The 63,019-nt window shown below is 45.5% G+C and overlaps 4 protein-coding genes, 2 non-coding genes and 1 further gene across 6 annotated transcripts; 6 read left to right on the forward strand and 1 right to left on the reverse strand.

Annotated features, from left to right (window-relative positions):
- The first annotated feature begins 4,424 nt into the window (after positions 1 to 4,424).
- Positions 4,425 to 4,498, forward strand: trnH-cp. The gene has a single exon. It is a non-coding gene; the product is annotated as a tRNA-His (tRNA).
- A 9,837-nt stretch (positions 4,499 to 14,335) lies between these two features.
- Positions 14,336 to 14,560, forward strand: atp9 (ATPase subunit 9). Its single transcript has one exon. It carries the CDS (start codon positions 14,336 to 14,338, stop codon positions 14,558 to 14,560), a length of 225 nt encoding a protein of 74 aa, YP_007889805.1.
- A 253-nt stretch (positions 14,561 to 14,813) lies between these two features.
- Positions 14,814 to 21,314, forward strand: nad7 (NADH ehydrogenase subunit 7). Its single transcript has 5 exons — positions 14,814 to 14,956; positions 15,851 to 15,919; positions 17,257 to 17,723; positions 18,783 to 19,026; positions 21,053 to 21,314. Exons 1-5 carry the CDS (start codon positions 14,814 to 14,816, stop codon positions 21,312 to 21,314), a joined length of 1,185 nt encoding a protein of 394 aa, YP_007889806.1.
- A 2,246-nt stretch (positions 21,315 to 23,560) lies between these two features.
- On the forward strand, positions 23,561 to 28,974 carry ccmFc (cytochrome c biogenesis FC).
- Positions 28,975 to 35,041: 6,067 nt separating this feature from the next.
- Positions 35,042 to 35,839, forward strand: cox3 (cytochrome c oxidase subunit 3). Its single transcript has one exon. It carries the CDS (start codon positions 35,042 to 35,044, stop codon positions 35,837 to 35,839), a length of 798 nt encoding a protein of 265 aa, YP_007889807.1.
- A 7,345-nt stretch (positions 35,840 to 43,184) lies between these two features.
- Positions 43,185 to 43,255, reverse strand: trnC-GCA-2. The gene has a single exon. It is a non-coding gene; the product is annotated as a tRNA-Cys (tRNA).
- An 11,608-nt stretch (positions 43,256 to 54,863) lies between these two features.
- Positions 54,864 to 55,586, forward strand: ccmC (cytochrome c biogenesis C). The gene has a single exon. It carries the CDS (start codon positions 54,864 to 54,866, stop codon positions 55,584 to 55,586), a length of 723 nt encoding a protein of 240 aa, YP_007889808.1.
- Positions 55,587 to 63,019: the final 7,433 nt, after the last annotated feature.

Raw genomic sequence — 63,019 nt, forward strand, 5'->3', positions numbered from 1 at the left:
ATCTATGACTTAATACCTAATTTGCCTTTGAGTTACCTGTCTATCATCAAAATTCCCCAGTATTGCTAGTTTTCTATCTTTCCTTATAGAGTTTTATGGCTGGTCTTCCCCGCAGTTCTTTCTAATGTACTGCGTAGGGCCTCTCGGCTCCGTTCAGCTTCCTGCTCTCATAAGCAGCAAGCAACTGGATGGCCCTCAACAGCCACAAGTGCCATGAGTCTCCTGTCTCCTCTCTTGGAAGGCGAACTTCTGCCCACCCTTTCTTTGAACCTTGTCAATGATCGAACTGCCGGCCGGGTCAATCAGAATGATCACAAGCATGTCAAAGGACACGGGGAATGCCGCAAACAAAAGGGCCACAGGTTGAATCCGTTTTCTACCACTGGATGTCTGGACTTTGAGGAAAGGCTGCACTGCTTCGCTACCCTGCTGTTCCAGCTGCCCTTTCTTTCGTTTATCTTTACTGAACCATGGCAATCTGATTGGAGAATGAATCTTAGACCATTAGCAGCCCTTTAGTTTAGTGAGGATCTTATCTTTCTAATAGATTCCGTGTGTAACTCAAAGAGATTCCTTCTTGATTCATTAGCAAAGGCTGTAGCGGTACTCAATACAAGGTCCTACCAAATAAACCACTCAACATTTCATGGATTTTCCGCATCAAGGTCTGATTCTGTGATGATTGAAATGCGGAGAATCGTCCCCGAGCTCCCATCTCTCTTCCTTCTTGAACTGCCGGTCTGAGATTTCCCTAGGTCAGATCCAAACAGCCAAGGTTTTCTAAACAAAAACGACGAATCACAAGATCGATGGCTCGTTCTCTCTCGCTCTTATGAGCGTTGTTCACTCCCCACCTTTACCCGCTGGGGCGAAGAGTCTCTACTACATTACCTACTCTATTTGATCTGATACCGCTCCCAATTCCCAAGGATCGGGAAGATGTCAATGGAAGTAGCTCACTAGCTGATAGCATGTTCAGAGTTGGAGCTTTATTCTTACTTTTCTTGCTTCTCTTACTTAGCGCGTAGGTTGTGTGATTAAGAATGAGCGGAGGCAAAGGTAGCTTCATTTTCCTACTTTCGGGGAAAGACTCTCCGACCTATCTATGGCTTTTCGATGATTTCGATCAGACAGAAGCTGAGAGTGGTGCTCTAGCTCCCACTGAGCTCTCCTCATCGGCTAAAAGTCTACTAAAAATCCTTTCTGGAAGTGTAGACTTTTCTCCAAGGATGCTAGGATCTTCCACAAAAAAAGGAACGTACCTGTCGTACTCATCGCCAACCAACTACCACTACCACGCTCAATCAATATACCGGAAAGATTTCTTCGAATGCATTTTCAACAACACATTCACGAACTCAAAGAGAGCAGGGTGATAACAACGCTGTGGGCTTGCATCAACAGGAGACTCAAACAACACTTAGATTCTATATTACCCCGGGATACTATACATAACCTAGAGATCTACTCAAATCAATTATTCAACCCAGAATCGACAGAAGCATAAACGTACTATACTAACAGAAGAAGGACCCCTAGCATTTGTAGTCAAAAACGCTTTCACCGACGAGAATGCCAGAGACTTCGAGATGAGGAGGGAATCGACTAAGACAAAAGGGAGGGGCAAAGAGTAGCTGGGAAAGCGAGAGGATAGTTTTGGCTCGACCAAGCAGTCGTTTCACTCAACTAAACCAGTCTTAGTAGTAGCCTAGCCTAATCTTGAGATTTCCCTTCCCTCCCATGGGCTGTAGGAGAGGTTTCTAGCTTGACTTCGACAGAAAGGGGAGAGATCGAAAGAATTGAACTAGACCAGATCGACTTCAAAAGGAGGCTGCTCCTGATTCTTTTGCAGCTGCAGGAATATAGGTGACTGCAGAAAAGCAATCCATCCGGTAATGCAGGAAAGGCAAGGAAAGCAGTCCCGGAGTGGAACTGTGAAATAAAATATCTATCATCACCGGTAGGGAAAGGAGTCATTCAAATAAAGAAGTCACAAAAAGAATAAGGATCCGGATAAAGAGAAGAATCGGGTTTAGCGGTAATGGCATAAGCCAAAGCTAGATCACCGGAGTTTAGGCAAACAAATGGGTACGAGATCAAAAGGTTTTTAAATGCATATTCCGAAACCAGATAATCAACCGAAGGAGATTCCCCTGCAAAAAGGAGATGGCTCTAGTTTCATACTAATCTTCGATTTTCGAGATTCCCTAAGGTAAGGCATCCCAAGGAGCGAAGCGGCTCAAAGGATTGGCAATTCAGCTCAGTCTGGTCTGAGGAGATGGGCTAGGCTACTCGCCCCATACATAGGAAGAGGGGGAAGTCAAGTACCTAGATCCAAGATCACGATATCCGGTTTGGTGGTAATATCCCGAGGAAGGGCATAAAAGAAAGCACCAAAGCAAACAAAGTCGATTCTTTGTTGAGTCAACTGGCAACTGGGATTGCAGCGGATCTAGTGGTTCTCCTATTCTATGGTCTTGCTGCTGAGAGAGAGTCAGAATAGAAAGCAGAAGCTCGCCCGGGAGAAAGACAAGGGGTGATTCTTATAAGATACGAACTTGCGGAATGAAAAGGTATTCGACTAAGACGGGGACGGGTATTCCCGAAGATGCTTGACCTAAGAGATAGAGACGAGAACGAGACTAAGAAAATAAGATATTGGAGAGGAAAGAAGCAGTGCGAGTAGAGTAGGGGAGATAGGTCAAAGAAAGACAGTACGGAAAGGGGGATAACCCCAACCCCAGAAAAGGAAGAGCTTCAGTTCTTTTAAAGACTGATTTCCAGTTCTCTTTAGTAGAGACATTAGGGGGGAAAACATTCTCACAAAGAAAGAAGAGCACCATAGTACTTACTATAGGGCGGAGCTCCCTGCTTAAGCTGAAAACCGCTGACTTGCTTGAAGAGCAGTAACTAGCTTACTTGAAAGAGAAAGACTTGAAAGGCAGGAAGAGTGCTACCCCTCGGTCAGCCTTTCTTTGGCTAAGCTTATTCAGATCGATTTATTAGAGTGAACTTTGATCTCCTTTACTTGATTGATAGTCAAGTGAAGGAGACCCACATGCCCACTTCTCCTTCCCCGCCCCATTTCTGGGACGGGCCTCGCTGTCGCCTTTGGCTCGAGCTACTTTTTCTCCTGGGAACAGCTAGCTTGCTGCCCAACAAAAGCCATCTATATCGTAATTCAATCTACCTAGACTCTCACCGGGGGGATCCCTGATCCTTTTTATATCCTTATCAATAGAAGATAGAAAGGTCTGTTTCTCTTCTTTGGCTTGTTTATTCTCTTCTTTTGTTTTTTGTTTCAATTCTAGAACGATCCCGGAGAGGGATCCATGCACCCTGGAACAAAAGATAGGCTCCGCTCTTTCACGATTTAAATCACAGACTTGATCTATGTAATAAGAATTTTTTTTAATAATGGCACTGTAGTATAAGCAGAATCAGAGTATGATCAGTATGAAGAAGAGTAAGATCAGTATGACCAAACCGTAGACCAAAATAGATGGGTGTTCTTTTAATAAATGGTATAGATCGTCCCCAACTTGATCAAGAGGGCTTGATAGGGAGTCCCCTGCATCACAAGGAGCAATCGTGAGGAATAGCCATTTGAATTGAAGAGTGAAATACCATTCTAATTGAATAGCGAAATACCATCTAACAAAAAAAGCAAGGGTTACGGTTTTGACCCGCTCGATCCATTGAAATTTATTCACTTCTTTCCCTTTTCCTAGCCTTTACCAAACGATTAGCGAAATGAAATCGAGGAATCAAGGACGATTCGATGACTCTCTCCAATAGATCTCGATTTGCGGACGATGTCGTTAAAGAGTCGACACCGCTTTGCACAAGAATCGGTTCTTTGTATGGATGGACAGAAGGGCTCAGCCAGACCCGGTTCAATTCGTTTTTTGCGGGAATACCAGGTTCAAGTTCAAGGGAAGAGAAAAGAAAGCGTAACTCTTTGCTTGTTGTCCTCTTACTCTTTGAGCCTGCCTTGTGGAGGTCTCTCGGGTGTCTACGGCGGATCCGATCAGTCTCGTGCGTTAAGAAGTCTTTTCCGATCTTCCACTAAGAAAGGTATCGTCACGACAACTAAATTTGCCCGGGAAACTAGTCGGGGCTCCCCATGGTTTAGTAATAGGGAGGGGATAATGTCTATTCATCCGGGGGTTCATTTCATTCATTATGAACTCAAAAAAAAGTGTAAGGCTGATTAGTGAGGTCTTAAAAACTTCATACAATGAATGATCAGCCATTCCATTTGTGCGTGCTTTCAGCAAGTAGGCGACGCGAATCTATGGTTTCTATGTTTCAATCGGGTACCAATTGCTTGGATGCGTTTGAAAGCCTCGAGATTCCTTTCAGAAAAAAATTCTTTCTAGGTTTGTCTTGTGTCTCCGTAACAAATGGTCCATTTATTGATGGGCGAACGACGGGGATTGAACCCGCGCGTGGTGGATTCACAATCCACTGCCTTGATCCACTTGGCTACATCCGCCCCTACCCCCAGGTTTGAGTCTCTATCTACGATCAGATTCTTTATGAACCCCCTATGACCGCTATCAAAGAGAAGCTTTTTCCTAGACTATAACTATAGTAGTAGCAAGTATATTTCTTGTTTTTTGGAATTAGGGGAAGCAAAGCTTCAAACAAAGAGGTTGGGCTGTTCACTTCATTGATTTGACTTCACTTTACTGAAGATTCAAGATAGGGGCCGGGCGGGCAGTGAAGGCTCGTTTAGTAGAAAGCAAGCTCCGCTTTTTGAAGCGAGCCCCTAGAAAGCCTTTGCACGCTAGCCTCTTGTAGTTTAGGGTTCCAAACCTGCGCACCCCTAAACTACAAGCTAGCTTTGAAGCCCCTACTTTATGGATGATGGATTGTTGGGATATTAGAAGAAGCCCCTTTCTACAAACCTTTCTAGAATATATATATAGAAGGGAAGCTCGAAGAGCTTTCTTCGCATGCTTGAGCTTTCCCCTTTCTATTAGTAAGGTTGTCAAAAGGTAGGTTTCTTACTCAGTGCTTGTGCTAAGGAGCTTCTTTCTCAAAGTCAAGTTTATCGCTTCTTGCTTTAGAAAGATTGCAGGGGCGCGCGCCCTTCCTTCAGCCGGCTCCGCCCTATCTATTCATCTCTTTATTTTCTAAAATGGATCTTGAGGGATCTCTCTTGTTCATAGATCTTGAAACCAGATCAAGATCCATTTCTCAATATATCTTTCTATCTATCGATAGATAGAAAGATATAGATCTCTATCTGGATCTATCTCCATATCTAAGAAAGAACACTTAAAGGGCGTAACCAACGGAAGGTTCTCACCCTGTCCCCGACATTGTTCTCCGACGATGCCCCCTGGGCGAAAGGGGCCACCATTCTCTTTCTTTCGTTCCGATCAGGACAAGTGGGTTGGTTTCGTCCTTCTATCTACGCAATTCTCTGTCTTCGTTCGTGATCATGTTGGGCGAAAGGTAGTTGTAGAGGAGCGGCTGTGAAACGGCGATTCCCCCCTTTCCATTGAAGTAGGGGGGGCCTCCTTCCCCACCATTCCGGCCTATTATTTAGGGGGATTTGACCTATGCTGAAGGTGGCTTGCTTACCAAGCCACCCACTTGAGAAGCTAGTCGCCAGAAAGAAGCGGCGAGGACGCGAAGCTGTCTACGAAGCTTCCCTCCCCCTGTAGTCGAAGTACTCGGCGCTACTTTGATTCAAAAGGTTCCCGACTTTATCCGGTTTCCGCAACCGTAATCATTTGTCATTCCGATTACTTCATCCATCAACCTTTTTTTCAATAGCGGTACGCTCTAAAGTAAAGGATAAGCTTGCATTCTAGAAGCGGTAGCTTCCCGCCTCCTTCATTTCTACTGCCTCCTTCGGTGATAAAAGTTCCCTTCCCTTTTCTAAAATGCCCGATTGGTCTGCCTCAGCAAATGTACAAAGTGGACCGCTGTTTGGCTGACCCTCTTCTTCCCATTTGGGTTGGGTTGCCCCAGAAGTCAAGTAAGAAGGAATGGAACCACAGTCGTCCGCAGTTCACACTTGGGCAAAGACGACTGAGTTTGGAAGCGGAACACGAACCGATTTCCGCTATTCCGGGTTCTTATTGAGCGTAGCGAAATCAAGGTTTATTAGAAAGTCAGCGAAGTTTCTATGGTGTTCTACCTTTGCGTAGTCTCGGTCCACAGTGGAAGGCTCCGTACCGACGCCTCACTACTACTGAATTGAATGAATGGCTAAGCGATTTCATAACCTGAGCTTTCCTTAACCAGCTGACCTTACTTCGTAACCTTAACGTACTTTCTTTCTTACTATATCATAGGCCTTCGCCACTTCAAACGGGCGCTTCGCCCTTTCTTTTTTTTATTAGAAAAAAACGGGGCCTTACTTATTCTGTTCAGGGAGGATGAAAGACAAAGAAAGGGATCAGGGGGCTTATTGATCGGAGAAAGGGAAGGGACTTATTGGACCTAACTGAGAAGGAGACATAAAGGGATCACCTTACCTTATCTTGAGTGAGAGAGGCAAGTCGCAAGGCAAAAAGCTTAGTCGTTTTCAACTCCGAGAGTGACTTCACTTACGGTATTTCTATTTCATTCAGAGCCTGTTCCGGGCATTGAGGGCAGACGAAGACTAAGAAGACTTTCGGATAGCACGTGAGATCAACTACTTAGAATACGCTACCATCTGTCTTCGATTATGCTCGTTCTACTTTGAGGGAGAGATCGCTCCTTTAAGGAGACGGGATTCTACTATTATATATGAATATGATCCCACCACTTGAAACTGATTCAACACCATTCTTCTTCCAAGAGAAAGAAGAGCAAGAACATCGCTTATTCTGCAGCAACCTTCCTTTATGCCTCTGTCGTCTTCGGGCTAAGGCCTGCTGAGACAATAGATAGTCAGGCAGGTGGCCTAGCCCTAAGGTGATTCTCGCTCCGACTTTTCTTTTTGATTCGCGTAGTGATCAAATCATTTCCGATTGGCTTTCTTTGTTTGCTTTCCTTTCCCTAAACTGAATCGAATCTTTCTGCCCCATAAGAGAAATTGGCTTTTTCTGGTGAAAACTTAGATGTTGAAGCATGGGCGGCCGTCGATCGATGAATTGAGAAAGAGACCGGGGATTCCATTTCAATAGAGAAAGCTATCGATGGTCGCATTGGGACGGGAACAAGAGCAATTCTTGGTCCCACCAAACCATGCCATGAACAGTCGACTCAACCAGGGGATATTGAAACTAAGACTCATTCCGTCTATTGCTCTACCTTCCTCCAACAGATTGAATTGCATCGTTTATTCCTATTCCTTCCGGCAAAACTAGCTGCTGACTCAACCTCCCCTCGGGTCTACGCCCTCTTTGTTTTAGCATCGGCGATTGAAAGAGAGTAGGAGCGCATTCTCTCCATCTAAGTTGTAAAGTCTATCGCTCTCAGCAGCAGTTCCTTGGTCATACCCTCGGTGATGACTAGCAGTCCTTCCTGATTGAGTTCTCACCCTCTATGGATAGATCAAGAGTTCCGGCCCGGCTATGATTCCATCAACAAACCCGATTCGGTATAAAAGCTTAGCTTCTATTACAATAATATATTTTGAAAAGAGCTATCCTAAAGCTTGACAGGTCTCCCCGACTCTGTTTTTCACTCGAAAACCGAAAGCATAAGGATGAGCCTTGGGCCCCCTTTCCCAAGAGCAGAAGGAGCGTTTAGATACTGTACCTGTGCGTGCAGGAGCAAGGACGAAAGGAGAACAAGTCGCAGGAGAAGCGTTGAAGAAGCAGTAGTTTAAGCCATTGATCCTGCAGCTTATCAAAATAAGCACCAGCAGACAGAGGTAGATACAGAGCCATAGGCAAACCTTCATGATCGATAGCCTTTTTTTATGAATACGACCCTCGTGCTCGAGAGGCGGATCCAAAGGCAGTCGCTTACCTAGGAGCATACTTCGGTGTAGCATATATAGCGGCATACCCCTTTGACCTAGGTGGAAAAGAGATCTATTGAAACCCACCATAAGTAGTATCTGGGGAGACAGCTGCGGATACAGATTTCCCATAAGCAAAAGCGGCTACTGAGGCGAAGGCAAATAAGGTTCCGTTCCGAAAAAGAAATGTAAATAAAAAAAAGGTCTGATCCAATATTTTGCTTTCTTGTTGTCTTGAATTGTTATAGAACGGCTTTCTATTTATATAAGGTATAGTTGGTAGGATGAAGTGGGATGTGAAGCCTTAGTGGATATAGCAAGTGTGCCGGGGATGCGGCTCGGGCGTAGTAGGTCTGGACGCCTAGCATGAAACAGCCTTCTCTGGTAGCGGCACTATACCTTAGTATAGTATCTCTCTAGCTTCCAGTCTATATAAAATAAAAAAACGTAGTTAGCAGAGGTCAGTCTGTCTGGCGTTCCCTCGCGTAAAGGGCGACTTTGGCATCGGCTCTCTGGCCTCAAAACCACACCCGAAGGAAGGCCAGCCCAGAGCCCTTCGAGGCTAGTAAACTCTTCTTATTTTGGCCAGCCATCGGGAAGACCAGCAAAGGCAACTTCCAAGTCAGCGGGTACTAGCCTGACAGCCCGACCTCACTCAGGAATAGACACTTGAAAAAGGCCCTCAATCAAAAGAGTCTCTTTCCCGGAAAACTCTCCTCTCGCTCCTCGATCTCGAACTTATATGGTCCATTGTCCTTGAAAAGAATTGACAGCGAGTTGTAACCAGCGGTTAAGGCAATCCACTTCTTGCTTTGTGGGACTGGGGCCATTCCCCCCGTTTGCCTTTTCTGAAGCTAAATCGTGGATGAGTCGTTCTACAAAAGACCCGGCAGATGGAATGCCCTTCGGAAACTTGTCGGATTCCTCCTGAATAAGGGGCTTGATGAGCTTGGCTAAGTCGGATTTGATAGTCCGACTGCGTTCCAAATCAAGCTGAAAAGGATCCTCGGGTTATCGAATATCATAAAAGAGAAGAATGGTTGTTTCGATAATCAGAGTAGCGATTAGTCGTATCAATCGCAATGGAAAGCCCATGAACTACAATAGCCTCAAAAAATTATATTCCATAACCTGACTTTCGAAAGCCTTACCCTTCGACTCGACAGTCTTTCATAGCCTTCCTTATGCTTCTCCTTCATCAGATCCTTCTGTTCTGTAGACTAGGTCTTGAAGAACCTATTATTTTGAGTCTTCGGCCCTTCGCTCTAGTCATTACTGCTTTCTGGTCAGTATAAGCCCCTGGCATCTTTTCTTCTTATGAATCGTCAGTCACACAAAAGCAGGACTCATTTTTTCCACCCCAACCGGCACCGGTCCATTGGCTGTAGGAACTGGATCCGATGAATCTCCTCGCCATCCTGCCAGTCCTAAGGACTCAGACTAGAAAGCCGCACTCATCTCTTGAAAGGAATCCCCTCGAAAAACTCGCCTGAAGGTGTTCAACTCGGGCTTGAAAAGCACTTCCTGCCACGTCGGTTAGCTGGAATATGGACTCCACTGTACAAATCTAAAGCCTTAGCCTCTGACCCCTGATATTGATATTGAAAGGCATAGTTTAAGATTTTCATAACCTTCCCAACGGCACAGGCACAACCATCACTGGCAACCCGCTCTGTCTCGTATGAAGAATGGGCAACGGGCATTCATGGAACAACTGGGACTGGAAAGGCAGTCAACTCACTCCGCATTACCTCGGGTCATTGGTCACAATCGAGTCAGCTCTACTCACTGGTCTATGGAAACTAGCCCCTCTGTCCCTGACTTCCCCGGACCAACAAGCAAAGGATGAGACTTGACTTTGGACCGCGAAATAATTTGACTATGAAAGGGCGCGTTAGCAACAAGCAACGGGTGAGCTCGCTGGCGCGAAAGCCGTATAGCGTAAGTGCATTCGTTTTCTTGCTGCAGCCGTTTTCTTGGTGGGTAGTCGAATGAAGGTCTTAGAGATGGGGCTCGGGGCCGAAATAGGCGGAAAGAGGTGGGTTTAGCACCGCTTTTCCAGTTCGATAGGCAGGAGAGGGGGCTTGGTCCTCGGAGCTAGACAATGGAAAAGAAGGCTTAGACGCGCATCAGAAGCACTCGATTAATAATAAGATTGGATTGCCTGGGAGATGTAGCCAGAGAGCTGTGGATTTGAGTTCTTGCTTGTTGAATAAAAAAGTCTTTACAAATGTAGCTAAGGGGCTCGAAAGCTGCGAAGAAAGTACTCTTACTAAAGTGAAGCGCGCAAAGAGAACAAAGAAGATGGTGAGAGCGACGTGGGGCGCTCCTCTTTACCCAACATTTGAGAATTCGCAGTATGGTTGAACCCGGGACCTGATCCACAGGCCTTGGAACGACTCTCTCCCTTTTAGCGCCGGCAGGAGATAGATTGATTTAGAGGAAAGAAGGAAGTTTCTCTCCTTAGATTCTATATATAGCCCAGATATAGAAATAGAAAAGGACATTCTAGAAAACTCTCCTCTATCTAATTCAATCCGAGTCCTATGTGACTAGGGACGGCCACCGCCCTCTTTCGTGGGAAGACTTTGGACTCAATCTCTATTCACGTCAGAAGAAGGACGCCATCTTGAATATTGAGGAGGCTCTTACCTAGACCTACTATCAGGCTATGGTGAGATCGAGCAAAGAAGAGCCTATTACAGTAAGATTCAAGTATTCTTTCCCTTTCCCCAGCTGCTGAGAAGGCCATGACGAGACTAATAAGGCCTTGTTCCTCTTCTCTCTTGCCAACTTCAAATGAAAATCGGAGATTCCCTTCCCTCATCCGCTCTCACTGCTCATCCTATCCTACCCTTGGCTGCTATGCCATCCTGATAAGATATCAAAGAGAGAACTGGGAAAGAATCCACAAAAAGGGAGCCCCCCGAGCGTAAGGCTCTCTTATCCCAGCGAGGAAAGAAAGACAGGGGGCGAAAGGGATATGAGTATAGAGTGATTAAGATACCTTACCTATGGAGTAAAATAAGAAAGAGAGAAGTAAGCGGGAGTACTATTCTAAACTATAGCTATAGGAAAGAAAGTCCCTTTCAGAAGGGGGTCTATCGCCTTAAGGCTAATTGAAGGACAGATGGCCTTCCCTAGCCCCTTTCGCCTGCTATTAGGTTAATCACGCACCTAATAGAGCTTATTTGGACTCCTCATTCTATCTGGAAAGGACCTATTAGACGTCTAACTTATCCCAATCAGTCTTATCAACTGAAAAGAAGGAAGTGTGACGCGCTCTCTTAAGCTTGCCTGTCTACCTTCCCAAAGAAGAAGACGCAGAATGAAGCAATAAATTGAGAATCTCCCCTGTTCCTCGCTCCATTTGTCAAGCCTTCTCTTCTTTCTATCGCATTGAATAAGATCTCTCTGCCCTTCTGTAAGCGACTATCCCATCCCGTTCCTTTCTCTTTATTTTCTTGATTGAAATGTCTCCTTCCTGCCCTTATAATATCTTACTAGCCTAGGGAAATTATAATGGAGGGAATAGCTTGAAGCTTCTTAAGCTCACCCTATTTTTAATAGAAAAGAAAAAACTAAACAAGCAACGGCTAATTGAGACTCTTATAGATTAGCGCAAAAAAATAGATTATTTAGAAATAGTTTCTTTGTTGTTGTTTAGTTAAGCCTCCCGGACTATCAAGCAACAAGGAAGAAACCCCGGTAGATTAAAGTATATACTACCGCTACAGACAACAAGCAAGAGCTTTCAATTCGATCAGAGAGTTCTATCTGAGAGTGAGAAAGACTTTATTCCTTATTCAATACCCAACCCTTAAACAAGGTATATTCTGTTTATCCTTGTGAAATGCGCCCTTACTACTGACACTTAACACTAACAAAATCTTCAATTGAAATAAAGCTCCTCAAGGATAAAAACCCTTGGTAACCGGCGCTACGACCCCGCAAGGCACTACTGTAGCACTCATTGGCCCTATATTTATGTCTCAACTATCAGAGCTTTCATTCCAGATCAGATTCAGATTACGTGTTTGTGTTATATACGCAATTATATGTTGCTGGTTCGGTAAGGCTCCAAGTAGTATTCCCTCTCCCCTCGTACCAACGCTAGTTGCAGTCGCTAACCTCTGGGTCGTAGAGCTGTTTCCGGAATTATAGGAGGGGTCAATTACCTTTGGTCTTTCTTGTCACGAGCTGGGCTCGAACCAGCGCTTTCCAGATTAAGAATCCGGATTTCCAACCTTCTGATCGTGACTTTTGTTAACCCGGTTCGTCCTTCTCGTCTTACTATAATGGACTACATCCGGGCCGCCTAATAAATGTCTTTTTTTGAAGGTGCCTATAGAAACTGTTGGATATAGGAGACAGCTTGTAGATAATAAGGGCTCATTATGCCCAGCTCGAGGAGGGAGTTGTATATGTTTTCCAGTACTGGAAAATCTTCAACCCATGCAGGTGGTCGGCTACCTGCTGAATAGTCACCCCCCCGGGCAACGGTACACCTGTGAAACGCAAGAGAGTCTCGAGTTTCGTGGAAATGAGCTCCTTAACGGAATCAAAAGCAAAGTCGGACGTTAATCAGTAACCGTTGTTGGTGTTTGCCGGTGATTGGTCTTTAACGGATGCAACTATTGGTGGTTGTTCTGCTGCAACCGAATCAACAGGATCTACTGTTGCAAGCAGGGTGGCTTTGTGGGAAAAAAGGCTTTGAAAGCGGATGCAATTGAAAGAAAAGAGAGTGACAAAACTGACGGGAATAAGGTTAAGCCAGACCTGACCCGAGGGTGACGGAGATTAGTGTGCTACCTTTTTGGGTAGCAATTAGTTAGAGAACGTGGGCAGCATTGGCTTAGGAAAGGGCGGGTTTCGGTCTGGGTGGTTTACTAAAGGTAAGGGCATTATGTAGCAAAGTGGACTTACCATTGCTATTAGAAACTAAAAGAAAAGGGTTGTTCTCCTAACTAAGATTCCTTTCCTAGCCTATTCAATGTGGTCATGTAATATAATTCAATGGGAAGAGGATAGAGTACCGAGTACGAGAGCCAGTTAGTTGCTAACCGGAAGAGAAGGGAATCGCAGAATTTCATCCCATTTGGTTTGGTTGCTAGCGAGTGAGGCGCAGATGGGCTTATGACCTCGAAGCTCCAGCTTACTTCGCTTCGGGGTTTAGCTATGAACCGTAACTTCAATCGATCGGTCTCGCCTGCCAGTAAGAAGCTTGACCGGGCAAATGCAGAATCATCATAGGTAAGAAGCACAACACCATGTTCCCTCTTTCCTGTCGCAACTAGTCCCCTTCTTCTGTGAGCTAGGTCCACGGTTGCTACTTCTCTCGTCTCTGGAAAAGGGAAAAAACGAAACTATATGGTCAGTCACTTCGGGCTACTTTTTTGGGATCGTGATACTCGGGCTTATGAATGGAAGGAAATCCCCTCTCCAAGTGTGTTACTCTTTAGTTAGGGTAAAATCCCGGCCTGGGGCCTTCGCGTCCGCCCTGTATTCTGCTTCAGCACTAGAACGAGCAACCAAACTCCGTTTTTGACTTTCAAAAGAAGTGACGAGATTTCAACCCACCAACTGAACCCTTTGCGGTAGCCGGTGTCGGCTAGCAAGTTTTGGTAACACAGGTATGGCTCCGTCCGAGGATCGGTTATTGCGTAGGTAGTGAGTAGATGAATTGACGGTCCGGCCCTCAGCGAGGAGCGACTCATTGGAGCTTCGTTCACGTCAGGGTCCGGGGTAGGCGTTTCTTTTCATCGATATTGGGTTGGTGGTCCGTCAGGAAAGCCGGGTGTGGCGATCCGATCAACGAAAATCAATCCTGAAATAACATAGATAACAATAGAAATCGTTCAGTAAGTACGCTAATCTTTACAGTTTTTGGAGAAAGCGTCTGTTCACTGGCCCTTTGAATGGAATCTGGAGATGTAGTTGCGTGTAGTTCACTTTTTTCTTCGAGATTGGCTTGGTCTTCAGGCAGTCTCCTATATCAAAGAAAATAGTAAGAGAAAGAAGAAGCAAGGCCCTTAGACTTAAGTATAAGGAAGGGTGAGTACCCCCATAGGGCTCTGTTATATCATTTGAATTACTCAAAAATCTAACTTTTTTGAGTTCATATTATGTCGGAATTAAACTTCGTAGAATTCCTAACCAAAGGAGACATTCTCTTTTATTGGCTTTTCCTGTGTATCCAGGGGCTATTCCTACTATATATCTTTCTAGCCTTGTATATGCATCGTAAAGATCGAAAAGAACTGGAAAGGATTGCATTTGAGAAAGAAGGGGTGGATATCTATTTCAAATATTCTTGGAGGGGCGTAGAACTCAATATACGGCACCGTCATGGAAGCCAGCCCCCTCGTAAGGATCAACCTCATGGGTAAGGATAAGGTGACGAGACTTTCTCAATTCGAGATGTTAGAAGGTGCAAAATCAATGGGTGCCGGAGCTGCTACAATTGCTTCAGCGGGAGCTGCTGTAGGTATTGGAAACGTATTCAGTTCATTAATTCATTCCGTGGCAAGAAATCCATCATTGGCAAAACAGTTATTCGGATATGCAATCCTGGGCTTTGCTCTAACCGAGGCTATTGCCTTGTTCGCATTAATGATGGCCTTTTTGATTCTCTTTGTTTTCTAAGTTTCTCCTTTTGAAAGGTGTAGTCTCTCCTACCTGAAGAGGACGAGGCCCCCGGAAATGGGGGGAAGGGGATAAAGGAGAACCCTCAAATCCCTCATTAGGGAACACCTGTAAGATGAGTCTGCCGCTTTCTTTCATAACAGAGCCGGGAATAACGGCTGGCATAGAAGTCTCTCGCACGCAAGGAGATGCATTTCTGGTACTGGACAAGCTCTTAGGTAATAATATCTTTCTTATTTATTCCTTTTTTCCCATGACGACTAGGAACGGGCAAATCAAAAATTTCACTTCGAATTTCGGACCTCAACATCCTGCTGCTCATGGTGTTTCACGATCAGTATTGGAAATGAACGGAGAAGTGGTGGAACGTGCGGAACCACATATTGGATCACTCCAGTGCGGCACGAAGCCGCTGACGCCGAGTCGGCTCCTATGCCGCTAGCTATGCCCTGCTTGCTTGGTCCCCCGGCACGGTGGAGGTCCCGTAGCGCGTCATGAGCACCGGGCTAAGGGGCGGTTGAGCAACTCAAGCGAACCGCCCTACCTGACTACAACATAAGGACAGAAGGGAGAAGGTTGTGAAGGTGGCCTCGTTATCCACACCTCCGGTCAGATGAATGGAGGACCGACCCGGGTTTTCATGAGCGTTGGCGGGTCCTGGAGTGCCTGTCAAGGGCGCTAGCGCATACCCCGGGGTGATCATCACCACCTGCACCTCACATCTCGGCACAGCGGAACGTGTAACCCGCCTGCTGTCTCATTCAACTACATTTGTTCCTGTAATCCATAGCCTAACAGAACGCAGCAGCGAGGGACAACCCGCCCATACAGCCAGCGGGGAGGATGGCACTACTGGCAAAGACCGTCCGGCGAAAACGCCGCAGGCGCGAAGCGTGGTAGGCCTGTGCCGGGGGAGCATAGCATAGGTAGGAAAGGGAGCCAGGACGGTGGAAGAGCCAGGGGGGGCCGGGTCATTTGACGGAAATGGAAGGCTTTTCCCCTATTAGAGAAGGCCCTCTGAAGTCAAGGGGAAGTGCATGAATTCTTGGAAAAAGAGGGAGCAAGCCTCTAAAAATGAATGAAAGTGAATAGATAGAGTCAACGGTACGACAGACAGCGCTGCCTACACGCGAATTAGCTTCCGAGGTCGAGCAGTCTCAATTTCACTACAGGATTTGCGAATGAATGCTGGGCTGGGCCACCTCGAATGGCGTGAGCCGCATGCGGGGAGACCCGCACGTACGGTTTTTAGGGGGATCTGGTCGAAAGACCGGCCGGCGCCCACCCGACTAGAGGGACTGAGAAATTAATAGAGTACAAAACTTATCTTCAAGCTTTACCTTATTCTGATCGTTTAGAGGGCGATCGCGGAGTCACTGAATGAAGTCCTCCGTTTCTTTCGGAGGTGCGTGCTGACCCGCAGCGAGGCAGAGATGACTAAGTTACATATGGAATATGGCGACGACAACAGCATGTCGTAGAAGGAGATAACAGGTGGAGCCAACGATCCGCTAAGACTAACGTATCTACAACTCCATCCCCGAGCGGCAGTCAAACGGAGGCGTGAATGCAAGATGCCAGCGGAATGATCGGCCGGACAGAGGCTAGGGCTGCTTCCTTCCCACCGCGTCCTTCCTTGTGTGTCGGAGATATAAAGCGAGTGCACCGGAAAAGAACGGGAACTGGGTCGATCTATTCTATGGCGAAGCATCCGAAGCATAACTGCACACTCACACGATCTTTGCCGAGAGATAGGAGCATTCGGTGGAACCGGTGAACTACACTTGCTTCTGGATAGATGTGTGGGACAGAGGGCTCGTGGTACCTGCTGCCCACCCTTCCTCCTCTGCTTTGAGAACCGTGTGAACGGAGAGTGGGCAGAAGGGAAGGAGGTCCTCATACGGAGTCGCACACTTACTTGAGCAGTGCGGAAGACTGGGGAATGGGTTGAGTAAACTCCCCTGGGGCCGGAAAAATAACAGACGAAGCTTTACTTAGATAGGGCTTTGATTGGTATTTTTTTTCTTAGTGATTGGAAGGGAGGGCGCCTGGGTATGTTACAAAAGGGGAAGGCAGGGGTAGTACTTCGAATGGCGAAACGAAGGGCTAAATAGCGCCAGTGATTCTCTGAGCCGGTCTGGATTTTCAACGCCTCGGGAAACTGGTCGAGATAGATTAGATGACAGCACCCTTTTCCTCTCTTCCTTACCGGGAGGGCAATCTTATGGCCTTCACCTCCCGCCCGGCCCGGAAATAGAACCCAGCCCCCCCTTCTGATCCATTCATTTCTGCAAGCAGGGGGGATCCAGAGCTAATCCTCCCGTCTATTGCATAACCTAAAAAAGCTAGAAGCCAAGTACCTAAGGTGCGCTCCGCCCGGTGACTAATCAATTGGTTTGCGCTTTGAAGTGATGAGGTCGCAAAGAGGGAAGTAGGGCGACGAAATAAAGGCTTTCCCTCCCTCAAAACAAAAAAAAGGCGACCAGCTTTCAATACTAGTTGTTACGTTACGCTGCCATTTTTCCAATATCATTGAATAGCATGGCCTGCCTGGGGCTAAGGTAACTCAAGTGGGAGAGCCGTGTTATGGGTGACCTTATTGCACGGTTCAGAGAGCACTTGTGTATGTGATGCAAGTGAACGTGTACGAAAAAGCTGTATCTAGGGTGAGTTCTTCGTTCCGTCGTCGACCCTATCTATGTTTCTACGATGGCCCAAGAACACGCTCATTCTTCAGCCGTAGAGAGACTTTTGAATTGCGAGGTACCATTACGAGCTCAATATATACGAGTGTTATTCCGTGAAATAACTCGAATTTCAAATCATTTACTTGCTTTAACTACTCATGCTATGGATGTGGGAGCATCAACTCCGTCCCTGTGGGCTTTTGAGGAGCGGGAGAAATTGTTGGAATTCTATGAAAGAGTCTCGGGAGCCAGGATGCATGCCAGTTTCATACGACCAGGTGGAGTGGCACAAGATCTGCCTCTTGGCTTATGTCGAGATATTGATTCCTTCACACAACAATTTGCTTCTCGTATCGACGAATTAGAAGAGATGTCAACCGGCAACCGTATCTGGAAACAACGATTAGTGGATATTGGTACTGTCACTGCACAGCAAGCAAAGGATTGGGGATTCAGTGGTGTAATGTTAAGAGGTCGTGCGACATGAAGACATTGATAGCAATATGGGGGGAGTCCCCATCAGGCAACAACGGTTCTGCCTGACCCTACTTAAGCATGCATATTATGTCAGCGAAGACTTGGTGTGAAGCCTTGGAGCTTACGTTAGAAGAGCAAAAGGCCCGGGGCTAGGGTGAGCTGAGGGGGGACAGCGTAAGTGAGCGAATGTGTGTAAGCCCAGTCAAACATGACTGTTCTAGGCGGGGCGGGCCACCCACCTTCGAATGGTGTTGGTCCTACGGACCGTGAATGGATTCGCCTCTGGCCTCTGGGCACGTCGGAGCCGCATGAGTTCACCGGGGTGGAGCACAGTCCGCCAAAATCGGCATAGGTTAGGTGCTATTGATGGAACATGGGAAGCCTATCTTTCTCCATATGGAAGTGCTGCGGGCACATAGAGATGTGGGTAGAGGAAGTCTCAAAAAGCGAAGGCCGAGCTGTAGGTCACGTGACCTGCACCGAGTTGGTGGCTGACTGGGCTTTTTCCTTGATCAAAGCAGATCAGCTCGCCGCCTTCTTGTTATCAAAAAGTCGGTCGAATCGGGCGGGCGGAACGTCGAATGAAATAGGTAGCCGGGTTCTCTTTTTACAACCCTTTTCTTTTGATATGATAGGCCCGGCCACCTTCCCCCTATCCCTTATGTTTAGGAGCGGGATCCGCCCAAGAACGACCAGTCCTGTGGTGGTACGGAAGGCACGGACTCCGCGAACGTCCCGCGCCCCCTTTACTAATAAAGGAAAGAAAGCCTCAACCAGAACCACATTTTGCGTGCGGATGTAGCTAACTAAGTGTCTGACTCTATTGGTCATAGTTCCCTGCTGTTGCGGCCAGTGCTCGTTTGCGCGCGCGTGAACCAACCCAACAAACAAGGAAAGGATGCCTCCCAGGGCATATGAGAATGATTCGAGCCGTATGAAGGGAAACTATCACGTACAGTTTGTGTTTTTTTTGGGGGGGGGAGGAGCCCGACAGGGTCCCCCCACTTACTTGGCCCAGGCCTAAGTGAAAGTGAAGTGGTGGGCCTACCCATCCCAACCAGGGGTATGCTGGGATTCGCGAAGAGCAGCACCTTACGATGTTCATGACCAATCGGATCCTGACGTACCAGTAGGTACCAGAGGAGATCGCTATGATCGTTACTGTATCCGTATTGAAGAGATGCGACAAAGTATGCGGATAATTTGGCAATGTCCTAATAAAATCCCTAGTGGCATGATCAAAGCCGATGATCGTAAGTTATGTCCTCCATCACGATGTCGAATGAAACTATCCATGGAATCGTGCGCCGTGTGAAACGTAGATCATCGCCGTTCTTAACCGAGACTCAGGTTAAGCTCCGTCTCGGAACCTTGTGGGGTTAGGAGTAAAGCATCCCGAGGTTGGCGCATCTCGTTGGGCGTGGAGAAGCATTGGGAACCTCCATTTCTTTCTTCGGAGCCGTTTCTTTTCCCGTCCCCCCGCCCCGGCATAGCGCTTCGCTTCCGGTTCTTCGGAAGAATCCACTGACTTCTCCCTTCTTCATTGATCTGGGGGAAAAGGAACCGTCTACCAGTTGGCAAGCTAGACATCAAGTAAGTGGCTTGATGAGGATAACTAAGCTGACACGCCGGAGTTGGCTGCTGGCACAACAGGGTGGTGCCTTACCGCACCGCAGGCGAACGCGCGGTAGCGTTCGTGGTGGTGCTTCAGGATTCCAATGTACTGCGTCCAAGATCAGAACGAGCTTGCCGGCGGACCACTGCCGTCCCATTCTTGAGTGAGCTGGAGCGCAGCCATCTTATCCACTGAACTAGCTAGAAGCTATCGCTTCGGGTCGAAGCACTAAAAGAAAAGGACCGGGAAACGCGGCGGCATAGGAACCACGGGACCCCCTACTAGTAAAGGGAAAACGGAAGTGCGCGTTAGCGCACCAGCTGAAAAAGCCCTTTCCCTTGACTCTAACAAGTAAGCAAGCTTCACCCCTCTCCTGTTTATTTATTCATTAGGGCGAGTGGCATTAGCCCCTCTCCCAGCAAGAGGATGCGCGCCTTCACTTCAAAGAGCTAACGCGCTTGACTTTCCCAAGGCTTTCTCAGGGGCTCGTTAGCCGTTGTTTGGGTCGAGCTCAAACCTTAGCACAAGCACTAAGTAAGCCCGTGAAGGAAAGGCCTTTTCATAATATGAGGGTAAGCTTCATAGCTCCAACCTAGACAAGGCCTTTTTTTTCCCTTTTTTTAGATTGGGTTGCTGGATACGGGATCCTCGTAGTAGGCTGGACCAACATCCAGCCGAGAGAGGACAGCCTTTAGAAGCAACAAGTTGGGAAACCAATAGAACGCTTCGCGTTTTCTTATCTTCTTCTCGCCCTAGGAGTAGGAGTAGCACAAAAAGAGGGATTAGCATTATTGACCCAATGATAAACCACTAACACCTTCCTCGTTGGGGCTCCGCGCACTGGGAAAACGCTCTAGCGACGGGAAAGCGGCCACTAGTCACAAAGCTCAAAGAAGGTATCAAGAGGGCTATCACAGTCAGGTGCGAAGCAATTACCCCCTATTTGTAAAGTACCCCTCTTCCTATTGAGGGGGTTGAGGCGAGAAATGGCTTGATGAACCGTTCCGTTCGCCACGCACCGGCCCCATTCACTTGCTTATCGTAGAGGCTGTAAGTACACAGTGCCCTACAACTATGAATAGTATAGTGATAGTGGGGTTGAAACACAAGAGTGCTCGCCCTTTCTTTCATTTCAAGTAGGCCACTTTTTCCGGAACGCAGTCCGGGATAACCGTTACCGTTTAATAATATATATAAATCTTCGATGCTGTCATTTCGAAATGTCCGCTTCAACCGCAGTTTCACCTCCCAAAAAGCAAAGTTGGCTTGACGAGCGCAGATGCGAGGAAGCGGGAGCAATAAAACAAAAAAGATCATTCTTGTCCTTCTACTTAAGGGGCAAAGATAAGCGCTTTTGCTACTGAGAAAGCGAACGCGCGAAGGTTCAAGACTTAGCCGAGCGTTAGCGAAGCTAGATTTAGCGAGGCGCTTCGAGTTAGCGAAGCGCTGTAGTAGCGCCGGCCGAAGCCCTATGTGCTAAAATGCTGAGCCAAGGACGCTCCGCCTTATCTATAGAAGCAGTCAACCGAGTTCTGAACGAATTAGCTCCTTGGTAATGGCTCAATCTATAGATAGAAAGCCCTATGATGGGAAACTATCACGTTAGGTTTGGAGAGAGATCGGACCTATTATTCTATGAAATAGGGAGAGCAGATGCAAGCTTTTTCTTTCAATAGTCGGCAAAATGACTACAGGATCATCGGTCTACTCTACCTCAATTCACCATTTCGAACTTTATACAGAAGGTTTTTCCGTACCAGCTCCTTCTACCTATACCGCTGTTGAAGCACCTAAAGGAGAATTTGGTGTCTTTCTGGTCAGTAATGGAAGCAATCGTCCCTACCGTCGTAAAATAAGAGCACCTGGCTCTGCCCATTCACAAGGACTCGATTCTATGTCCAAACATCACATGCCAGCAGATGTGGTCACCATCATAGGTACTCAAGATATTGTGTCTGGAGAGGTGGATAGATAGGACTACGTCTTGCTCGATCAGGACGCTAGCTTTATTGCGAGCAAAAATAGAAGCCTACTTTCTGGCTTGCGAAAGGAAGCAGAAGCGGAGCGGGAGGAGAAAACACTAACTTCCCCGCAGGGAACCCGGAAACTATCTTGACTCTCCTTAATATATATTATGAATGTTGCCCTAGCTCAAGTGAAGTGAGTTGGAGTTCTTTGTTTGAGTTTGATTTATTTCCAGCTACGGAGCTGAGGTCACATTCATTTCTAGAGGAAATCCTGATCTTCTTATCGTTCGTGACTTCCACCTAAAGTCATTGCCAACGTTCAGCCCTCTCCCACATGAGGTCTAGAAAAGAGCTTGACATACGAGACATGTCGGAGATGTTCTCAGATGCTCTTAGATCGGGGGTTGAGGTGGCATATCATAAGGAGTAGCCAGTTTCGAGAAAACCGAAACTAAGGAGAAAGAGAACTACTCGACTAAGAAGTCAGTGTTGGAGGGGGACTAATCCCTCTCTTCTAGCCAATACCAGGGAAAGACTTTCTAACCAATTCAATTCATAAGCTAAAGAGAAGTTACAGAAGTACGGAAGTGACAGAGAAGTCAACCTTCTTTGCCAAGGGACTAAACTATCTGCTCTATCTGATACTGAACTAGATGCCGCAAAAGTCCCAACTCTGGCTCAATAAAAAGAAGGGGTATCCATATCCATAATAAATAGAAGGAAGGGCTATGGCTATAAGTATAAGGTCTAACTTCAATTGTCCCTGCATTAGCCACAAGGCACCCGTAAGAGTCGAAATCAGCATTTAAGTTCGATCCCCTAAACAGGAAAGGCGTCATCATCCGGCTAGGGCTGAGATCTCGATGCTGCTATGTCTCATTACCTGTTTCGTGACTTTCTTTTTTTAAGAAGCGCAAGACCCTCTTTCTTTTACGGTTCTCGTCTGCCAACGGCATTGAAGCAAGCAGTCTTTGTCCTGTCTATCCAGCCGGGGAAGAGCCAAGTCCCTTAGAGAGGGGATGAGATCAGTCAAGTCTAGGAGAAGGGAAGGTACCGCCTTTTAGTTAGTAACAACTTGGTAAGGGATCAAACCCTGTCAACTAAAAGCTATCCAAAACGTACTCGTGAGGAAAGCCGCTTGAAAGCCAGTACGGTACCACTCTCTCCGCTATAAGAATGGGGTAAGCCGATCCCATTCATTGCTTTAAATCGGGGTGAAAGAAAGGCTAGTGAAAGGTCTTTTCGATAAATGACGTCGTATCTCCGGTCGAGTGGAACCAAGGCTCCTGGCCGATTGAAATTGAATAATAAAAAAGATCCTCTAAATAAGATAAGGTGAGACCTCATGCTTGTAGCTTCTCTTCTTGCTACTCGCTACTAATAAAGAAATGGCGTGATAGAAGATAAAATTCTCCCTGTATCCCCCCCTAAATCAAGATGAGATGGGCGGGTTCAGTCTGATTTTCAAATGCCGTTGACTTCGACCTTTAGCGATTCGCCCCTGAACCTAGAAAAAAAACCTATGATGCCTTCCTCCCTTCGGCTTTCAGAGTTTTGAACTAAGCGGACTTTGCATTGGCAGCTAAGCTTCTTCCGATCCTCACTCAGGCAATCAAGGAAAGGGTCGTGAGGATCCCAACTCTGAGAGGAAGCCAACATTGACTGACTTTCATGGTTAAGATTCGACAAAAAAGAAGAAGAACCAACAAGATAAGATCGAGCGGTCTCTGCTCCTCTCTAACTCAGAGGAGAAGCGGAACTGTCTATGGACTGCCTTGCTTGATCATCCTATCAGTCATGGTAACGAATTTAGTATCTCTGGTAGCTGGTTTGACTGTTTGTGATAGAACAAAACAATAGCAAGATATATCGTAGTAAAGTAGAGCTATAGACTGCATGATTGGCTTGTAGGAGAAAGAAAATAAGGATTCGGGACAAGACGGAGATGCAAGCTTGTCTGCTATTGGATGTTCTAGTTTAGCTCGCGGATTGGTCTTCATTGCGCACCATCCGGCTGGTAAGAAGTTGAGATTGTTCCGCTAGTGTTGCTTGGTCAACAATTTGGAGAGTTTGCTTTTCTTTCATCTTTCTAAGAGCAGTCTGTTTGATCAAATCAGGGATCAGACCGCTCCTGGTGTTCGAACTAGTCATTAATGGTCGGCTTCATTGGTATCCTTTCGGTATGCGTTGCGAACACTTTCATTTTGAGCGTCTCATCTTCTCTAGAGAAGCGAAACTCGAACGGATAGAGCAGATGGTCCAACTACATAACTTTTTATTTTTCATTACTTCTATGGTCGTGCCTCGTGGCACGGCAGCACCCTTACTATTGAAATGGTTCGTCAGTAGAGATGTTCCCACTGGTGCCCCTTTTTCCAATGGGACTATAATTCCTATTCTTATCCCTTCATTCCCTCTTTTGGTCTATCTACATTCCAGGAAATTCATACGCTCCATGGACGGAGCAAAAAGTGGAGTCTTGGTCAGAGCAAGCCGCCCTATTCTATTACCAGACATAATTGGGAGAAGCTCATCCGAAACTAGAGCTGGAAACGCCTCATTTCGTTTCGTTCCCGTTCTTCATTTCCTTCTTATCGAATCCAAGGGGGACTTCTCATATTTAGAATCTTTCTGCGGTGTGCTCTGTTTACTATTCTTTCGTACTCTCTTCTCTTTACCACGCGATAGGTCAGCAAAGCGTGAGCGGGCGCGGAGAAGGAAACGCCAAACACTTCGGCCTAAGCCTAACGGGAATGAGCAACAACGAAATGACAAGATGGGGTGCTCCGGGCACCCCCATTTAGAAAGAAGGGTCGAAGGTTTTTGGCCTGTAGCTTTCCCCGTCCCCCCTTCGTCGGGTGGTGCTTGTGTGGGGGGTGTGCCACCTGAACCTGAAATCGGGCTTGAAGCTCTCGCCTTACCAACGAGCCGACAGCTGATGGCTGTTGGTCACGACTACCACCAAAAAGCTCCAATGAAGATGAATATTTCACATTTTGGAGTGTGCATCTGTATGTTGGGTGTTCTTCTGTCGTGCGACCCGGCGGCTTATGTGCGACCTGTGGCCCACGCCTCCTATTTGTTCAGGGCGGGCGGCGTGAACTCTGACTCGATCCGGGTATTCAATCCCGCCGCTGAGATGCTCAGTTGACTCCTTAACCTTGATAGGAAGATGGCTTCTTCAATAATTCGTGCATAAGGGTAAGGAACTTTGGATGAACTAATGCGAATGGGTGTAAGCCTCGCTGCTCGGAAACACCCAGTGCTGACCACACTGAGAGACACGAAAGCGCAGGTAACGCCAGTTGGCGAAGTGGCGTTAAGCATCCCTAGCGGTACGAAAAGAGAGGTCGTGATGATATCATCTACGTCCGTACCGCTCCTCGTGGAGTAGATCCCGCATCCAACCAAGTCTTTGACCAGGGAACGGGAGAATTCCCACTACCGCTGGAAGGCCAGCCGGGCCGTGAGCGCGGTGGGAACGGGCTTCCCAAAAAGCCAGCCCCGGGCCGGGGTCGGCATAGAATGAAGGGGACGGCCCTAATGTTGTTGTGTTGGCAAAGCCAACTTCTTGGGTTGCGGGCGGAGAAGAGCGGACGTGGGGACTCAGACCGGGGCGCAGCGTAACTAAGAGAGCCATTCCATTTAGGGCGAGACAGAAGACAGGACGCACTCTTGACGTAGATAGAAGGCATTTCTCTATAAAAGTCTATCTCTATCGAAAGAGTGAACCGCTAACTGTGTTGTAAATGGAGTAGGAGAGCCTTCCTAGGATCTGTTTGAATTGTGGCAATTGGGGCCTGGTAGACTATTGCAGACCTTGTTCGTCAGTATGAGCTTATGCTTAACCTGCACGACATGAAAGAGCAACCTGGACAGTCTATTCTCAACTTATATTCTTTGTTGTCCTATGTATGTTTTTTGGAGATTCTTCCGCTCATGCTAAGAAGTTTCTTGACTCTCGCTCTCACTGATGATTTTGAGCCTGCTCGAGCCTATTTACTCCATCGCAGCCCCTTGCCTACACTGTATAGTGCTGTTGCAGAACTAATCTCTGAAGAGACTTAACTTGGAACTATGAAATGACAATGAACTTCATTAGTGAGGGCTACTTCTTCTATTATACCTTATTCTGGCTCATCGAATTCCTGTGACTGAAAGAAGCCTGGGAATGGAATTCGAGACTGTCTCACTCGGCCTCCTCGCAAGAACACACCTAAAGGTAGTCAAACCCAGTCTCAACCTCAAACTCATTCCAAGGCTGCTGCTACTAATGAGGATTCTTCTGAGCCTTCCTTTGAGTTAGTTAAAAGCCCTTCTCGTCATAAGCTGCTCCTTCTCTAAGACATTTTGCATTTGTCCATCTCTAGCCAAAGCTGTCCTAATCCTCTTGTCAAGCTGGGCCAGGCTAGCTCTCTTATTCTGGATTGGCCATTATTAGAATACCGGTACAAGCCGTTAGGAGAGGCAGATCAGTCAAAGTATCTTGCTAGAAAGTCACTGCTACCTTATTCAGTCTATCCCGGCAGTGCCTGAATGGGAGTCTAGGCTAGCCAGTGCATCAAACTTTTGACTGAAAGAACGACTTTTCCAGCTAGATCGGACTAATTGTTTTTATTACCGGAGGCATAATGATAGCACTCAGCGGTTCGGGAACTCTGCCTATCTCAATCCCGGGATGAGATAAGTTCAACGGGCAAGGCCGGCTTTGCTTCATATGTAGCGGATCGGTATTCTGCTATTCTCTCTCGCTTGATACCGGACATAGAACCCTATCTCGATCAACCCAACTGTCTAACCTTTCTTTCACATCACAGCTATCCACTCTCCTTTCTTTTTTTGAAAGTCAATCTTTTTTCGACGCTGGGCTTTAGTCATCCTAGTTCTACACGGGAAGGGAAGAGAATGACCAACTTCCATTGTCAATCCCCAAACGGCTTGAAGCATCTGGTATTGGTTCATCTACCTTGATCTGCCTTCCGAGTGACATGGAAGACTGCCCCTTTCAAACTTCTTAGCTCAGAAAGATTGGAAGATTAAAGCTATCTAATTCAACATCGGACTTGTTGCTGTATTGATTCCCACTTGTTGAAGCTCTATCTGGTACTCCCTTGCGCTAGAAGCTCTTGCTAGATTATCCGACATTGACTCGCTATAAGAAGATTGTCCGAATAGCATAATTATTCTATATGTGAAAATAGTGATTTATAAGGGCTATCAGATAGCAATGAGTGGACTGGCAACCTGTACTTCTTTCTTTGACAGGCATTGCTGGTCCTAGGTCTGGTTGGGTAAAAAAGCTGGGGCATAGCTTCTATTGCTGGCTTGTCTGCCCTGTCTCACTTATAATTGAGGACTTTTGCAGCGATATGTCGATCAAAAAGTCACTCCATTTTGACATGCCTATCTTTGAAAAACGAGTGGAGAGCTTTTCCCCTATACGGAGATAGACTATCCTTATTAGATTAGGAATTTCCGTAACCGGTAGATTGGATTTCCGGTGGAAGTCAACAAGGACAGATTCCTGTTGGCTAATCGAATGGAAATCCCATCTCATTTCCGATTTGACTGCCTAGACTGAGCAAGCAATATCTTTGCTGTCTCCTAGTGGAATTAGCAGACTCCGACATGAACTCTGAAACTCTGATTGCTGTTTGAAAGGGTTGACATAGATTGCTATGCTAATCCGTTCTCTGATCAAGACAAAAAAAAGGGATTGAGATCAGTCTGTCAATAGCATCAATGAGAGAAGAAAGGACACTCTCCATCATGCAATGAGAGAAGAGAGATGTACTGAAAGCATGATCTCTCTTACTTCTCCAATTGAGAAGGATAACCAAATCCTTCTCAATTGTTTCACTGCAGATAGCATCCAAAACTCGGAAATGTAACAAAAGTCAGATGCGGAACACATGCAAGATTGCACTAGTCACAGAGAGAAGACAGCCAATCCAATAGAGCAAGCAACCAGTCACAGCAAGGAAAGCAAAGAGAGAAGCTAGTCACAGGTAAACATGCACTGTCTCTAAGCTCGATTGACTGGCCTAGTTTCACTCGGAGATAGAGACCAGTTACCGAGCCAGTCAGATGCTTGCCTGGCCTTGTCTAACTCCCCAGTTTCACAAGCAAGCCAGGCAGATCACCTTGTTCAAGGATTTCAGAGCGAGTACTTCCAACAAAACGTCTGCCTAGACAGAGCTTCCAACCACTTGGACCCGATGATACACCTGCAGGTAATCCTCTGTGAATCTGCAAGACAGGGAGAGAAAGACAGCCAATGCAGTCAGTCAGAGAGAGATGGGAATTCTGCTAACTGAATTCGGAAGACTTGCTAGTCTAAGAGAGATTGGACTCATGCTTCCGGGAATCTCAGTAGTATACCAGGAATGCCCTATTGAGCGTCATGCCTGAACTCATGTTCCGGAGAGTGCCTGTCGGATCACTTATGCCTATGCAAGGAGAGAGCACCGCTAAGGGAAAGTTCAATCATTGGGAAGGTCAGACACAAGAAACCCGAACTGCCTGAAAGGTAACTAGCTTGTCGTCTTCTTTCCTCAACCAGTGACAGGCCTCACTATCTACTGGATTTGGTCTACCGGGCAGCTAGATCGGACTGGTAGCATGCTGAGAGTCCTGTGAGGAAGGTCTTCCAAGAGAATGGACCGATTCGAGATGTGACAGCGGGTCAGTCAAGAAAGCTGCCAGTTCTATTCTACGAGCTGCTTCCAAAGGTGAGAAAGCCTGTTTCTCTGAGCTAGGACACATGCCCGGAAGAGAATCCGAGGTCTATGATGCCGAACCGACATCCCTGTTTGGAATAGGATTTTCTTGAAAGGGACCGGCTAACCACTCGCTCTCTCAGTCGAGCAAACCTTTCGCTTTCCTTTGACTTGCGGATACTTCCTTGCGAATAAATAAGGACGGACTATAGTGCTACTGCTAGAGGGGACTCTGCTAGGCTTGCTAATTCGATCCTTGTCCGATACGGCAGCTGCTGGGTCTCCCCATCTCTCCTAAACTTCCCCCGGTCTTCGGCCCGAGCTGTATGAGGCAGAAACTCGCCCCACGTACGGTTCGGAGTCCGAGCCCCACCCCATAATGGTGCGGCTTAGGTCAACTAACACAAAGAAGATACAGTTCACTCAACGATTGCCTTTGGGTTCCGAACTCCATATGGGGAAGGAGCGTTGTTGTTTCCGAGGTCTCGATCATTTACATGGACCCACTTCTCATTCCATTTGTGGGAATTTGATGATCTATAAACCGTCCCTAACGAATGATCGCCTCATGTTTGAGCATGATGAATCACTTCGTGCCGACCTGTTGCCAATAAACTTTCCGGCCTCATATGAGAATGGAAAACTGGAGAATTTTCTGCATCGGTGGATGAAAAATCGCGAACATAATAATTTTTTGTTGATCATGTTCCCAGAAAAAAGATACTTTAGAGAAACAACGAGCACGACTGAAGTGGCTATACATACAAATCCATTTACGGATAGATATGCTTCGATTGGAACTGGAAGTTCCAGAACAGGCGGCTGGTATACCACCATAATGAAACTGCCTTTTCTTTTTTTTATTCGGATAGGATTTATGTTGGCTTCGTCGGGAGGCTCGCGTAGTTTGTTACGTCAGCTCCAAAAGGATGAGTTGCGTTGGAATCGAGAAAGTTCCGTGGAATTCAAAATTGCATTAATAAAGAAAATAAAAGGAGTCTTCAACCCTCTCAATCAATAGAGGCTAGATCGGACTAAGGAGAGAGACGGTTGAGTACGGAAGCGAAAGCGGAGATATAGGCTAAAATGCCCAGTGAGAATACTGACATGGGTCAGGAGAAATCCGAATGACTAGTGGCCATAACTCATTAAGCAATCTTAACCTTTTTCGCTTAGCCTTTCCTCTTTCTACCGTTACGAGATGCAGTATCCTCTAACGTTTTTGCTTGCACGGCTCCGGGACGGGAAGAGGTTTCCTGCCCCGCGAGAAACTTGGCACCTCATCAATAGGATAGGATCCAAACTTGGTGTAGACGGTCTTGGGGATAGTAGGCTCTGTTCTATCGAGGCAGAAGAAAAAGAGCGAAGTTATTCTCTTAAGGTCAGAATGAAGAGAAAGGAACAGCGCCGTCGTGGCTACAACCTAGCTTGGGAATCTATCTGAACCAGGGAAAGCAGAGTGAACAGCTTCACATCTTACTGACAAGGTGTGTGCCCAGCTAAAGGAAGATCATCTTTCTTCATTGCTAGGATCAACGGCAAAGATCCCCCTAAAATATGATTTAGGGCTCGAGCCTCGGGGTCTTGGAACTTATTGAAAAAGGGAACTTTGTTACAACTTCACCTACCACCAAAGCAATCTTTTACTATTTCTTGGTAAAAGCTAGTCTGAACTAGGAGGATTCCCAAGACATGAGCTAGCGGATGCTGGTCTGTGGCAATTTAATCCTTGGTTAGTCAAACTCGTTACTAAAGCCTTGTCTGTCTTAAGACCCCATTCCTCAACAATTGGGACAGAGCTCTCTAACTTACTTACCTGATTTCCGACTAGTTCCTAGGGGTCCAGATCTTCACTTACCACCAACCCAATCCTACCTAAAAAACAAGGTTGATTTCGAGGACGTGATCTAGCTTGTTTTCCTGCCAAGAGGCCTGCTTGGTTCCCGGTTTCCCGTTCTCTTTGTCTAAGGCTAAGAATTCGATGGTCATTTTCTCCCTATAATGGAGCTCTAGTTACTATCATACCATCGAAATAGACAAGAGTTTTGGTATATCTTCAATCAAGTATAAATGTTTTCTATAAAGTAAAAGAAAGAAGTACCCCTCCCCGAAGGTAAAAATCATGCTTTTCAAATGCAAGGCAAATAGTTAGTATCCGGGCTTGCACCCCCTATAATTTCATTAATTATTTATAGAACTCGGTACCTTGCTTGACTGGAGGGCACGGCACTGACTTGCTAGTCAAAGTATTCATAAGAAATCACTATTCTAAATGTCTCCTTATGGTTGAGGTGGGAGTCCCTCTTTATAACCCAATAACATAAACCTCTCCCCAAGGGTTAGGCCTATTCGAAAGAATAAGTTCTTTCACAGGTATGGCAGAGTAGGAGGGGTAGGCCATGGGCTTTGCTTCACGAATTTCTTTTCGTTTGTTTCCCTTTCCCCTGAAGCAGAGTAACATTGCTATCTAATAAGGGGGAACTCGATTTTAGAAAGAGCAAACTTCATTCATTGAACGCAAGTAAGCGATAGGCGATGTGGCATACCGTTTGGCACTACCTCCAGCGCTCTCCAGAGTTCACAAAGTATTCCACGTATCCATGCTGAGGAAATACGTACCGTCGCCAGAGCATATCTGGTTGGTAGAGGATGTGGTTGTCTATAATAAATTCACTGATGAAGAACGCCCGGAGAAGATTGTTGACAGAAAGGATCAGGTACTCAGGACGCGCACAATTCCATACGTCTTAAGTGGAGGAATCAGCCCAGGCATGAAGGCAAGGCCTACGATTAGAATAGAATGCTGACTTCTAGTTTTTAGACGGCTCTTGATGAGCCTGTGGTCTACACAAAAGTAGAAGGGATCAGAATGAAAGTACGAACCCATATGTAAACAACCACAACAGGTCATGATTTCAGCGAAGAACTTGGATTTCATACCCGCTAGGTATACCTGGGAAAAAGAAATCCTTTCAATAAGCTTGAACCTCAGGATCAATGCAATTGGATTTTATCCCGACTAGAAAGATTCCCCTTCTGTCCAATCCCCGTGAATAGTGTCCCCCACCTTCAAAGAGAATCAATAACATCTTCTCCTACTAGGCGAAGCAAAAGAAGAGTCAAGAGAGGTGGAAGCCCCAGTAGCGGACGGTGGAAAGCTGCCTAGCCACATGCATTTGAATTCCCAAGTGTGAACATGATAAATGGAGACAAAGGTCGACAGTCGCGAAAAGGAAGGTAACCGCACCTGTAGGAGGCATATTACAGAAAAAAAAAGTAAGGATAGGATTAACCCCGGTCCATCAGATAGAATCAGATCTCGAACAACTGAAAGGCCAAATGAAAGAAAGACTCTTCTCCATAAAGAATGGTCTACTATGGAACATGACTGTATCAAGTATGTTCGATCCTGCCAGCAGTGTCAGATCTACGCAGATAAGGAAAAGGTTTTGATTCCTCTGAATAACATGACAACGCCTTGGCCGTTCTCAATGTGTGGAATATCGATGTCATCGGAAATATGACTCCAAAAGCTTCCAATGCTTCATCCTAGTGGCAATATACTACTTCACCAAATGGGTTGGTGGAAGTCGCGTCTTATCTTATGCAAATAAAGATCAAGAAGGTAGAGATTCATTCAAAACAACATCATAGCCAGCGTCCTAATGACATCATCACTGACAATGCCACCAATCTGAACAATGACATGATGTATCCTACGTTTCAAAATTCCTTTGTTAATTCAGAAGTTTCCTTATATGGTTCCAGTAAAAATAGACTGACATAGTTATTTTTTTTTAGCAACCTCCTCCTCTTTTACCGAGACTTTCTCACATAACGCCTGTTATGGCCCTTTCAAGGAGTACAATCGTCTTAGTTATGACTGCTATTCACATGGTTGTTGGCTCCATTTCGACCAAAAACATCGCTTTATGTATGGATCTTTACCATTCCAGCGGCGGTACTTTGAGCTGGGAACTTTATTCGGCTAATCACAATGTTTCACCTGACGGTGAGAGTACAGTTGGGGACAACTCAGGCTGGACATTGATCCGAGGGAGCAACTCCGGAGAAAGCTCCGAAGCAAGCGGGAATCAGCCCGCCCGCTTGTCAAAATGCAGGTCCAAGCAACCAGCGCCGCAGCATCCAGCTTTCCCGCTTGCCTGTAGAATCTGAAAAGCAAGCTCAAATCCCTGTCGAATCTTTCCTTTGGTTGCCTGCCGACCTATTGCATTAAAGACCGGCAATCAAATCTTTGCTTGGCTTGACGATCCCTTTCGAATCAGCTGAAAGCCCGACCCCTTCCCAATGTTTTCAAAGCGGAAGGCAGAATCTCGGTTGGTTCATGCGTTAGGTCAACCATTCCTCTAGCATTCCGAAGTGAGAAAGAAGCCCTGTTTTTCGAGAATGCAAGTTCCATTCGCAAAGCCCAAGCCAAAAGCGAGTAGACCGAACTGCTTGCTTATGTGAGGTTCTTTCCTCTCGCTTGTTCATCTTGTTTTGAGTACTCGACGAAATAATAGCATAAGAGAAGAGATTGGGCAATGGAGTCCACTTCGATATCACACCTATTTGAGTCGGGAGTTCCTCCTTTGATTCTAGCCTTGCTTGGGAGGGAACCAGTCTCTCGGATAGCCTTGCGTTCGGGCATGCCCATATTCAGCGACCTACTGGATGCTGAAGAAAGGAATAAACAACACGAGTTGCCGCGCTATCGGAATACAATGGATTCAACAAGCACGTATGGATAGGTTGGGCATAGCTATTTCAATCTCTCTCGCACTCGCTCTCCTGATCGACCAGACTGAATCGATACAATGAAGATAACAGATGGGAGAGTGACCCTAAGTACAATGATTGCCCTATGAGGTACCGTATTGGGCTCATGTTTTTCTTTTGCCCATCAGGGGTGATCCATTAAAACATTGTCCACAGGCCCGACTTAATGGATCGGATCCATTTACATAATCATAATATCACCAGTGGTCACATTCAAAGGATATAAGAATCGGTCTATCATGCACTTAGTTTAATCTAATGGATCCTTGGTGCATACTTTATCTGGTCATTTTGCCGAAGATGATTGATCGACGCATGCGAATAGCTAGAAGAGGGGAAGACTGGCAGAGCATAAATGGGGTTTGGTTTTGCAGATCATCATCCTAAGTGGTTGAATCCAACCTGAGGTATGTTATATTATAGATAGAGATCTTTATTGATGCATGGGTCTTCCTTTCTTTTTTTAGTATGGGTTTCCGCCTCATCCGGTACATGTATCTAAGCTGGTAGTATCAAGTCGACGATACATTAAGACTTGTTGTTCGATAGGCAAATATAGGAACTATTACCACCCTATTCTAATAGAATAATAGAATTACGGACCCATATCTACAAATAGGATATCCGTGAGAGACTTTCTTTGACTAAATAGATCGAAAAGAATGATTGCATTTCAAGTGAAAGATGTTTTAAATTCCCTCCCGAAATAGAATTGGAAAGAAGACACTTAAAGTGCCTTTTCGCTAGTAAGATCCATACAAAAACAAGTGCGTCTCACTGTCACGGGAATAGACAGAGAGCGATTGGAAGCCTTATGCTCCGCCCGCGGTGCTAAACTCTAAACTAAAGCTCCGCGAGAATAGAGTTTCGTTTTTTCTATGGTCCGAAGAACGCTCAGAATCCGGATGAGTTTACTCAGGCACAGATCCATTTTCCCTCTGCCTCGGCGTCACTCCAATAGCCGATGTCATCATTAGGGCAAACGATTTATCTTTATTGCCTATCTCTCTAGAAAGGAGTAGTAATAGAAGGTTAGGTTTTCATTGGGTATGATATTGAGTGCCGATCCGGGATACTCCGAAGGGCGACTAGGTCAGTCCATTGAGGGAGGCAGAAAAGGCCAACTATTCGCCATCGGGAAGTAGATCGGTCTTTGGCTGGCCTATACACCAATGGTCCTTGATCTGCTCTTAGTTGTCTGCAAGGGTAGTTGAGTTCTCCACTGTTGAGGTTGGTTAAAGAGCGTGCAAGGGTTTTTCCTCTTATTTGTTCTTAGCTAGGGGCAAGGCAGTTCATTCATGGAAATCAGTGCATATTATACTCTGTGTTATAAACTCTCTGTCTTTTCTGTCAACAAGGGCGATGCCCGACCGATCAACTGTCTGACTGCAGCTCAGTGCTAGAAAGAAGATTTCTCTAAAGAAGGACCGAAGGGACGATATTGAAATGAAATGCTTGCCCTAGATTATGACTCTCTCTTATTATGTGATCTTGTCTTTCCTGCTGCTGATGTGCGAAGGTCTTGCTCGAGTCTCCAAGAGGTGTCCCCACCGGCTATCAATCTTTACTAAGGTGCTTCCCGACCCGCTCTTCCTGTTATGCAGGAAGCTGCTAATCTGGCTCTGCCCGACGCCCCCTATCCTTATCAAGAAAATGAAAGAATTGGGGGCGATAGTGTAGAGTCAATTAAGCGGAGGCTTTTGGCTGGATCGAATCTGTCTCGTTATGTCGTATATATGAGTCTGCCCTACTGAAGCTCTCCAGTCTGCGTAGTCCGTTTCAATGCTTCTTACGAAGCAAGTCACTCTTCCCGCATCAGGGACTGATTTATCTTTCGTGGTTGGTTGGGGGGAAAGGGAAGTGGGCTGTGGGTCCCTGGTCGCTTTACTAGCCGTTTTTCGATGCGCGAGGAATTGTCTGAAAGTGAAAGACATCATTGGTAGGCGGCCAAGCGAAGATTCCAGTGTGATTGGGCATAGGTAGGCGCAGTGAAGAGAGATCAAATCCTCTCAACTCATATTTACCACGTAGTTCGTCGGTCAAACCAACGATTCTCTTCTCAAAGTAATAGAGAGATCTTTTTCTAGTTAGACTTCTATCAATGCAATGAAAGAACCATCCCTTCCTATTTCTTTGTCCTGTCAGAAATAGAATAAGACCCAAAAGAGCCCTTCTTTACCACTTGAGGGGGTGGGGGTGAAGGGGGGGGTTTACACACAACCGAGGCAAAGTGGTTTATGATTGAATCTCAGAGGCATTCTTATCATTTGGTAGATCCAAGTCCATGGCCTATTTCGGGTTCACTCGGAGCTTTGGCAACCACCGTAGGAGGTGTGATGTACATGCACTCATTTCAAGGGGGTGCAACACTTCTCAGTTTGGGCCTAATATTTATCCTATATACCATGTTTGTATGGTGGCGCGATGTTCTACGTGAATCCACGTTGGAAGGACATCATACCAAAGTCGTACAATTAGGACCTCGATATGGTTCTATTCCGTTCATCGTATCGGAGGTTATGTTCCTTTTTGCTTTTTTTCGGGCTTCTTCTCATTCTTCTTTGGCACCTACGGTAGAGATCGGAGGTATTTGGCCCCCTTTAGGGATTTGGGTTTTAGATCCTTGGGAAATCCCTTTTCTTAATACCCCTATTCTCCTTTCATCCGGAGCAGCCGTAACTTGGGCTCATCATGCTATACTCGCGGGGAAGGAAAAACGAGCAGTTTACGCTTTAGTAGCTACCGTTTCACTGGCTCTAGTATTCACTGGCTTTCAAGGAATGGAATATTATCAAGCACCCTTCACTATTTCGGATAGTATTTATGGTTCTACCTTTTTCTTAGCAACTGGCTTTCATGGTTTTCATGTGATTATAGGTACTCTTTTCTTGATCATATGTGGTATTCGCCAATATCTTGGTCATCTGACCAAGGAGCATCACGTTGGCTTTGAAGCAGCTGCGTGGTACTGGCATTTTGTAGACGTGGTTCGGTTATTCCTATTTGTCTCTATCTATTGGTGGGGAGGTATATGAAGGAACGAAACAGTGGATTGAGGAATGAAAGCTCGAAGACAAAGAGAACCGGGCTTTTCAAAAGAATTACTGCTGCTTTCCCACTCCCTTTGATTTTAATATACAAAAAAGTCTCTTCCACTTTCCTACAAAATCTCTCTTTATTCTGGCACATAAATGAAGGGATCGAAGAGATTATGGCAGAAAGAATCAGAATATGTTCACCAAGAAATTCCCCGAAATTGGATCTTGGTCTATTTGAGATTGTTCTTTTTAATCGTAATCAAAGATGTTTTCTTGTCTCTCGTTTCTTTTCTGAACAAATCGAAGAACCTAATGGATCGAACTCATTGGATTGGTATCTGGATTTGATGAGGGTTGAAATGGAAGTTGGTTAAAAAAAGAATACCGGACTAGTTAAGGTTGCCATTAGTCGGGAATGAGCGAGAAGAGAAGGCTTCAAGCCCTAGAAGTCAAGGCTAATCCGCTTTTTCAATAGAGAGAACAAGAAACTGTCCAGAGCAGAGTTAGGGCAAGGCGAGGTTAGTCCAGTTACAGGTAAGCTCATGAATGCCTTTTTTTTTCTAGGGAATACCTCTTTCTTTTCTTTCAAGTGAGTGAAGTTAGCTGAGGGGAATGCTCTAAGTAACCAGTCCTGCCAGTCGACCGACAGGGGGAAACCCCTCTTTCTTATTGTTAGGCTGACTTAAAAGAAGGTTCAAGACTAACAAAGACAGGAAAGGCGGAAAAAGAGATCGGGATGTGAGATTCCTAATTCAAATGAAAGGGATGACCATATATATATGCTCACAAAGTGCTTTGCCTGTAATCGATGGCAGAAAGACTCACTCTTCCCCCTCTCTTAGCCCAATCCGTTAGACAAGGGTGCGGTTTTGCGGTCACTCGTTCCTCGCTTTTGCCACAAATGGCACCTACATCTTGTGGGCAGGTTCTCCTCTTTTGGGCCTGCTTGCTCTCACCCGATAAAGCGCGATACGCGGAACCAAGATCGATATAAGATATTGGACGGTCTTGGGGGCCCGCGTAGCCCATGCCGGCCTTGCTTGAAAGTCCCACTTATCTTTCATCCACCTTTTTTTCCTGACTTTTAGCGGTATTCGGCTGTCCTTGTAACTATCGCTCATGACTGGATCTTTATCCATACCGAAGAAAAAAATGGATTTCTGATCCGATCCAATCGAGAACTTATCCCAATCAACGAGGATGACGCTTCTCGGCAATATGCCACCGATGACTACCACTGCAGGAGCAAGTCTGAGTGAAAGAACGAGTTTCATACTTTCTTAGCTTAGAGAGGGAGGCAACTGAAGCTAGTCGGGTTTAGGTCTGATATTTGCTTGCCTGAATCTATCAACAGGGCTTTCATAGGGAGGTTTTTCTTAAAGTTTTCAAGTGATAGTGGAATTACCAACAAAATACCAGACTCTCTGGACTTGCTTTCTCCAACCAAGATAGGGTTTTGTCCATTCCGCTAGGACAGGTCTAAATGCGCTGGATTGATGCACCGGTAGGGGGGAGGACCAAATGCCTAGCCGTCGGGGGTTCTTCCATCATATCAATCAAGCTCAGTCTCCCAACAGCAACAACCAATCCGGGCGGAATGGCGCCTATACTCGGTCAATGGAGTCCACTGCTGGGACTGGCATTGGATTCGGCCGCCAGTTGTTTTGCTATTGGTGGCACATGGTCCCTTTATATGGAACTGGTCAGAGAACGAATAGACGCGGGATCGATCTATAGGCTCCGATCCAGTTTTGGATCTCTCTAACGGGACTGGAACGGGCGAAGCCATTGGATTGATTGGGCGAGTTAGCCCAACAGGAATGTGGTCGTCTAGATCGTACCTGCGGAAAGATTAGGTGGACCCCTATACATTCATTGATTAGACCGAAACCAATCGAAGCCATGTGATCGATCGAGCTACCCGCATTTTTGTTTTGCTTTATCAAGCAGGGGCTTAGCCGCTTGTTTCTATTTCTGGCAGCATTGGGAAAGAGACAAAACGCCGAATGGCTAAAAAGCCCTCTTTATGTATGTGGAAAGTCTATACTTAACACACCGACTCAATTGGAAGCTGAATCCTCACAAGCTTCGAAACCCCTTTTACTACACCACACCTGCTACCCACTTTCTTTGTTATTGGTTCAAAAAAGCCTAAACATTCCTTTTCTTATTCTTACTCTGCTTCATCCTATGGCTGCTCTTGAATATGTTCTAAAACCGCCAACCCTTGTTGTTACTTATTCATCGGCGGAGGATAGAGCTTTTCTTTTTCTGCTTTCCTATGATATGGATTTGGTTTATTCTCCTGTGGTATCGACTGCCTTTGTTCGGCTGAGACTTCCGCGTCTGCGGATTCTCTAGTAGCTGCTCTAGCGTCTGCTTCGTCGGGTGCTGAATCGGATGCTTTATCTGCGCGGTTTGAAACTCTTTGGAAAAGAAAATGCTTTGCCCAGGAATTCTAGGTTGAAAGCCCTCTCTGACCAAAACCAGGAACGAAAGTCTTGATCCTAGGCTTTGGAATCAATCAAAAGAGCCCGAGCCGAGTAAGGATACAACGCATCAGTATAAGCTGCTACAGCATCAGGCAGGGCAAAGGTACTTTCCAGACCTGAATCTACAAAAGATAGAACCTAAATAAGAAGCCAGGGAGGCCTTATGGTAGAAAAAAGGTATGCAGGGGTTATGGGTCTATTATAACCAGAAGGGAGGAGAACGGATTTTGGGACGTGTCTGTCCCACAGTCTGGTGAAATGTACGACCTCCTACAGAACGCCCAAAAGAGTGTAAGCGAGGGATTAAAAACCTAGTTGATCACTTATAAAGTCAAGTAGAAAATCTTCTTCTATTTTGATTCCCAACATGCAGAAGTACAAAACCAATTAACATAGAAACTAGAGTGAGTTGGATGGAACCTGATGATCTTCGAGGCCGAAGGGAGCTAGAGTGGAAGCTGGCGCGGGAACAGTAGGAGCTCCAGCTCGCTGAATAAGCCACCACAATCTAGGAAAAATAATAAGCAACAGGAGAAGGATGTGTCTCAGGTGCGGAGACCTGTTTCGAAGGTGAACCAGCAGAGTAAGATGCAACCGGGCATGAAGCAGCAAGTGCTGTAGATCTGGTAGAACTTCTTCTCGGATATGTTTGGTTAAGTGAGGTGGCCCAACAAGCCGAACCACATGGGTCGAGTACAAAGCAACCAAATATCCGGACTTCGGAGTCGGAATCTGAATTCATAATAGGTTTTTGTTCGCTCCGCAGGCACGAACTAGTCGAGATGTATGTGGTGCCCTTTATTTCATTCACATTGGTGAGGTTGCTTGATTGTAGGGGCCGGGAAAGGGTCTGCCACCACTGGATTTTTTTGTAATCGATGTAGCTTCGTCGTCTGTCTCGGGATCGGTAGTGTTCCCCCCATTCCTTAGTCTTAGCTTAAAGTATGTTGATCTTTCTTTTATTTAAGATACAATCTGTAAGTAAGTTACCAAAACTTTTTGTGTTGTAGACGGCGAAGAGTCAATAGAAATAGAATAGGAATCCCTAGAGAAGAGAGTTCCCGAAAGGAGAAGGGGAATTGACCAGTTCTGGAATTCACAACTACAAAAATCACATCCTATTTTAGCGGCAACCAAAGCTACTTACTTTGGAACCTTTCTGAAGCTCAGAGCAGAGTAGCTGGAAGTCAAGTAGAAGAATGAGTCTAGCGACCAGGAAGCATAGATAGCAAAGGCGGAGATGGTACTTTAACAGTAAAAGGAGGATCATATTGAACATGCAATTTGAAATCACGTACTTACCCCGGGGTTGCCCCGAATCCACTAATAAAATAGGTAATGTTGGCGAATCTTCTGATTATCGAGTTTCAATTCGACAAGTACCAACAGGCCAAAAAAGACGAAAAAAAGGCCTTGCATACTCGAGAAGTCAATAGCAACCACTCTTACTGATGATATTCTTTACTTTATAAAGAAGGTAAAAAAAGCTAAAAGTAGGCTCGCTATTGCGAGCTATACGGGCTGTTTGCCTTTATACGGCTTCGTCGTTCGTTCGCTATCGCTCCTATGAAGTGGTGGGCCTTCTAGAAGCTTCGCCAGAAGCAAGCAAGATGAGGTCGCTCTCCTTCGCTCGTGTAGTACTTTACTTACGAGCTCGTGTAGTACTCGCCCCTATCAAATAAAAAAAGGCTTAAGCAAAAATAGAAAACGAAGGTACTATATAGAATCAATATTACGTCTCAAATCACAAATTAAAAAAAACCTAGAAACAAAAAAACAAAAAGACACCCCGGGGCGCTTCGTAGTTTGCCCACAGTTTTCATGAGAGCAAGTAAGCTTTTGATAAAAAAAGGATTTATCATTAAGATGACAGCAGTGGGCGGATTCATAAGAAAAATGAATGAAAGTGGCACAACTATAGAGTACAAACCTTGAAAGAAAGGTGGTTTCCTTCCTTTATAAAGTTTGTAACCCGGGGTTTTTAGTTATAAAAAAAGAATAGATATTCAAAACTATTAGTTGGAATGTAAAAGTTTGAAGCCATAGGGAGACCCCAAAAGAATGAAAATTGATAGAATTCAAAGTCATGGAAAGAAAGACTAATTTACTTATCAAAATCTTTAGTTTTACTTTATTAAAAATACAAGTGAGTGATTCATTCGTAAGGATACTAACTAAATACAAAATCATTCCGATTAAACTTTGGATAGTCACGTAAAGCATGGTACATCGGAAAAAGACCTCTATATCCGCTATGACTGCTCCTATTATAATATAATATTTAGGAAAAGATAGGAAAAATATGTTATTATAAGTTCTAAGCTCGTCTCGTGGACAAAAAAACAGAGATAAATGAGCAAGGAACTGGACGCTCACATAAAAATTGTTAGGTGAAATTCCGTTTCCCTAAAATCCAAATCACTTTGAAAATATAGAAAAACGAGAAAGAAAAGTAAGTAAAAGAAGAGTGATTTTTGATTGGTAGAACAGGACTCATTCTTTTGACAATCAACGTGGCATAATTGATGGAAAAAGAATTGAAGTAGATAGAGAAAGATCAGCAGCACCACCCAATGAAAGGTCCATAACAGAATTTATTCGCAAATAATTGGCAATGCAAAAAGGATTACAACAAAGCCAATCCTTAATGGAAAAACGCCGCGGTATTTTACGAACATGAATTCCAATATAAAAAAAAAAGAAAAAAATCCAAACAAAATAGGATTCCTTGTCTAGAATCATCATAATAAAGAAATAGCTAAGAAAAAAATGCCTGAAAGCGGCTTAAATCATTATTAGCAAAAAAGCAAAAATGGATGGCCGAAGATTGACTTATCATTAGTAGTAATTTGACTTTGAAAATGCAATCGAGGTGACCATCTAGCATTAGAAAACCACAAAATAGAATCCCATAACAGAATAGGACACAAAGAACATTCAGACAGAATGACTTTGTAGATTCTGTTTGAATGTTTCGAACACAACTGAAAAGTATACTTTTCAGTTTAGCAGAATAAACCATAAGATAGCGCTTCATAACCTTCATAACGCAGCATTTTTCCTCCTCTTCCTGTTCTATTGATCAAAATAAATAAATCCAGCACTGCTGTAAGATAGTGCCGGTTTACCAAACAAGTCTCTCTTTCATTTTTTTTTAAGGGGAGCAGCGAGAAGATAAAAGAAGGAACCAAATGAACCCAGATGTACTAAAAAATGCGAAAGAGGGATTGAAAAAAGTGGAAAAAATCGAAACTCCTCAACTCACACGCACACCTGCCCAAAGATATAAGGATTTGGAGGCTAGGCTTGATGAAATGAATAGGAGTGGTGAGGGTTCTGGTAGTGATCCGCAGAAGTCTGAAGCACCAGTTCCTTCGAGCGAGGGCCAAAAGCCACCAGTAGGGGAAGGCCCTAAACCCTCCATCGAGTGATTCGCTATCGGAAATATTGCCGCCGCGTATCTCATGCTTCTTGTTTCTCCGAATCGGTTCCTAGTGTCAGTCAATCAACGCCATCAAGAGAGGGAAGAGCCTTGACTTTCGGTTAGGCCGGTCTCATCATTCATGCAATTTCCCCGTCCATCGATCACGCGAGCATCCAGTCAGCACGCACATAGCGAACGAAAAAAGCGTTCATCCTGGATTATATTCCTAAATCCAAATGTCTAGAAATTGATACCTATTCATTCGGTCAAAGTCTCCACGGCGTTTTCACGCCCCTATACTGAGAGGTGCACCATGTTGATAGGGAAGAATCGGCAAAGACCTTCTTGTACACGTCCTCGAGGGCAGCATTCATGGCAATCAGAACGTCTTTCTCCCGAGGGCATGGTATGGCTTTGTTCTTGGTGTTGTTTAATAGAATAGATGTCGAGTGCCGCTTTTCCCCGTCCGAGAATCTCCATCTGCTCTAACTGGGCGAGCTAGAATCCTTATGTCAGGTTGGTTGTTCAAAAAAAAGACATTTCTTTTCTCTTTACCCTTTGCATCTTCATCTTTTCGAAAGCTTAGACCCATTCTTCTAGATCTTTATTAGTCCTAGGTGCAAAGCCTCTTCAATCAATAAAGACCTCTTTCTCCTCCATTTCTCATTTGGTTGATTGAAAGAGGATAAGCGCTATCCATTTAGTAAAGGGAGGGTTTCCTACACTACAGTGATTCGGGCGGTTGGTGGCCCCTTCGAGAGTGGAGGGTCCTTGCCGCTGCATGAGTGGTAGCTCACGCTCAAAACTCCTCCGACACGAGTCCTAGTCGTTGCGCTGCGGTCCGTTTCCCGGCTTCGCTTGCGCGATTTTTTGCACTTATTTGATTATTTCATCCCCGACCCTAATGAATCGAGTATGTATGAAGGGGTCAGTCAAGCGGTTCGGGTTCTCGGTCGGTTCCCGTTCGCCTGCCCCCCCCTCATAGTCCATTAGTGGGTAGGGTGGTAAACTGAGAGGGCGCCCGCCTCCTCCCTCTTCAGACGTGTCTTCGACAACCTGGCGGTTGTTTGGTCTCCGCTTTTTGAGGCGGGAGTGCTTGGTCGCTGGGGTTTCCTTTTCCTCAACCAATTCGGTTGTGTCAGCCCTGAGATTGGTTGGTCTAACATTTCTGAGCTGGCTGGACCAAGATGGATGGAAGGTAAGATAGATTGGAGTTCAAGTGGCACAGGATCTTCGACCATGGGGCGTATTCTACCCTTACCGACCGAATTCATTCTATTGAAGCGTAACGTCAAACTTCTCATGTTGCATTTCTTTGGTTTGGAAGTTCCAGAATGTTGTCTGTGGATTTCTAACAAAGGAAAGCCCCCCCTTTGATTTATGTTATGCCATTTCATTCAAGTTCCGTGCTGCTCGCCACTCCCCGAGGCCAAGGACGGGGTCGAACCGTCATTCCAGGATTTGCAGTCCGATACATTTCCATTATGTTACCCAGCCAAACCCGCCACCTCATGTGCCAAAGTCAAACGGTTGTTCTTCCTTCCCCGCTCCCTCTTTTTCTACATATGCGGGCGGAGCACCCTATATGACCGGCGGCGGGTTCCCAGAGAAGAGGGGACAACTTCTTTCTCCCTTGCCGCCCGCCTTGCTCCATTTTCCTTTTCTGATTGAAAGTCGCAAGCCACTCCACTACTGGTACAGAGGCCAGAAGGTTGCTTCCTCCATATGTTCAGGCAAAGAACATCTAGAAGCTAGCTTTTGTCTTGTAAGCAACCATGCCTAAGTCAGAATAATATAATAGAATTTAGCTTACCAAAGCAAAGTGGTCTTACTAAAAAAAAGTAAATAAGCAACCAGTTCCGTTCCAAGTTACATGGCTTTTCACTATTCCTTATTCCTTTCCAGAGAAGGTAGCTCATCCAGCCCAGCGGATCCATTGTTTATGTGGCAGTGCGATGCAGCTGAAAGGAAGCCCTTAGGTATAGGTTGGGGAAAACTCCAAACAAAAAAGGGCCTTCTTCTTCCTTATATGAAATATAAGTTTTAGAAAGGGGCACCCCTACCCCCTAAATTACAAGCAAGCGCGCAACGGCTGAAAAGCCGTTGTTGCTTGCTGCTTTTTTTGCAGGCTCAAAAATCTCTCTTTCGCCTCCCCTCCCTGTCTCCATTCTGGTTTATTCGCTTCTTCCTTCTTCGCGCAAGCGCTTGGTTCGCCCCTTTTGTGTTGCATTTTTTTGTGATCCTCCGCTTCAGTTTGCGTTTTTCGGATAGCCGGGATCCGACGTTTATTTCCTATTTATTTCAATGTCAGCTCCATGTTTTGGGCGGCCCATCTGGTTAGTTCAGCTATCACTGCTGGAAGCCCCTGCGGTTGTTCGGCTGCGTACTCCCCGTTCGCGTATCTCACACTCCCCATCTTTTTTTTTTTTTCATATTTCATTTTTCTTTCTACCCATAGCATAGGTCGGCTTCGTGCAGATAGATGTTTGCCGGGGGGGATTGGTGCTCCTGAGGTATGCCCTTCCGGTGGGTTGTTATATTTCTTCTTATCTGTCTATTCCATCCAGTGCCCGCACTGCGTCATAAAATCTTCGTCTTCGATCTCTCTTCGCAACGCAAGAAGTCTAACAGTTTCTCTCGGCATCTGTCTTTGAAGTCATTGATCTCATATCTATAAGCAGGGGGGTCTGCGTTCACTATTAAGCCTACGCCCGTCCATTCCTTTCAAGCTTGATCCCGCCCTTAGACTCGTGACGCTGTTCGCCCACTTAAAGACTCGTGGGCTCCGCGCTCTATTCGGTCGGAACCCGGTTTGAGAACCTTCTCTCATAGATTCCTTTCACCAAGTCATCGCCAGCAATCAGCTCTTATCCCTTGGTGTGGTGTCAAAGGGCGAGTTCCTTTCTTTTCTTGCAAAAAAAAAAAAGTGGCTTTATTCTCATTGGAGAAAGACTCTCCCGCGGCAAGGTTTTACACATAGGGCCAGCTGCTTTATCTCGCTTGCCGTTAGTCCGTCTAGCGCCTTTCTTTCGGTTGGGGTCCGTCCCGGGGCTTAGACCGCTTGGGTTCTATTTTTCTCGAAGGCAGTCAACGTGTCAGCCATTCCTCTCCCATTAGACTTGTAAATCCTTTGCTCTTTTTCCTTCTCTCTTCCAGTTCTCTCCCTCTCATTTTTTTGACAGGGGCGGATAAAACCACTCTATCAATAACAAGAATACATTAGCAATTCAGTTTCAAATGGTTTGAGCTTGGAAGCAACCTACTATCTATCGATAGGCTAAAACAGACTGCTATTGGCTGCTTTGCCTATCTATTCTATTATGGCCGGCTTGGAGACATAGGAGGAAGACCGTCATTTCTATCCGGGTACGATCATAGCTTCATTCATTCGTTGAACCTTGGGGATAACCATTAGCATTGAGGTCAATCACCACACCACCTCTATCATACGACATTACATGACGCGAGAGTGCATGGTCAACACACACCTACCTAAAGCGCCTACGTTCCGCTTGCAGCCAATACAAGCACAACCTAACTTGCACGAGATATTCAACAACCGAAACTACTGGTAGTCCCGAGGGGACGGCATCCTCAAAAAAGAGTTAGCAGTACTGAACAAGCGAGTCATCGGTCGGGGGAAAGAAAAGGACCGCCTTTCAAAAAAAAAGGACATCGCTCTAATCTAATCCTTGATGATTTAGCAATTGAGAGACGGTTGCGACAAGTAAGAAAGTGGGCCACCCGGGAACTGGAAGATAAAAAGAGTTCCTTTTGGCTAATAGAATAATAGTGGATGAAATAACAAAACTCTAACTGGGCAGACCCTTAATCACTTCTACTGGACTATGCATAGGACTACCCACGGAGCGGTGAAAAGACAGAATGTATTCCTATGGATTCTAAGGGAGAACGAAGGACGGAGTGGAGGATGGAGGCGGATCGGTTGGAACGCGGGCTAGCCGGCCGGGAGGTTCGATTCCTCCCCGATTCCTATTTACTCGATCCATTGTTCCCTTGTTCGTGCTTAAGGTTCATAGTCCTTTAGCTCTTATGACAGTGGTTGACAGTGGCTTATGAAAGTGGTACCACTTTCTTGACTTGAAACAGTGGTTTACACAGGTTGAATGATACAAGCAGGAAGCAAACAACAGGAAGAACCAGAGCGGGTGTAGATGCTCGGGAAGGAACGGGAGCTGAAGCAGCAGGAATTGGTCAACGAGTAGGAAGACTTGGAAAAAGGTGGCTAACACTAATATGCCTATCAACTACTATGGTGGTCATCATCGCTATGGCATGCACTGTGGCATGTTCTATGGTGCCTAGCCTATGCTGCTGGCCAACTACAGATCGATAGTGAGATTATGATGCTATGCAGTTACGGATGCTCGTAATAGAGATTCTGATCTTCGTTATCGGGAGTAAGATCCATAATTGACTTAAGGGATCCTAGTGCTAGTGGTGATCGGGGTTCTGTCTTTCGTGATCGTTAGGAAGAGCCGGATGCTAGTGATCTATATTTTGATGTTTGGGATCGAAAGATTCTGATGTTCGTAAGCGAGACCCAGATCCTCCAGTAGCACCAGCAACAGCAAATAAGCTACCACCTGATGCAGTCTTTCGATCTTTTTGGGTTGCATGCCCAAGGCAATGTTTTTTTTAATTGAGATGGATTGATCTTCGCTATCGTGCCTCTTCCATCCCTTCGGTCCTCGCTCTAACTTAGAACTTATAGCATATAGGCTACCTACGGTTTCCCAGTAAGAACATTAATAATAGTCCAGGATGCGGGATAAGCGCTGTTAAAGACTGAATTGCGTAAGTCAGAGAATCTTTATTAACAGCACAGCTCATCTTCCGCACCAGTAGTCAGTCTTCTCTATAAGCAATTCTCAATGCCTATAGTATCCGTCCGTCTTTGAATCAGTCTACCGTGCGTGGCTAGCTTATTGTTAATCAATAATCCCAGTGTGTGTAGGCTTTTTCGTTCCGTAAACTACACTCGCTATATGTTTAAGCAATCCCTCTTTCTGAAGCATTGAGCAAGGCAAAAAAAAAAGTAAGCCATTGAACTTTAGAGTTCCCTGTGTTAAGAGAAGAACTTGCTTTATTAACTGCAACTATAAAACCCCGGGATTTCAGATGAAAGAATGAGTTAAGAAGAGAGATCCCATTGTTTCTAGATACCCGTGAAAGTGACTCCTTTACTTGACTTGGGGCATGCCCCTAATAAATAAACTTCCTATGGCAAATGCCAAAGCCAAGCTTACTTAATTGAATCTTTTAGTTTGAAAGCACAGTGGAATCTGTCCCTGCTAACTAGTTCAATTACCGAAGAGAACCTTCCTTAAAGGAGAACTGAAACGAAACTCCCTTTCAAGGGAAGACAGGGGGAGCTTGATTACGCACCTGGCTTACTCTTCGTTTAGTTACTGAAAGCGCTGATGAACGATCTTCCTTATTTTACAACTCGGATTCCTCCTTCACGGCTTGAAGCCGGATAGCTTCAAGCTTAAGGGCTCTCGGAATTACCTTTCAAGCTTTCTCGAGTCACCCTAACGTAACGGCTAACAGAACTTGGCTAACTTCTTACTTCATGCCGTACTTCGAGTTATCCCGTCCCGAGTTCTCTCGGGATGAGCTCTTAGCGATTAGCCCAGACTTCTAATTTCCCGGGCCGGGAAATGAAATTAATAGAGCCCCCAAGCCTTTTTGCCGTGGATCGCCAGCTCCACGCCAACATGCTACTGACGTTTAGGTAACGCGGGTATGAGTTAGTCATCCGAGCAACTAACCTGGTAGGTTCTCTCCGTCTATGAAATCGCATTTGACTCACCACCAGCATATGAATCAAAGTAGCAGCAATTTCGGTTTCAGTGCGTAAAATAAAGCAGCAGTTTCACCAATTTCTTTGATTGACCACCCAGTGGAGGTAGTAGCAAAGTCAGTGCTTTCCCCCGATCCTGAACCGGATTCAGGACCAGCATTCTCGCCTGTTGGATAAGTCTGTAATCCGGAGGATTGCCTCAACTCAAGGGGTGGGAGGGGAAGGAGGTTCAAACTAATCACCATGAAACTAGTACCCGTAGTGCCCGTTGCTTACTTGGAGGAGTATGAAAAAGCCCCTATTCCCGATTCGATCAGTGATCGTATGGAATAGATTGGACTGCTTCCTCGTTTGAGGCTGCCCGCTCCGTAGCCTATTGTCTTTGTCAAGTGGCCTGAGAGTGCTGTGACAAAGACAGATCTGCTAGAACGAGTGCGGTCATACAGTCTTTCTTGCCCCCCAAGGAAGGGCAGAAGGGGGGCAATTCCAGTCGATTGATCCTCTATCGCAGCATCCTTCCTCGGAAATGAGGCCGAACATAAAAAAAAGATTTCCTTTCGTGCTTTGCTCGAAGCTCAGCTGTGACAGATTGATCTCCACAGTTCCAAAAATGACACCTGTTGGGTAAGGCTGTAACCCACAAGGTCTCGCTCGGATGACTAATCTCATGGTTAGTCAGAAGCGGGGGGCTCAAAAGGTTCATCTAGTGAGGTGGTCTGAGGGACATGGCTCTCCTATCGGCACATTCATCCATCGTATAGAAAAGGCGACCTTCTTGCGAATAAAACACCTCTTTCTTTTTCCTATGTAGCGTATTAAACAACCAGCCTAGCCGCCGGCTGAACGGCAAAGAGAATCTCGTTCCCCTTAGGTTAGGCACGACCGGCTTCGAATCAAATAAAGCACCAGGCTTAGAACGACTCGCCTTAGCAGTCAAAGGTTCGAATCCGTCATTGGCCTGTCTAGATGCAGAATACTTCCAGCCCCCCTTATTCCGACAACAGCTTCTCAGGGGATTCAATCAAGAAGAGTGGATTCTGGGTATCTGGGCTACGCTAAACCTTTTCCTTTTCTTTTGCGGACCTCTGAGGAGGAAGGATTGGATGTTAAGACTGGATAAACATCTAAGAGCTTCTTCTTTGCATTTGCTTTGGCATTTGTCCCCTGCGCATTCCGAAAGTAAGTGCCACAGCCTCCTCTCCGGCGGCTCGTTACAAGTATTCCACTCGCGCCTCTCTGAATCCCATCCCGCCTCCCTTGCGGAATCGAAAGAAGGACCGCCCCTTTCTGAAGACTTGCAAGTGACATCCATCCCATTCCCCTAGCAGTGGATTCTCCAACTTTTGCAAGAGTAAGAGTGGAACCACAAGTCGAAGGTTCCAGAACCAATGAAAGAGAAAAACCTAGTTCTCAAAGGCTAGGAACTCCGGATATGAGATTAGACTAGACTGGGCTAAACTTTTTCTAGTTCATGAGATCAAGTAGAACCACTTACTTACTAATTACTTCACACTAAACATCGTCACTCTCGAGCGAAGGTGGTATGGAATTGACGATACTTAATACTTTAACTAAAAACTAAACGAGCGGGATACATATGATACCACACCTAAAGACTCTGGAACGCATTTATGCCGGATCTGATTGAACTTGCAGAGTAATACAAGTTTTTCAGAGAAAGGAAGAGATTCTCTGTGCCATGAAAACAGGCTTTCCCGTAGATAGGTTGTTCATTTACTCTCCCTTCCATCAGTAAGTCCCTATATAAAAGAGATAGTAAAAGTAATTGAGACACTTCGCGAAGGAGGAGAGGAGCACCTACGCATATGGGCAATCTATGTCAAAGTAAAAGAAGAGAAGGAGCTCACCACCAGGAGAAAAGGTAATTTTCAAGAAAGAGAATCGTCTCTGAGCTCGTTTGTTCGGCTTGGATGTTAGTTCCCCTAGGGAAGATGAGCTTCAATTCTTTATTTAGCATTAGATATTTACCTGCCATTCATTCCGCTCCCCTTTGAATTCTAAAAAAGGCCCAAACGGTGCCGACATTCTGAAGTGGTAAGACTACGTTTTCCTTCATCAAACGAAAGACCTAATTTAGGTTAGGGCCAACTCAAGGCATCCTCTTCTTAAAATCTTATTCTTTAGAATCTTAAAAAAGTAAAAGGGGAAAGGCAAAGCTAGGTAGGTTCTAAAGCGAGAGGCACGGAGTTACTTAGGGTAATGGAATAAAGTATGATTTATCTCCCCGATCCCTTGGCTTAATATCATCAGTCATCACTGAGGTACGAAGTTACTGTACCGATAGGGATACTGCAGCTATCCATTTTCTTACAAGGCGGCTCTTCTTTCTATAAGAAATTCATACAGGCTCGTCTTACTCCAAAGGTTTGTTTCTGAAGTACGCTATTCTCGGTGATGACATTGTCATCGGGGATAGGCGCGTAGCAGAACTTTACGAGGAAGCCATGGAGGAGCTTCAGATGACCATATCAAAATCAAGGTCTCTGATCTCTGACCGGGGATCGCTAAGTTTGCTAAGCTCTTTCTAATCAAAAAGGTCGGGTCAACATTAGTCCTGTATAAGTCCCGATGGTTAGGGCTCTGGTACACTTTCTGTTGCTCCTGTTATCCACAAGTGGTGCATACCCCCCTCTCTGAAGGAAGAAAGGAAGCTTAAGCTAAGCCTTCAAAATACCGCTAAGGAAAAAGACTGACTTCTACCCTTGAGCAAAAAAAATCTTTGGCGCATTTTCTTTTTCTTGATGAAGTTGTTGTAATCTATTTTGTAGGAAATTTCGTCTTTCTTATAGTATGTCGCTTTCCTCCTTCCAAGTCGGTCAGTCCGTCAGTGGCCATTCCCCCAGCTAGCAGGTTCGATTTCCTTTGCCTTGAGGAAGGGTCATTGTCTCACCCGATTTTTTTATATAGTACAGCTCTTTAAGCTTTCAACTCATCCGATTCTGTCTTAGGATTCCGAGACTTCCAGAAACCTTAGCTAGGCCCATTTCCTTTTGGTTGAGATTAAGACTCAGTAAGGTCCGATCGAGGGCATGGGGTTCCAGTTGTATCACCAGTCCCCTTTGGTCTTTCAGTTATAGCCCAATTCTCGAGTGGCTAAAAGGGCGATTCTTGCTTGGTCTTTCACAAGGTTCCAACCACCACATAAGAAGCCGGCATCTCTTCAGGAAAAACAGCGGGAAGGCGTTCGAATAGATCAATGGTTGGCCCGGCCAAAGCTTATAGATCGGTTGGTGCTGGATCTAGGGCATCGTACTCAGGGGATACGCACTCGGCTCGCTCAAGGCATTCCCTAAGCTATGTTTCGAGCGCTTGCTCAGCTGCGGAGTCAATTCAAAGATTCCCCGACTGGATTTTCACACACAATAAGCTTCTTCAAGCGAGGGCTCTCACATCTCCCGATGCTTGGGTACTAGTCCTTCCTTCGTATACTGCTTTCCCATCCAATAGCTATTTCGTGCCGTATAAAGAATCGGTTCTTTGAAAGAAGTCCTTCTTCTCTGAGTACAAAAGAAATGGGCTCGTAGCAAGAACTCAAATACCCTCTTTGGCTGCTATTGAATCCCCTCTTCGAGAATGAGGCTCTTTCTTACCGGGGGTTACATAGTGAATGTCCGAAAAGCATTGATTTAATGGGTAAGTCCAGGTTTAGAATCCACATGGGGAAGGGAATGAGCTGGGGTGATAGGCATTCTTTGCCAGAGAAAGACTTTTTAAATAAAAAGCATACATATCTATATTATAAGCAAGGTAGCTTAGGCTGATTGACAGGGTAGCTTGCTGACTTAGGGGATCAAAAAGCGATTGAGTGTTCAATTGAGATATAGACAGTGTTCCGTTAGGTATCTTTCATTGGAACTAGAGAAGGGTTCAAGTCAAAAGTGTGCCGTGAGGGTCTAACTATAAGTAAGCTTCACTACTCTCCTTATCATTCGAGTTACTAACAAAACTTTCCCGTAGGTCGAGCAAGCTCTCGCTTCTTCGCTCCTTCTCTTTCTCTGTTTTGATAGACTGCTGTTTCTTGCTTTGCGTGCCAATCTCGCACTTGGTCTGATCCTCTTTCTTGATGTTCCCTCACAGACCCATTATGTAACCTGATCTTATTACGACGTATCTTTCTTGTTTGTCTTGATTGAAACAATCATGCAAGAGGTCTGCTACGTCAATTGCGTGCGTAACGAGTTAGAACGGCACCATGTGAGATTCTCACCCCGAGGGGCTGCATGAAACCTTATTTATAGCGCATCAGGGGATCACACGAATGCTCATATGTAAAGAAAGCCGGGGTCATCCTCTATGATGGCTGGTACCAATCCCGTCTGTCACTGCGCCACACACGGGCCATGGAGTGAGTGTTCCTGGGACCAGGATTGATTGATGATACGGGGGCTTCCGAACGAACTGACTGGATATGGATCGAGATCGGGGTGAAGACTTCGCTCGTACAAGTAAACAGACGTTGGTGATTCCGCGGAATCAACTGTCAAATCCCAAAACTAGACTTGGTCTTGCAAACTGACTTCAGCCATAGTGAACAGGGGAAACCGCTCACTTGGATAGCCGCCCTACCCTAGTGTATGCACTCAAGCAGAGTAGACGGCACGCGTCACCAAGCATACCGCCCGAGGTTAAGGGTTCATCAGCGAATGGAGTTAGGCCCATTTCCTAGCCGCCTAGTTTTAAGCAGCGCAGCACCAGAAAGAGTCAAAGGTACCGCACGAACGGACTAAGCTACAGGGTCCGAAGGAGTAGTAGCGTCTGGTGTGGGAGCAAGGAGTAGTTAATGGAAGGACCCTAAATATACAATAAACATTAAGAGCCTGACCACCAAAGCATTTTCATTACTTTCCACAGAAGAGAGCATCAACGAAGTTCAATACACAAACAAAAACGACTAGTTGTATGTCAGTCTCTTCCAGAGTGAGCTTGCGCTGCCGTTCCACTTAGGTAAACACCATATCCCTCTATTCGGCTTAGGCGTATTGGGAGTGAACAAGCAGAGATTCTTTCCGGGATGACAAGAGGAGACCATCTTTATGAAATTGATTTCATTGGTCTTTCTCACCTTGGCCCAATTCCTTGTTCTTAAATGGGGAGTCATTCTTCTCTTGTTTCTCCTGGTTGGGGTGAAGTCATTCATTCTTAGTGGTCCCCGTACCCCTCCGGTCTGGCAAGGAATCCAATAAGTACGTAACTGAGGCAAGGCAATCGTTTCTTTAAGTCAGTGTGCTCCAGTCTAGGTATTTTATGACCCCTTTGTAAGGGAAAGGGAAGTCCGGCTAACTCTATATTTTCTTTTTTTTTTACTATTGATAGGATAGGGGCAGGTCTCGTTCTGTTGAAAGTGTTCGTAGCGCTGCTGGTTTAGTTCCCCACTCGGATTGTCGGGGGAGGGGAATTGCACATTTGGTTTGAAACTCTCTATCTAAGAGTCTTAGGTTCTAGAAAACCCTATAGTCAGATGCAAGCTTAGTTGAGTTCAGTTACGCCAAGTCATTGCATATAGAGAAGTGAAGTAGCCGTTGAAGCAATAGAAATCTCATCAGAGAAGAAAGCTGGCAGCGCAGGTTGGATCCTAGCGTAGATTCCTGCTGTCCCTGTTGAATGATCGAGTAGCTTCGACTTCACCTTTTATCGAAATTGGCTTCGTCTTCAGTCTATCGTAGTTCAAGATCGATAAGAATGCTTTGAATTCTTCCTTTTCCCATGTCTTTTTTGGTCAACAACCAACCACATATCACTCACTACTCCTACATGAAGGGACTCTCTTTCTGTCCGGAGGGAATCATTCTTTCTCAATCAATCATGCCTCAACTGGATAAATTCACTTATTTCACACAATTCTTCTGGTCATGCCTTTTCCTCTTCTTGCTTTCTATTTTCTTCCACTACTTTTTTCCTTTAGGTATACAAGTGCGTCTCTTTTGCTTCTATCTAACAAGGCCCAAGTTACAGCGGGCTCTTTCTATTATGAAATGGTTCATCTTTTTCTGTTTATTGGTTAGTTTAGTATATAGGATTTCTACCTTCTTTGATTTGATCTTTCTGTGTGCCCCGTACTTCCCCTTTCGTCCGGTGGATCCCACTCGGAAGCTTCTAACCTAAAATAGGCCAAGTTCCCTACAGTAATGAGGCAGGCCCCTCCTCGGTCGGTAAGGCAAGGGGTAGATTCGCTGAGCACTCCCGGCGGTTAGGGGATATGTGGCCCATCACAACCTCAAAAGTTTTATCACAGGCGGATGAAGAAAAGCTATGGTCAAAGTCTGATGAGTGGCTGCTACGAAACCTATCCTATTTTGAAAATCAAATCCAAGACCAGATATCCCTTTTTTTTAAGAGCAACAGAAAACATGCGGGCCCTTGCGCCTGAGCGTACGGCCCATATTATTGAGGATTTCGGGGAAAAATATGGACTGGACAAACTGCCCGAAATCCTCAATGATATGAAGACCCAGAGATTAGAAAGTAAGTATTACATGGAATCAACCTGATACGGGATCTTGACCTTGATGGATGGAATGCTAAAATGATAAAGAAGGAGTGGTATGGTACAAATAAATAAAAATCGAAAGATTTATCGCAAGCCAATTTTGACGAATATTTCAATGAGGAGGAAGAGGTTGCCCACCCCCTTCCTAATCCGCTCGCTTACCCGGGGGAGGCTCAAGAACCTCAGGCGGCAGCACCGGAAAATCAAGATCCTCTTATTCCCGCCCTTCACCCTCCTTTACTGGATGACACCACCCGTATAGTCGACCTCTCTTCGCGCTTAAGGACTAATTTGTTGGGTTATGTGTATGACGAAACACATATGGACTCCTTTGTTCAGACTCAACTTCAAATTGAAAAACATATCGAAGCAGCACTTGTTGAGGACGGGTATGCTCGTCAAAGTGTGTTTCAAAAAATAGATCAGATACGGGGCTTTCTTTTTTATCCGGAGGGTCAGGCACTTTCTTTTAAAGCTTACTCTAATCATCTAACTCACTCAAATTGGAACTGTAGGTACCCGAAACAGTATTCCATATCGACAGGTCAGAAGAGCCCTTAACTACTATCATCTCTTTTTAGAAATAAGATGATAGTAGAGTAGGGTTTTTTTCTTTTTTTTCGGTATGCCGCTCCGCCAGCAAGGAGTGCCACGCACGAGCGGAGCGAAAACTAAGCAGGGGTAATTCTTCGTTGGGATAAATCCTTTGATTGCGTATTGAATATAGATCCATGTCTTTCTTGTTCCACTAGCTAGGACAAAATTATCATATGTCCCTTTCGTTATTACAACCTTCTTTTTTGATGTCAAAGACCAGAAGCTATGCGCTAATTCTCATTGGATCTCGGTTGTTCTTAACAGCGATGGCTATTCATTTCAGTCTTCGGGTAGCACCATTAGATCTTCAACAAGGTGGAAATTCTCGTATTCTGTATGTACATGTTCCTGCGGCTCGGATGAGTATTCTTGTTTATATCGCTACGGCTATAAACACTTTCTTATTCCTATTAACAAAACATCCCCTTTCTCTTCGCTCTTCCGGAACCGGTACAGAAATGGGTGCTTTTTTTACGTTGTTTACCTTAGTTACTGGGGGGTTTCGGGGAAGACCTATGTGGGGCACCTTTTGGGTGTGGGATGCTCGTTTAACCTCTGTATTCATCTCGTTTCTGATTTACCTGGGTGCACTGCGTTTTCAAAAGCTTCCTGTCGAACCGGCTCCTATTTCAATCCGTGCTGGACCGATCGATATACCAATAATAAAGTCTTCAGTCAACTGGTGGAATACATTACATCAACCTGGGAGCATTAGCCGATCTGGTACATCAATACATGTTCCTATGCCCATTCCAATCTTGTCTAACTTTGCTAACTTCCCCCTCTCAACCCGTATCTTGTTTGTTCTGGAAACACGTCTTCCTATTCTATCTTTTCCCGAATCTCCTTTAAGGGATGAAATAGAAGCTCGAGAAGGAATAGCAAAACCTAGTTGACTTCCCAGCTCAAACTGAACGCAAACTTATGGTTGACGCCGTAGAGAATATAAAGCCCATATGCGAAGTGGAAAAAGTACCTCTATATTTTGTGTAGACTGCTTTTTGAAAGTGAAATAGAGACTTTCACTAAAGAGTGAGATTGAGGAGGTATTCACATAAGAAAGTGGCAGTAGTGCTTTCCTATATAAGAGAAAGGCTGCTCTTACCTGGGTCTGCCTAAGCACCGGCTTTGGAGAGGTCTTTCTTTGTCTCTTTTCTGGACGGCTTACCTAAGCTTGGCACAGATGTTCGTACAATCCAATCTGTCTTTCTCTTCAAAGACAAAAGATGAATAGCTTTCCTTTCTTACTGTATTGCCTTATCCTTGATTCGGCATTACCAGCCTTAGGAATCGATCTAGATGCACCATTTCCGGTATTCTCAAATAAGAAGTAATTCCTCTTTGCGTAGATGAAAAAAGGTTGGGCTACTTCCTCAATCAATGCCCGAGAGCTGCTCGAAGCAAAAACCTTATCCTAAAGTAAAGTGGCAGTAGTCTAGGCGGACACCTTTTCTTTTGCCTTACCCGCTACGCCCCCTTTCTAAGTAGCAGCTTAGGGTTTGACAAACCTTAATTCAAAAGCTGGAAACTCATATGCTAGTACACTTGCCCCATCTCCATTCAAGTCTTAGCCAGTGCTTCTTTCCGCCTTCCAACTTAATAGATTCTCTCTATCTCTATTTCACTTTCAGGGGTGAGTATTCAAACGCCATAGGAAAAGAAAGGGGTTAGCTCTTAGCTCGCTGGTAGTACTGATACAATCAATATGTACACACATATTAGGAAACTAAAAAGCAGAATGATCCTTTCAAAAGGGGGTTGGATACTCACACTCGGGAACTTTTCCCAATCTCTCTTCAAACTTACCTTTTCATTAAGGTTAGAACCTTCCTAAAATTAAGGAGTTTCCAGCTATGCCGCACTCTCAAATCCACTCAAAAAAGCATAGCGAGAGATAGCAGCTTCTGATTCCGGAGATTCTATCTAGGTTCTAGTTAAACTCCCTGGTTATAGGGGCTTCTAATAGTACTGGAAAAGAAAAGGAGTCTTGTATATCGTATCCTAGTACAGGAAAGAAAGATGTTCTAAAACAGTCAAGATTATATGTTAGTACTCCAGGTACTCTCTTATTCGAGACGAGAATAGGCCCAACTCGCCTGCATCGACAGCAAAGGAAACTGGCAGGGAAATAGATGCCCCATTTTTTCTCCAAGAAGATCAATGGCAACTGGCACTTAAACTAGATATCCCTAAGCCAGATACTCAGGGATGAAATGACTCTTATGATAGTTAGATGGCGAAGAGTTAGAACGTGGCTAATCCGCTTTCTCCCATTTCTCTCTACTCTATCTATGAGGGCTATGAAGGAATTCGTTCATAGAATGCGATTGCACTACTTTTTGAAAACAACCGTACGGGATATACTCGGCCGAGGATATTGTACCAAAGGAGACCCGTTTTACCGATCGTTTGATTGGGTGTGTCCTTAGTCGCTCCAGAGAAGCCATACCCTTAGGAAGCTTACCCAACTCATTTTTTAACTCCCAAGAAAGGAAGACAACCCCATTCAATCGTGCATAATTGAAGAGGAAAGATTCTCTAAAAGCCGGCGGTTTTTTTTTCTCCTTATACAGATGACTCCCCCATTGATCGAATAGGCAGCTAGACTTTGCCCGCTAGTCTACCCTACTCATACTGTCACACCGGCTTGGTGAATCTCCTCGCTTGCTTGCTGTCTAAGCCAGCCCACCGCTTTTTTACTTTACTTTACGCCTTCCCATCCGAGTGACATAAGCCTAACCCTGTAAACAGTCCTTCAACTTCAAGTGGGATAAGAACTCAACAGATTCAATATCATATGAGAAAATAGGCTTTACTACAATAAGCGCTTCGTTACGCTACGTTTTTCCCTAGGGCTTGAACTGCTGTAGACAAGACCGATAGTCAGACTAGTCAAGCATCTATTCTTATTCAAAGTGATTTCACTATCACTAATAGGCTAACAGTCTCGAACTTCACTTATAGAAGGAGCTACTTCCAAGCAGCTACGCGTCTTGGATGTCTGACCATCCCTACTCAAACGCTCTAACCCTATCGTTTTGTAAACTCCGCTCCCTATCTAACTAAGAGTCTCTTCGAACCCTAGGACTGATCTTCCCGTTGGTTTTGCTACATAAGTACTTACAGCCGGGTGGCATAGCGAAATTCCTCACCGAGCAGCTCACTCTGAGATCTTTTGTCGAGTCTTGTGTGTGTGGATTCTTTTTTTGGTATATAAGAGTTAGTCAATACTTTTATCTTTCTATTAATATAACAGACTTTTGAGATCCGATTTGAGACTGGGACCTTAAAGAGCAGAAGGTCGTCTGTAAAGTCTCATCCCGTGCTGCCTGGGTACGAAAGAACTAGGTGTTGATTCCCCTGACCTGGCTATCTTTCCAGAAATGGTTGAATATGACTAAAAGGCTAGGGCTTAAAAGCGCCTAAGACTACGACTCTTTCCTTCTAGCAGAAGGTTGGCACAACACAAAAGAAGATGATTCTAAGCCCTCGCTTATCGACAAGCTTAACCACGGAAAGCATTTGAACCAGACTGAAGCAGGGGCAAGCCGTATGCGGATGAAATCGCTAGTCGTTCGCAGCAAAAACTAAGACTACCCCAGAGGTAAGGGGGGTCGAGCACGTAGTACCTTGGTCGCCTGGGTTGATGCAAAAAATCCCAGGAAAAAGAACAGTGGCAAGATTTGAATTGACTTATCCGAGGGGATTTCGGGTTTCATCCAATTTTACGGGGAAAATGCAAGATGAAAATCCTAGGATTCCCAGTAAAGTAAGCACCAGATTCACTAGAAAGACAGTACAGGGGCGCGGCGCTAAGGTAGAGACACATAGAGAGAAAAAGAAAAGACCACCGGAATAGTAAAATCAAAGCCCTTCATCATTAGATCTAGGATACTGATCCTTCGAAAACTTCACACCAACCGAATCCCGACTACTCATCGGATCGGATTCTGAACCGTGTTTACCGCAAACAAACCTCCTAGCTGCTTAGCCCGGCTCCATAGCCTTAAAAATCTTTCATATTGATTGCTTCCATCCAATCCAGCTTATCCTCGGCTCACTGACCTTAGAATAGGTAATCCAGTGCTGCCATTTACGTTTAGCCTTCAACGCCATCTCCAAAGTGATTGACGAAAGCCCCGGAAAAGGTTAATAAAGCTGGGAATTTCCGCTGAAACCCCGAGAGTTGAACCAATAGCCTTGCTTCTAAGACCTGCGACCCTTTCTTTTCTTTTTCTTCGCGGCTGGTTCGTTTTAGGAATGCTCTTGAAAGTCACGCTTCGGTTAGCTTTGAATTAGAGACTCACAGGATACTGTGAAAGGAGCATCCATCTCATGGGCGAGTAGACTGATCGACCCACCATTTAAGAACCAAACAAAGCAAGGGCCCCTTCCGCCTTTAGGGCTTTACCAAACCAAGGGCGTTGACTAGTGCCCATGTGTGTGCTTGCATAGCTGCTCTGACTCTTTACCTAACATCCTCCCCAACCAGGATAAAGGTAATTGATAATGGGGGGAGTTCCACGATCCGACCAACAACTCGCGCTGAAGAGATGGATATCGGCTCTTTTTCGCTAGCAGGGATATTCGCTCTTGTCTTTAGCTAGCTCTGCTTTCTGCTTTCTCCTTAGCCTCAGCTCTATTAGTAGTAGAGCTAATCCTTCAGGTCGAAATACAGATTCAGTTTTCCCGGTTAGTCTCTGCTCGTCAGATATTAGGGGTTGCTCTAAGGCGTCCCAAATGGTCTCCTCCAAATTCTTTTTGGAGCTGGACGCTCCGGACGTACCAGCCGGGACCATTCCCCCGTAATGGAATGCGTTTCCCAACCCGTCCTGGGTACCGGATGGGCTATCGTTGGGCGGCATAGGGTGCTTGGGATGACAGGGATTAGTGGATCCCTTTTTTTGTATGCTTTACGATTTATCTTCGTTTGCTATGTAAGACAAATGGAGACTGGGGCTCTATTCGATCGAGCTTGCCTCCGGTACCTTCCTAGTGGCTTGGACAGGATCAAGTCATTCGTAGTTCGAAAAGGATTCAATCCAGCCGCAGGGGTCGGGCCCCAAGCCTCTGAACTAGCACTACAAAAAAAGCTCCGTAGATGGCGAGCCTTGTGTCCAAAGGTATAATGAGAAGTGGCCCTAAGGTAAGGGTTTTCTAGCCATATCGAGTTGAGCCTACCCATCCCTCCTTGGTTGAGGGAAGATTCCAATTACCATGTCAAAAGGCAATCGCTGAATTCACTCTTCTGGCTTCTGCCATTGAAGCAATCCCGAGATCTTTCAAATTCCCTTTTGGCATAGTACACTGGTGTGACCATTTAGCTCATCTTGATAGCCGGGGCTAACCCTCTCGGAGCATGTATCAGAAAGAATTCTAGAAAGTTATAGTGGGGAAAGGTGCATTTTTTGCTATTCCAATCAGTATGGAAGTGGGCTCAAATCAGATGATTTTACTGCAATATCTATTGATGTGCTAAAGGCTTAAAGCTCTGTTCAAAAAGAGAGATTTGACTGCCATTACATAGGCTTTAGACCTAAAATCAAACGAAATGAAAGATTGAATCGAGAAGGAAATGAACCTAATATAGCTACTTGGTATGACTAGAGAGACCACTCCGACCCCCATAGCTCCCCGGGCTTACCTATACTCTAACAACTTTCATTCTATCTGATGAGAGCACATTGAAGGGGCACCGCTTTTGCGGAGCATAGCCTTTGGGGCAGGTTTTTTCCTCCCGATCAATATGAGCACGATCAGGCCATGGAAGACTCGGATCAAAGCAAACCTCCAGATTCGGCGCAGTTAAGTCGACAGCCTCAGATAGGGTCAGCTCATCAGAGATTGTTCGGAGACACTTCTTTCTACAGGGGAAAGATTTTTTGCCACGGCTTCGGAATCAGCATCGCCGGTTAACATCATTGGTTTCAGCTTCAACTTCGGCAGTCGGCATTCCCCTAGAAGACTTAGACTACGTCAGAACGATTAGACCTTGGCAGAACAAAAAGTCGAAGCGTCCCAATAGGATGCATAGCGGCAGGAGGAGTTGGATTGGTTTACATGGGGCTAGATGATATAGCCAGTGTTCCGTGAGGGACCAAAGGGTATCAGATATGTAACGTAACATCCAAAGGGTATGATTTTGTAACTGTTCTGTGCGTTCTCAAGGGGAGATCTTGAATTTCATAAGAGAAGAAAAGAAAGTTGCCTAGTTCTGATGAAAGCTATGCTAAAAAAAAGGCTACCCGAGTTCAAAGGTTTAGTTGCGTTCCCTGTCTTCATTGAGATTGGGTTGGTGTTCAGTGTACCTGAGTACAAGATCGAAAGGAATGAATGCATTTCAAGTGAGATGTCCAAGAGAAAAGGAACGAGGGGAAGAAGCGACGAGAACATCAAATCGTGAATGAAAGAGCGTGACGAGACTTTCTCAATTCGAGATGTTAGAAGGTGCAAAATCAGAGATCATCGTCCTTGACTTTTTGCGCGTGCTCAGCAAATATCTATTTGTGCTCCTTATGCTCTATACTACCTATCACACGTTCCTTATGTGCTTAGTCATCTGGAACAATTGGGGCGTCCCATTGGATTTTTAGCTAGGTTGGAACGGGGTCAAAATAACACCCATATTGAAGTGAAGGACCCCCCCGGATGTAGGTCGCGCAACGAACCGGGTCAAGCCACGAGTCGAAGAAAGGTAGTTCATCTGGTCTGTCTTTTGCGCAGAGGTGCTGGTTCGAGTCCAACAAGTTTCGGGGGGAAGGTTCCGCTCCCAGCTATTGGAGATTACCCATGCTCGGCTAGAACACGTTATGTTAGATGAAAGTCCACGCAACTAGCCATTCTCGACCAAGAGGATACCGGTGGAATACTTGGACGAAGGGTGTTTAGCTAGGTAGTCGACTGAGCTCTGACAGTTACAGCAGGGAATGAACGGAACTAGTAAGCTCGGTAGACAGGTAGAGGGAACGGCTAGTAAAGAAAAGTCTTTCTCAACCAGGGCTTTCAACCAAGGGTAGCTCGCCTGCAAGTCCTAGTTGGGGAATAACTCTGCTTACAAGTTCCGGTTTTCCGAGGGATAAAGATAGTATCAACAGACCAAAGGAAGACAACTGAGCAAGATAGATGCCACTGAACTAGTGTCATAAAGAGTGAAAAGAATTCGGAGTAGTTCAAATATAAGTAAACAGTTCCACTTATCCCAGGAAAGAAAGACTTTAAGCTTAAGAGAATGTCCCAGCTTGGGCTTAAGGTAGTGAAGTGAGCCATTAGCTCTGCTCTGGTTCCGCATCTCAAATCAGTAGCTCTGCTAAGGAATCAAGCATCCAATACGAATCACGTCCGAGACGGGAGAAAGAGCGTATAAAGAAAGCGAACTCATTTCTTCGCAAATGGCACCATAGCCAACGCTACGCTCTATACTATCTAAAACAATTCTTTCTGGCCGGTAGGGGGCCTTCCGCATGAAAGCGAAAGGAATCGACCGACCAAGAAATCATACATGCAAAAAGATAAAGGGAATGGTTAGTGAATCCGAACATGAGTGGGATCGAGGAAGATAGGGCGTCTGGCTTCGAGGTTATGCAGCTAGAATTGGAGTTGCTACAAACTTGACTGCTGAACTCTGGGCTTGGGCTGTCCGTACTGGTCTCCGGATTGCCTTGGCTCGAAGCTTCAGGGATATTCGAAAAAAAAAGATAGGGCAGACTAAGACTAAGGTTGCTTTGCTTCCTTCACGTGAAAATGAAAAAATGGACAAGCAAATCGAAAACGAAGAACGAGGAGGCATTGCCTTCTCTTCTGCCATCTAGCCTCTCCCTCCTCCAAGCTAGGGAGAAAAAAGTAAGGGAGAGCGGGCTAGACAGCGAGTAAGACAGCTAGGTCAATAGGAGCAATCCATCGAGTGGGAGAAAGACAGTTACACCAATCCCGTGAGAAATCCTCTTTGAAGTTGAAGCGGGTAAGCAAGCAGGTACGCCCGAGTTATGTAAGAGAACTACTAAGAAGTCTTCTCATCTCTAAGCCAGCTAATTTCTAACAAGCTACGCACCTTTGTGTACTTCCAGCCAAGTACAGTTGCTGTTGTTGAGTTAAACAAACGGTAGTAAGATAGATAATAGGCGGATGGAGGGCCTATTCTGGACCAATTAGAAACCAAAATCCCGATGCGCTTACATTGTTATGAATGAGTTTATGTCTTCAGAGAGCTAGTAGTTATGAGTTCGTAGCTAAAGTCAAACTGGAGCTAGGAACGTAGCTGTGAACGGAGCTACCGGGTAAACGAGTGAGCTTATTAAAGCGCGAATCCTAGAGGAGGATCAAGGGGGTCAGA

The sequence above is a fragment of the Vigna angularis genome, assembly GCF_016808095.1.
Source record: "Vigna angularis mitochondrial DNA, complete sequence".
NCBI classification, from domain to species: Eukaryota; Viridiplantae; Streptophyta; class Magnoliopsida; order Fabales; family Fabaceae; genus Vigna; species Vigna angularis.